At 44.9% G+C, this 72089-nt stretch overlaps 2 protein-coding genes across 3 annotated transcripts; both read left to right on the forward strand.

Moving 5' to 3' along the window:
- Positions 1-21818: 21818 nt before the first annotated feature.
- On the forward strand, positions 21819-43692 carry LOC124018524 (1,25-dihydroxyvitamin D(3) 24-hydroxylase, mitochondrial). Its single transcript, XM_046333860.1, has 12 exons — positions 21819-22079; positions 22241-22431; positions 22529-22622; positions 22724-22817; positions 23089-23180; positions 24827-24938; positions 39160-39311; positions 40048-40214; positions 40821-40899; positions 41019-41216; positions 42755-42866; positions 43218-43692. Exons 1-11 carry the CDS (start codon positions 21819-21821, stop codon positions 42863-42865), a joined length of 1551 nt encoding a protein of 516 aa, XP_046189816.1. The 3' UTR covers position 42866; positions 43218-43692.
- A 20451-nt stretch (positions 43693-64143) lies between these two features.
- Positions 64144-67982, forward strand: LOC124018535 (docking protein 5-like). Of its 2 annotated transcripts, none has more exons than XM_046333878.1 (7): positions 64144-64285; positions 64455-64562; positions 65026-65140; positions 65291-65410; positions 65768-65957; positions 66648-66765; positions 67769-67982. In XM_046333878.1, exons 1-7 carry the CDS (start codon positions 64223-64225, stop codon positions 67832-67834), a joined length of 780 nt encoding a protein of 259 aa, XP_046189834.1. In that variant the 5' UTR covers positions 64144-64222; the 3' UTR covers positions 67835-67982. The 2 variants fall into 2 exon arrangements, with proteins under 2 accessions (XP_046189834.1, XP_046189826.1); XM_046333870.1 differs by having other exon boundaries at positions 64168-64364.
- Positions 67983-72089: the final 4107 nt, after the last annotated feature.

A 72089-nucleotide genomic window follows, 5' to 3' on the forward strand; every position in this document is an offset into this window, starting at 1 on the left:
CGACTTCTTGGCACTGACGGAAACATGGATCACCACAGACAACACTGCTACTCCTACTGCTCTCTCTTCGTCCGCCCACGTGTTCTCGCACAACCCTTAGAGCTTCTGGTCAGCGGGGTGGTGGCACCGGGATCCTCATCTCTCCCAAGTGGTCATTCTCTCTTTCTTCCCTTACCCATCTGTCTATCGCCTCCTTTGAATTCCATGCTGTCACAGTTACCAGCCCTTTCAAGCTTAACATCCTTATGATTTATCGCCCTCCAGGTTCCCTCGGAGAGTTCATCAATGAGCTTGATGCCTTGATAAGCTCCTTTCCTGAGGACGGCTCACCTCTCACACTTCTGGGCGACTTTAACCTCCCCACATCTACCTTTGACTCATTCCTCTCTGCCTCCTTCTTTCCACTCCTCTCCTCTTTTGACCTCACCCTCTCACCTTCCCCCCCTACTCACAAGGCAGGCAATACGCTCGACCTCATCTTTACTAGATGCTGTTCTTCCACTAACCTCATTGCAACTCCCCTCCAAGTCTCCGACCACTACCTTGTATCCTTTTCCCTCTCGCTCTCATCCAACACCTCCCACACTGCCCCTACTTGGATGGTATCGCGCCGTCCCAACCTTCGCTCTCTCTCCCCCGCTACTCTCTCCTCTTCCATCCTATCATCTCTTCCCTCTGCTCAAACCTTCTCCAACCTATCTCCTGATTCTGCCTCCTCAACCCTCCTCTCCTCCCTCTCTGCATCCTTTGACTCTCTATGTCCCCTATCCTCCAGGCCGGCTCGGTCCTCCCCTCCCGCTCCGTGGCTCGACGACTCATTGCGAGCTCACAGAACAGGGCTCCGGGCAGCCGAGCGGAAATGGAGGAAAACTCGCCTCCCTGCGGACCTGGCATCCTTTCACTCCCTCCTCTCTACATTTTCCTCCTCTGTCTCTGCTGCTAAAGCCACTTTCTACCACTCTAAATTCCAAGCATCTGCCTCTAACCCTAGGAAGCTCTTTGCCACCTTCTCCTCCCTCCTGAATCCTCCTTCCCCCCCCCTCATCCCTCTCTGCAGATGACTTCGTCAACCATTTTGAAAAGAAGGTCGACGACATCCGATCCTCGTTTGCTAAGTCAAACGACACCGCTGGTTCTGCTCACACTGCCCTACCCTGTGCTCTGACCTCTTTCTCCCCTCTCTCTCCAGATGAAATCTCGCGTTTTGTGGTCCTTCTGTAGCTCAGTTGGTAGAGCATGGCGCTTGTAACGCCAGGGTAGTGGGTTCGATCCCCGGGACCACCCATACGTAGAATGTATGCACACATGACTGTAAGTCGCTTTGGATAAAAGCGTCTGCTAAATGGCATATATTATTATTATATATATTATATATTATATTGTGACGGCCGGCCGCCCAACAACCTGCCCGCTTGACCCTATCCCCTCCTCTCTTCTCCAGACCATTTCCGGAGACCTTCTCCATTACCTCACCTCGCTCATCAACTCATCCCTGACCGCTGGCTACATCCCTTCCGTCTTCAAGAGAGCGAGAGTTGCACCCCTTCTGAAAAAACCTACACTCGATCCCTCCGATGTCAACAACTACAGACCAGTATCCCTTCTTTCTTTTCTCTCCAAAACTCTTGAACGTGCCGTCCTTGGCCAGCTCTCCCGCTATCTCTCTCTGAATGACCTTCTTGATCCAAATCAGTCAGGTTTCAAGACTAGTCATTCAACTGAGACTGCTCTCCTCTGTATCACGGAGGCGCTCCGCACTGCTAAAGCTAACTCTCTCTCCTCTGCTCTCATCCTTCTAGACCTATCGGCTGCCTTCGATACTGTGAACCATCAGATCCTCCTCTCCACCCTCTCCGAGTTGGGCATCTCCGGCGCGGCCCACGCTTGGATTGTGTCCTACCTGACAGGTCGCTCCTACCAGGTGGCGTGGCGAGAATCTGTCTCCTCACCACGCGCTCTCACCACTGGTGTCCCCCAGGGCTCTGTTCTAGGCCCTCTCCTATTCTCGCTATACACCAAGTCACTTGGCTCTGTCATAACCTCACATGGTCTCTCCTATCATTGCTATGCAGACGACACACAATTAATCTTCTCCTTTCCCCCTTCTGATGACCAGGTGGCGAATCACATCTCTGCATGTCTGGCAGACATATCAGTGTGGATGACGGATCACCACCTCAAGCTGAACCTCGGCAAGACGGAGCTGCTCTTCCTCCCGGGGAAGGACTGCCCGTTCCATGATCTCGCCATCACGGTTGACAACTCCATTGTGTCCTCCTCCCAGAGCGCTAAGAACCTTGGCGTGATCCTGGACAACACCCTGTCGTTCTCAACTAACATCAAGGCGGTGGCCCGTTCCTGTAGGTTCATGCTCTACAACATCCGCAGAGTACGACCCTGCCTCACACAGGAAGCGGCGCAGGTCCTAAACCAGGCACTTGTCATCTCCCGTCTGGATTACTGCAAATCGCTGTTGGCTGGGCTCCCTGCCTGTGCCATTAAACCCCTACAACTCATCCAGAACGCCGCAGCCCGTCTGGTGTTCAACCTTCCCAAGTTCTCTCACGTCACCCCGCTCCTCCGCTCTCTCCACTGGCTTCCAGTTGAAGCTCGCATCCGCTACAAGACCATGGTGCTTGCCTACGGAGCTGTGAGGGGAACGGCACCTCAGTACCTCCAGGCTCTGATCAGGCCCTACACCCAAACAAGGGCACTGCGTTCATCCACCTCTGGCCTGCTCGCCTCCCTACCACTGAGGAAGTACAGTTCCCGCTCAGCCCAGTCAAAACTGTTCGCTGCTCTGGCCCCCCAATGGTGGAGCAAACTCCCTCACGACGCCAGGACAGTGGAGTCAATCATCACCTTCCGGAGACACCTGAAACCCCACCTCTTTAAGGAATACCTAGGATAGGATAAGTAATCCCTCTCACCCCCCCCTTTAAGATTTAGATGCACTATTGTAAAGTGACTGTTCCACTGGATGTCATAAGGTGAATGCACCAATTTGTAAGTCGCTCTGGATAAGAGCGTCTGCTAAATGACTTAAATGTAAATGTAAATGTGAAACATATTGATGCAGCAGTAGCTAAAATGGAGAGAGGTCTGTCCATAATAAAGCACTGCTCTGCCTTTTTAACAACGCTATCATCAAGACAGGTCCTACAGGCCCTAGTTTTGTTGCACCTGGACTATTGTTCAGTCGTGTGGTCAGGTGCCACAAACATGGACTTAGGAAAATTACAATTGGCTCAGAACCAGGCAGCACGGCTGGCCCTTTGGATGTACACGGAGAGCTAACATTAATATGTCAGACTCTCTTGGCTCAAAGTAGAGGAGGGATTAACTTCATCACCATTCATATTTGTGAGAAGTATTTACATGTTGAATGCACTGAGGTGTCTGTTTAAACCACTGGCACACAACTCAGACACCCATGCATTCCCCACAAGACATGCCACCAGAGGTCTCTTCACAGTCACCAATAGACTACAGGAGACGCACAGTCCTATATAGAGCCATCCTACATGGAACCCTGTTACACATTAAATAAGTCATGCAAGCAGTACAATTTGATTTAAAAATCAGATAAAAATACACCTTATTGAAGAGCGGGGACTGTGAAGAGACACCCACACAGGCACAGACACATGCAGACACACACACATATGATAACATACTCACTATGCACACACGTACACATGGATTTTGTGCTGTAGATATGTGGTTGCAGAGTAGTGGCCTGAGAGCACACACGTAATGTGTTGTGAAATGTAATGTAATGTTTTACCATTTTTATAACTGCCTTAATTTTGTTGGATCCCAGGAAGAGTAGCTGCTGCCTTGGCAGCAACTAATGGGGATCCATAACAAATACAAATGGAGAAGGCTGATCCAAGAGCAGTGCTGTTTTCTTTCAATCCTGTCAGTATCAACACATTCTCTCTACGTGTTTGTTTGGGAATCACTCTTAGAAAGTTGGCTTGTAAAAACACTACATCTGGTACAATCATCGTAAAGCTTAAGTTACATCGCAACTCGGAAATGAGGCCCTGGTTGTTTGAGAGTGAAGCAATGTAGTCATATGGATTTCAAAGCCAACAGTATAAAGCCTACATAAAGTGAAAGTTCACTCTAAAAAATGTCAGACATTTTCAGACCTACAAAATGGTCTAATCTTGTCCCATACCACTTTTAATGGCGCATTATGTAGCATTGTGTGCGACCCGACCAAATTCACATAGAGATGTGAGTTATCGAGCTGTCATTCTCATTGTAAGCAAGTGGTAGATCCATTTGTATCCTAGGTCTGTGCTTCCCGTCCTTAAGATCAATTTTTTGTGTCTTTTTACTTTCAGTATTGTACACCAACTTCAAACAGCTGAAAATACAAAATGTTCAGTTATTGAAAATATATTTCACAGCGGTTTAGATGTTTCAATTATTCTCAACATTAAGATTGCTTGTTTTGTCACATAAACTGAAACATTTTAGCAGCCAGGTAGTAGCGGAGGACTTTTACTTCAGAGTAAAGTATGGTGTGACCACAACATAAACAGATGATGTCCATCTCAAGGATACTGTTACAGTAGATTAGCTCATACCCAAACCCAAATAACCTCTGACATTTAACCCTTCTCGATTAACTCCACATCTGCTAAGGCCTATTGCAATCAGAGCAGATGACATGACCAGGGGTACACAGTGACATACAGAGCCACTATTTGGCAACTAGTGCCATGATAAGATATGTTGAGGGGCCACTGGGCCATGTTGCCAGACAGGTGTCTATCTGGGGTCAAGAGCTTCAACACATTTACCAGAGGTAAAGTGTCACTAAGGGCAAAGTGATTGATGGGTGATAGGCAGCAGGTCCTCATGCAATCAATAGGACACCTACACCACCCAATGTCACAGGAAGGCCATAAAGATCATCAAGGACAACAACCACCCGAGCCACTGCCTGTTCACCCCACTATCATCCAGAAGGCAAGGTCAGTACAGGTGCATCAAAGCTGGGACCGAGAGACTGAAAAACAGCTTCTATCTCAAGGCCATCAGACTGTTAAACAGCCACCACTAACATTGAGTGGCTGCTGTCAACACACTGACTCAACTCCAGTCACTTTAATAATGGGAATTGATGGGAAATGATGTAAAATATATCACTAGCCACTTTAAACAATGCTACATAATATAATGTTTACATACCCTACATTATTCATCTCATATGTATACGTATATACTGTACTCTATATCATCTACTGCATCCTTATGTAATAATACATGTATCACTAGCCACTTTAACTATGCCACTTTGTTTACATACTCATCTCATATGTATATACTGCACTCAATACCATCTACTGTATCTTGCCTATGCCGCTCTGTACCATCACTCATTCATATATCTTATGTACATATTCTTTATCCCCTTACACTTGTGTCTATAAGGTAGTAGTTTTGGAATTGTTAGCTAGATTACTTGTTGGTTATTACTGCATTGTCGGAACTAGAAGCACAAGCATTTCACTACACTCGCACTAACATCTGCTAACCATGTGTATGTGACAAATAAAATTTGATTTGATTTGATCTACTACTGATGCCTCCGTAGCATTCTGTTAGTGGCGTAACCCAAACTATTAAAAATGTGCTGTTCATTTGCTTCAAGACTCGAAACATCATTGTTTTAGTGGGGAAAAACAGGCAGGTAGCCTAGCGGTTAAATGAGTTGGGCCAGTAACCCGAAAGGTCGCTGGGTTGAATCCCCGAGCCGACTTGGTGAAAAATCTGTCGATGTGCACTTAAGTCAGTGCTATCTGGTGCCCTTACCTTAACCATTTTCAACTTCAATGGGGTAGGGATATCCCAAGGATCCCGGATAGCACAGACAATGAACAAGGCACTTATTATAACCCTAATTGCTCCTGTAAGTCACTCTGGGTAAGAGCGATCTATTGCTAAATGCCTAAAATTCAGAGTCTAAGCAATGAATTTACAAGGATTCAAACCCCATTGTCAAAATGACATCTTATGTATTGAACCGTTCTGAACTGAAATTGAAATTAAACATTTCCTCCATTTTGTCAATGAGGGTAATGTAGAATACACTTGAAAAAAGGATGACTTCACATATGTAAACACAACTGAAGACAGACACCTCGCCATTTTTGGAGACATTCTATTGACAGAGCAGTGCTACGGTAGCTACTGTAGCAAAAGAGTGTAGAATCAGTTGCTAATTAACTGTAAACAACATTTGCTGGCTAGCTAATTATCTTGACTAACTGTGGGGTGAAGCAAATCAATTATATACAGTGCATTACTACCGCATCACTACCGCTAGCAAACGGGACACATTTCAAAAACCGCTAGTTGTGTCTCCACTAATGTTCATTTTTGTGACGTTTTGTAACGTCTTCACTTTCCAAGCCTATTGGAATTTGACTTTTCAGTTTAGCCTACTTCCCAAATTGACTGAATTGAAATGGTATTGATCCCAAACCTGGTGACTGCTGTTTATACCTGATTATGTCTGTTGACATGTTTACAAAGGTAATGTAGGGCAGCAACGTGGCGTAAAGCAGGGATGTGCTTGTCTTCAGGTCTTCGGGTTTGTTTTTGATGAGCCTATCATTTGCATGCTACCTTTAGCAAGATAATTCACTCAAGATGACAAAGCATATTGGCCTACTGTGCAAATATAAAAGTGAAGTCAATAGGCAACTGGAATCAAACGTGGGACCAAACTCATCTTATAATTCTTGAAGGATTCAACCCTGGATGCTGGTAAAATTGGTCAAATAAGGGCTTTAGGGACAAATAGTGAGCTTTCTATCTGTTCCATTGGAACAGGCATGTCTCAACCAAGCACAGCTAAAGTATTATAAATGATTTTGAATAGTATTGGAACACAAGACTGGTCCCCTGTAGAAATGTAGAAAAACGACCCCATCATAAATCTATCCTATGCACAGTAGTTACAAAAAGTATTGTATTTCATTCACAGCATAGTATAATATTTTCACATCATGTTCAACCCCAAACAATTGATTTGGATTGGAATGAACAGTATAGGGAGATGTAAATATTGCCCAGATGTCTTGTTTCTAAGAGATGTCTATGTTTAAGCTTTTGTTTTGCTATTGACATCAGTTTTTTATAAATCTCCACAAGAAAAAACTACCTAAACAAGATGTGTACATAGTGTGAATAATACCACCTATAATAAAGTATCATTTATAGTAAGCCTTATATGTTCCATACGTCTGTTCAACAAAATTGAATTTTCATTCCACCAATTCAACAAAAACATTTCCCCATTTTCACTAATATGTGTCATTTGCAGTTTCTGGATCTCTGGAATTGAAAAATGACTTTTGATTAGAGATATACCTCATGTATTACATCTTTGGGATAGTCCTGAGCCTTATTTCAGTAACCACCATTCCAACTCTGCTATATAGTGTATCCCAAGATCCAAAACTGCATGCAAGGAAGAGTAATAATTCAAGCCCTTTAAAGGTGCAGTCCGCAGTTGAAACAATAATAAAGAGTAGAGAGAGCTATGGGATGGGCCTGGAGAAATGTACCCACTCTCAAATTCATAGACAGAGCTATGGGATGGGCCTGGAGAAATGTAACCACTCTCAAATTCATAGACAGAGCTATGGGATGGGCCTGGAGAAATGTAACCACTCTCAAATTCATAGACAGAGCTATGGGATGGGCCTGGAGAAATGTACCCACTCTCAAATTCATAGACAGAGCTATGGGATGGGCCTGGAGAAATGTAACCACTCTCAAATTCATAGACAGAGCTATGGGATGGGCCTGGAGAAATGTAACCACTCTCAAATTCATAGACAGAGCTATGGGATGGGCCTGGAGAAATGTAACCACTCTCAAATTCATAGACAGAGCTATGGGATGGGCCTGGAGAAATGTAACCACTCTCAAATTCATAGACAGAGCTATGGGATGGGCCTGGAGAAATGTAACCACTCTCAAATTCATAGACAGAGCTATGGGATGGGCCTGGAGAAATGTAACCACTCTCAAATTCATAGACAGAGCTATGGGATGGGCCTGGAGAAATGTAACCACTCTCAAATTCATAGACAGAGCTATGGGATGGGCCTGGAGAAATGTAACCACTCTCAAATTCATAGACAGAGCTATGGGATGGGCCTGGAGAAATGTAACCACTCTCAAATTCATAGACAGAGCTATGGGATGGGCCTGGAGAAATGTAACCACTCTCAAATTCATAGACAGAGCTATGGGATGGGCCTGGAGAAATGTAACCACTCTCAAATTCATAGACAGAGCTATGGGATGGGCCTGGAGAAATGTAACCACTCTCAAATTCATAGACAGAGCTATGGGATGGGCCTGGAGAAATGTAACCACTCTCAAATTCATAGACAGAGCTATGGGATGGGCCTGGAGAAATGTACCCACTCTCAAATTCATAGACAGAGCTATGGGATGGGCCTGGAGAAATGTAACCACTCTCAAATTCATAGACAGAGCTATGGGATGGGCCTGGAGAAATGTACCCACTCTCAAATTCATAGACAGAGCTATGGGATGGGCCTGGAGAAATGTACCCACTCTCAAATTCATAGACAGAGCTATGGGATGGGCCTGGAGAAATGTAACCACTCTCAAATTCATAGACAGAGCTATGGGATGGGCCTGGAGAAATGTAACCACTCTCAAATTCATAGACAGAGCTATGGGATGGGCCTGGAGAAATGTAACCACTCTCAAATTCATAGACAGAGCTATGGGATGGGCCTGGAGAAATGTAACCACTCTCAAATTCATAGACAGAGCTATGGGATGGGCCTGGAGAAATGTAACCACTCTCAAATTCATAGACAGAGCTATGGGATGGGCCTGGAGAAATGTAACCACTCTCAAATTCATAGACAGAGCTATGGGATGGGCCTGGAGAAATGTAACCACTCTCAAATTCATAGACAGAGCTATGGGATGGGCCTGGAGAAATGTAACCACTCTCAAATTCATAGACAGAGCTATGGGATGGGCCTGGAGAAATGTAACCACTCTCAAATTCATAGACAGAGCTATGGGATGGGCCTGGAGAAATGTACCCACTCTCAAATTCATAGACAGAGCTATGGGATGGGCCTGGAGAAATGTAACCACTCTCAAATTCATAGACAGAGCTATGGGATGGGCCTGGAGAAATGTACCCACTCTCAAATTCATAGACAGAGCTATGGGATGGGCCTGGAGAAATGTACCCACTCTCAAATTCATAGACAGAGCTATGGGATGGGCCTGGAGAAATGTAACCACTCTCAAATTCATAGACAGAGCTATGGGATGGGCCTGGAGAAATGTAACCACTCTCAAATTCATAGACAGAGCTATGGGATGGGCCTGGAGAAATGTAACCACTCTCAAATTCATAGACAGAGCTATGGGATGGGCCTGGAGAAATGTAACCACTCTCAAATTCATAGACAGAGCTATGGGATGGGCCTGGAGAAATGTAACCACTCTCAAATTCATAGACAGAGCTATGGGATGGGCCTGGAGAAATGTAACCACTCTCAAATTCATAGACAGAGCTATGGGATGGGCCTGGAGAAATGTAACCACTCTCAAATTCATAGACAGAGCTATGGGATGGGCCTGGAGAAATGTAACCACTCTCAAATTCATAGACAGAGCTATGGGATGGGCCTGGAGAAATGTAACCACTCTCAAATTCATAGACAGAGCTATGGGATGGGCCTGGAGAAATGTAACCACTCTCAAATTCATAGACAGAGCTATGGGATGGGCCTGGAGAAATGTACCCACTCTCAAATTCATAGACAGAGCTATGGGATGGGCCTGGAGAAATGTAACCACTCTCAAATCCATAGACAGAGCTATGGATGGAAAGACTGACCATCCATGATATCAAAGTTATCATTTCAGTCATGTTCTGAGCCTATACAGTGTTTATTTACATTGACGTTGTTTAGGAACATTAGAGTAAAACACGCTTATATTTTGGGTTCTGATGGGGTACACCAGTTAAACTAAGCTCATGAGTCATTTAGAAGTTATATTCTTCAAGAATCAATGGGTACACATCAGAAGTCCCAAAATGGATGTTGCAACTGCAGATTGTCCCTTTAAAGAGTAGGTTATGAGTAAGAGTTCAGAGTAGATCCCATGCTCGTGCATGCAATCCGGACCTAAATACTGCTCTGCACATTAACTATTATGGTCAATGGGTTCACAGAGATCTCTTTCAACTTTAAATTGCACCTATCATCCATACATTATCTAATAATAGACAGCCCACCTTCAGCAATAGACCAATAATCCAAATTGGGTATCTGTGTTATGAGCAATGTAAAAGGAGGGGCAATTATCACGATTTAGAGTTATTTAACCTTGCTTTTATTTCACCTGTGTGTGTGTGTGTGTGTGTGTGTGTGTGTGTGTGTGTGTGTGTGTGTGTGTGTGTGTGTGTGTGTGTGTGTGTGTGTGTGTGTGTGTGTGTGTGTGTGTGTGTGTGTGTGTGTGTGTGTGTGTGTGTGTGTGTGTGGGGGGGGGGGGGTACATGTGTGTGAATGGAATTCTAAAGGCAGTGCTAGTATGTGAGCAGCTATGTGACTGGAATAACCTTTTGGTCTCACAGGATGACTCATGCTCTCTCCTCTCTAAATACACCCTAAAATCAAAGGTATGTTTGTGTGGTCTCTGGGTACACTCTCCGAACTCACTGACCTATCAATTTAGGGGGAGCGCAAGTTTGGGTCATCGGGTTCCTGTGCTCTGTATGTTGATGACTCTTCTCTCTAAGCCTAGGGAGTACACCCGCTGCCCTCTCCCCCCCAGTTCATCTTGAGCAAATCCCTTATCTGTCGGCTTCTGATGTGCCGTAAGAAAACAAGGAGTTGTCTCGTGTTTAGGATGTTTCATCGAATGGTAGATTATGGTAGACACGCATTTGATGCTGGATGTTTTTCACACAAAAAAAAATAGATTTTATGTCAGAATTGGAGACATTATTGCTAGACGCATTGAAACCTAATTGTACTGTACGTTATAAGATTTTATGAAATTACTTTTGATTAATATTTACGATTTTTAAACATATCATTCTTAATAAGACCATCTTTCACCTCCATTGTTTCTATACAGATTCAGAGCTTCCATTCACATTGTTGTTGTTATTTTCCTTATGAGTCTATTAACTCACCCGTCAATCTAAGAAACAAACCCATCAAACCCTGTCAGTTTAAGCCAGAGATATGTATTTTTGCATGTCTCAATCCACAGAATCTGCCTATGTCGGCCTTCCGCACCTGCGGTGGAAAGTGGCAGAGCTACAGTGTTGTTTGTCAGACCAGGAGACATCCCAAAAATCGGTCTTCTCACAAAAACGTCTGTAGCGTCTGAACAGTTTGGCTATTACAGTCTATGGAAAGATGAGACTCTCACGAACACGATGGTGTTCTTTGTTTTGCTCTACGACCCAGACTCGTCTGAAAATAACACGGTTTTGAAAATGTATGAAGTATGGAGGTAGTTTTGTGCCAACTAAAATAGGGGTTTAAATTAGTGTCCAAAAAACACACATTTTTCCTGAGTTTTCTTATATATCCTAGATATAAGACAGACACTTCAAAACCGTAATCTTTTTTTTATTACATATTTCTTTTGTATTTTTACCCCCTTTTTCTCCCCAATTTCGTGATATCCAACTATGACCTTGTCTCATCGCTGCAACTCCCCAACAGGCTCGGGAGAGGCGAAGGTCAAGTCATGCATCCTGCGAAACATGACCCTCCAAACCAAACCAAACCACAAGGAGTCACTAGAGCAAGATGAGCCAAGTAAAGCCCCCATGACCAAACCCTCCCCTAACACAGTCGACGCTGGGCCAATTGTATGGGACTCCCGTTCAAGGTAGTGAGACAGCCTGGGATCGAACCAGGGTCTGTAGTGACGCCTAAAGCAATGCAATACAGTGTCTTAGACCGCTGCTCCGCTCAGGAGGCTCCAAAAATGTATTCTTAATGATTTATTTATTTTTTCATATTTTTCTGTTTTGCCATTTATGAACGTGTTACATTATCAAATATATATGTGTATATATATATATATATATATATATATATATATAGTATACCTACAGGGGTCTTACAATTCTAAATCAAATAGCTAAATGATCCATGGTATGACGATCTTAAGACAATTCCCTATATTAGCTTAGTAGAACCCCTGTGTAAAGGTTCAAACCAGGATCTTTTTGTGATGGGAGGGGTTTGATTTTGAACCTTTTTAATAATATATTGTAGAGGTGGCAGCCTATCAGATTAAAGGCGTGGCTTTCAGATAGTTATTTTTGGCCACCCATTAGCGTACAGTGCATTCGGAAAGTATTCAGACCCCATGACTTTTTCCACATTTTGTTACGTTACAGTCTTATTCTAAAATGTATTAAATGAAATGTTTCCCTCATCAATCTACACACTATACCCTATAATGACAAAGATAAGTATTTCCACAACTTGATTGGTGTCCACCTCTGGTAAATCCAATTGATTGGACATGATTTGGAAAGGCACACACCTGTCTATATAAGGTGCCACAGTTAACAGTACATGTCAGAGCAAAAACCAAGCCATGAAGTCGAGGGGAATTGTCCATAGAGCTCCGAGACAGGATTGTGTCGAGGCACAGATCTGGGGAAGTGTACCAAAAAACTTCTGAAGCATTAAAGGTAGAGAGGTATTTGGGAGAAAGGTATTTGGGAGAAACTCACCAAATACAGGTGTGCCAAGCTTGTAGCGTAATACCTAAGAAGACTCAAAGGCTGTAATTGTGGCCAAAGGTGCTTCAACAAAGTACTGAGTAAATAGTCTGAATACTTATATAAATGTGTCATTACCAGGTTAAAAAAAAAAAAAAAATTCAAAGAAATCGAAAAAACGTTTATTGCTTTGTCATTATGGGGTATTGTGCGTAGATTGATGAGGGGGGGGGGGATATTTAATCCATTTTAGAATACGGCTGTAATTTCAAGTGGTATGAATACTTTCTGAATGCACTGTATGTCATTCCTATCCATCATGTTCATTTTATACACTGCACATTTTTATTTCCTTTAATATTTATGCATATTACATATTACATATTAAATTATATGCATATTACATATAATATGATATAATAATATGAATACTTTTAACATTGCTGATTATATATAGTAATAAAGTGCTAACTATTCCAACTTTGGGATTTACATAAGCTCTTGAGGAACTAATGCACCTCTGTTAGCCTCATTGAAGCTACAGAACGTTCAGTGTTCAACCTTCTGTAATCATGAAGTGCTTTGAGAGGGTGGTCAAGGCACATATTAACTCCATCATCCCAGACACCCAAGAGTCCCACTCCAATTTGCATACCGCTCCAACAGATCCTAGACGATACAATCTCAATTGCTCTCCACACTGCCCTCACCCACGAAGATAAGAGGAATACCTATGTGAGAATGCAGTTCCTTGACTACAGCTCAGCGTTCAACACCATTGTCCCCTCCAAGCTCATCACCAAGCTTAGAACTCTTGGTCTTAACACCTCCCTCTGCAACTTGATCCTGGACTTCCTGACGGGATGACCCCAGGTGGTGAGGGTAGGCAACATCACCTCTGCCACGCTGACCCTTAACAGGGGCCACAGGGATGTGTGCATAGTCCCCTCCTGTATTCCCTGTTCACCCATGACTGCGTGGCCAAGAACGACTCCAACGCCATCATCAAGTTCACTGACGACACAGCGGTGGTAATCCTGATTACCGGCGATGATGAGTCAGCCGACAGGGAGGAGGTAAGTGACCTGGCAGTGTGGTGCAGGAGCAACAACTTATCCCTCAACGTCACCAAGACCAGAGAGCTGATTGTGTACTACAGGAAACTAAGGGGTAAGCACGCCCCAATCCACATTGACGGGGCGGCTGTGGAGCAGGTAGACAGCTTCAAGTTCCTCTGTGTCCAAAACACTAAAGACTTAAAATGGTCCAAACACGCACACACAGTCGTGAAGAAGGCCTCTTTGCCCTCAGGAGGTTGAAAAAGTTAGTTAAATCTTTAGTAGGTTCTACAGCTGTACCATTGAGAGCATATTGACTGTCTGCATCCCTGCTTATTATGGCGATAGCAACGCCCTCAATTGCATGGCGCTACAGAGGGTGGTGTGGACAGACCAGTACATCACTGGGACCGAGTTACCTGCCATCCAGGACCTCTATATCAGACGGTGTGAAAAGAAGGCCCGGAAAATCGTAAAAGAGTCCAAACACCCAAGCCATATAGACTATTCTCTCTGCTGCCGCACTTCAAGCGGTACAGGTGCATCAAGTCTGACACCAACAGGCTCTTGAACAGCTTCTATCCCCAAGCACAATACGACTGATAAATAGCTAACAAAATAGCTATACGGACTATCGAAGTTAAACTTGTATCATTATTGACCTTTTATCACATTTTTTGCACTGTCGCTATGCACACTCACAGGACCCTACACATTCACAAGGCCCTACACATTCACAAGGCCCTACACATTCACAAGGCCCTACACATTCACAAGGCCCTACACATTCACAAGGCCCTACACATTCACAAGGCCCTACACATTCACAAGGCCCTACACATTCACAGGACCCTACACATTCACAAGGCCCTACACATTCACAAGGCCCTACACATTCACAAGGCCCTACACATTCACAAGGCCCTACACACTCACAGGACCCTACACATTCACAAGGCCCTACACATTCACAAGGCCCTACACATTCACAAGGCCCTACACATTCACAAGGCCCTACACATTCACAAGGCCCTACACATTCACAAGGCCCTACACATTCACAAGGCATTACACACTCACAGGACCCTACACACTCACAGGACCCTACACATTCACAAGGCCCTACACATTCACAAGGCCCTACACATTCACAAGGCCCTACACATTCACAAGGCCCTACACATTCACAGGACCCTACACATTCACAAGGCCCTACACATTCACAAGGCCCTACACATTCACAAGGCCCTACACATTCACAAGGCCCTACACATTCACAAGGCCCTACACATTCACAAGGCCCTACACATTCACAAGGACCCTACACATTCACAGGACCCTACACATTCACAGGACCCTACACATTCACAAGGCCCTACACATTCACAAGGCCCTACACATTCACAAGGCCCTACACATTCACAAGGCCCTACACATTCACAAGGCCCTACACACTCACAGGACCCTACACACTCACAGGACCCTACACATTCACAAGGCCCTACACATTCACAAGACCCTACACATTCACAAGGCCCTACACATTCACAGGACCCTACACATTCATAGGACCCTACACATTCACAAGGCCCTACACATTCACAAGGCCCTACACATTCACAGAACCCTACACATTCACAAGGCCCTACACATTCACAAGGCACTACACATTCACAAGGCCCTACACATTCACAGGACCCTACACACTCACAGGGCCCTACACATTCACACACACTCACTCCAACAAACACACACACACACACACACACACTCCAACACACACACACACACACTCACGCACACATAACATGCACATACATTTATATTGACTCTAAACACCCATTCACAGACAAGCTGCTGCTACTCTGTTTATCTTATATCCTGTTGCCTAGTCACCTTACCCCTATACATATCTACCTCCATCACTCCAGTATCCCTGTCACCTTACCCCTATATATATCTACCTCCATCACTTCAGTATCCCTGTCACCTTACCCCTATATATATCTACCTCCATCACTTCAGTATCCCTGTCACCTTACCCCTATATATATCTACCTCCATCACTTCAGTATCCCTGTCACCTTACCCCTATACATATCTACCTCCATCACTTCAGTATCCCTGTCACCTTACCCCTATATATATCTACCTCCATCACTCCAGTATCCCTGTCACCATACAACTATATATATCTACCTCCATCACTCTAGTATCCCTGTCACCTTACCCCTATACATATCTACCTCCATCACTTCAGTATCCCTGTCACCTTACCCCTATATATATCTACCTCCATCACTCCAGTATCCCTGTCACCTTACCCCTATATATATCTACCTCCATCACTCCAGTATCCCTGTCACCTTCCCCCTATACATATCTACCTCCATCACTTCAGTATCCCTGTCACCTACCCCCTATACATATCTACCTCCATCACTTCAGTATCCCTGTCACCTTCCCCCTATACATATCTACCTCCATCACTTCAGTATCCCTGTCACCTTACCCCTATATATATCTACCTCCATCACTTCAGTATCCCTGTCACCTTACCCCTATACATATCTACCTCCATCACTTCAGTATCCCTGTCACCTTACCCCTATACATATCTACCTCCATCACTTCAGTATCCCTGTCACCTTACCCCTATACATATCTACCTCCATCACTTCAGTATCCCTGTCACCTTACCCCTATATATATCTACCTCCATCACTCCAGTATCCCTGTCACCATACAACTATATATATCTACCTCCATCACTCTAGTATCCCTGTCACCTTACCCCTATACATATCTACCTCCATCACTTCAGTATCCCTGTCACCTTACCCCTATATATATCTACCTCCATCACTCCAGTATCCCTGTCACCTTACCCCTATATATATCTACCTCCATCACTCCAGTATCCCTGTCACCTTCCCCCTATACATATCTACCTCCATCACTTCAGTATCCCTGTCACCTACCCCCTATACATATCTACCTCCATCACTTCAGTATCCCCTTACCCCTATATATATCTACCTCCATCACTCCAGTATCCCTGTCACCTTACCCCTATACATATCTACCTCCATCACTTCAGTATCCCTGTCACCTTACCCCTATACATATCTACCTCCATCACTTCAGTATCCCCCTACCCCTATACATATCTACCTCCATCACTTCAGTATCCCTGTCACCTTACCCCTATACATATCTACCTCCATCACTTCAGTATCCCCTTACCCCTATATATATCTACCTCCATCACTCCAGTATCCCTGTCACCTTACCCCTATACATATCTACCTCCATCACTTCAGTATCCCTGTCACCTTACCCCTAAACATATCTACCTCTATTACTCCAGTATCCCTGTCACCTTACCCCTATATATATCTTCCTCCATCACTCCAGTATACCTGTCACCTTACCCCTATACATATCTACCTCCATCACTCCAGTATCCCTGTCACCTTACCCCTATACATATCTACCTCCATCACTCCAGTATCCCTGCACATTGTTAATATGGTACTGGAACTGACCCTGTATATAGTCACCATACCCCCATCTACCTCCATCACTCCAGTATCCCTGCACATTGTTAATATGGTACTGGAACTGACCCTGTATATAGTCACCATACCCCTATCTACCTCCATCACTCCAGTATCCCTGCACATTGTTAATATGGTACTGGAACTGACCCTGTATATAGTCACCATACCCCTATCTACCTCCATCACTCCAGTATCCCTGCACATTGTTAATATGGTACTGGAACTGACCCTGTATATAGTCATCATACCCCTATCTACCTCCATCACTCCAGTATCCCTGCACATTGTTAATATGGTACTGGAACTGACCCTGTAAATAGTCACCATACCCCTATCTACCTCCATCACTCCAGTATCCCTGCACATTGTTAATATGGTAATAATATGTTAATATGGGTGCGTTCTGAGCCCTCTCCTGTACTCCCTGTTCACCCACGACTGCGTGGCCACGCACGCCTCCAACTCAATCATCAAGTTTGCGGACGACACAACAGTGGTAGGCTTGATTACCAACAACGACGAGACGGCCTACAGGGAGGAGGTGAGGGCCCTCGGAGTGTGGTGTCAGGAAAATAACCTCACACTCAACGTCAACAAAACTAAGGAGATGATTGTGGACTTCAGGAAACAGCAGAGGGAACACCCCCCCTATCCACATCGATGGAACAGTAGTGGAGAGGGTAGCTAGTTTTAAGTTCCTCGGCATACACATCACAGACAAACTGAATTGGTCCACTCACACTGACAGCGTCGTGAAGAAGGCAGCAGCGCGCCTATTCAACCTCAGGAGGCTGAAGAAATTCGGCTTGTCACCAAAAGCACTCACAAACTTCTACAGATGCACAATCGAGAGCATCCTGGCGGGCTGTATCACCGCCTGGTACGGCAACTGCTCCGCCCTCAACCGTAAGGCTCTCCAGAGGGTAGTGAGGACTGCACAACGCATCACCGGGGGCAAACTACTTGCCCTCCAGGACACCTACACCACCCGTTGTTACAGGAAGGCCATAAAGATCATCAAGGACATCAACCACCCGAACCACTGCCTGTTCACCCCGCTATCATCCAGAAGGCGAGGTCAGTACAGGTGCATCAAAGCTGGGACCGAGAGACTGAAAAACAGCTTCTATCTCAAGGCCATCAGACTGTTAAACAGCCACCACTAACATTGAGTGGCTGCTGCCAACACACTGTCATTGACACTGACCCAACTCCAGCCATTTTAATAATGGGAATTGATGGGAAATGATGTAAATATATCACTAGCCACTTTAAACAATGCTACCTTATATAATGTTACTTACCCTACATTATTCATCTCATATGCATATGTATATACTGTACTCTACATCATCGACTGCATCCTTATGTAACACATGTATCACTAGCCACTTTAACTATGCCACTTTGTTTACTTTGTCTACACACTCATCTCATATGTATATACTGTACTCGATACCATCTACTGTATGCTGCTCTGTACCATCACTCATTCATATATCCTTATGTACATATTCTTTATCCCCTTACACTGTGTATAAGACAGTAGTTTTGGAATTGTTAGTTAGATTACTTGTTGGTTATCACTGCATTGTCGGAACTAGAAGCACAAGCATTTCGCTACACTCGCATTAACATCTGCTAAGCATGTGTATGTGACAAATAAAATTTGATTTGATTTGATTTGGTATTGGAAATGACTTTTAAAAATATGTCCTGTATATAGCATGCTTATTTATTTTATGTATTTCATATTTCTTATTCTTATTTCTCGTGTTGTTTTTTTCTAGTAATACATTGTTATAGATTATTGTATTGTTGGTTTTTGAGTTTGCAAGAAAGGCATTTCACTGTACTTGTGCATGTGACATTAAATCACACCCCTACTGGGACACGATTCCACTCCAGGGTTCCTCCAGGAACCATTAATACATTGAACCATTAAAAGGTTCCTCAACTAACCAAAGGTGCAAATATGAACCATTGAACAGCAATGGTTCCTTGAAGAACTCCAGGGTTCCTCAAGTCATCACTAATTCTAAGAGTTTACGGAGCCTCATCCTGGTGAATTCTGTAGGATAGTGTGTTGAGGACCCTCATAAACCCTCCAACAAACATTTGCTCAGGGTTCAACGTTATTACGATGGCATCTCTGTGAGTAAGCCCTTTTACAGGGCAACAACATAATGCACGGGCTTCATCGCAGGTTATCCAAAAACATGCCATCGCTGACATGCCCTCCTAATGTGACTGCTGACATGTTGGGTGTGAAGCTAACCACAAGGGGGGAAACTCATTCCTCAACTAGGTTTTTATTGCAGTCATGTCAAGAGGTTGATTGATATGCCATTATGACAGAGCATTCCATACCTTTCTGTTATATGCTACTGGGCTTAAAACCATAGAAATATAATAATTATAAGTAGTTTGATTTGTTCTAATACTACTGATGGAAATGGGGATTCTCCATTACAGTAAACTATCAAAAACATATTCTAACCAATGAAATTGACCAGTAGGGACACCTATAAGATGTACACTACATGATCAAAAATATATGGACAGCTGCTCGTCGAACATCTCATTCTAAAATCATGGGCATTAATATGGAGTTGGTCCCACCTTTGCTGCAATAACCGCCTCCACTATTTTGGGAAGGCATTCCACTAGATGTTGGAACATTGCTGCAGGGACTTGTTTCCATTCAGCCACAAGAGCATTAATAGGTTGGGCACTGATGTTGGGCGATTAGGCCTGGCTCACAATCTACATTCCAGTTCATCCCAAAGGTTTTCGATGGGGTTGAGGTCAGGGCTCTATGCAGGCCAGTCAAGTTCTTTCACACCAATCTCGACAAACCATTTCTGTATGGACCTCGCTTTTTGCACAGGGGCATTGTCATGCTGAAACAGGAAAGGGCCTTCCCCAAACTGTTGCCACAAAGTTGGAAGCACAGAATCGTCAGAATGTCATTGTATGCTGTAGCGTTAACATTTCCCTTCACTGGAACTAAGAGGCCTAGCCTGAACCATGAAAAACAGCCCCAGACCATTATTCCTCCTCCACCAAACATTACAGTTGGCACTATGCATTGGAGCAGATAGCGTTCTCCTGGCATCTGCCAAATTCAGTCGGACTGCCAGATGATGAAGTGTGATTCATCACTCCAGAGAACGCGTTTCCACTGCTCCAGAGTCCAATGGCGGCGAGCTATACACCACTCCAGCTGACGCTTGGCATTGCACATGGAGATCTTAGGCTTGTGTGCAGCTGCTCGGCCATGGAAACTCATTTCATGACGCTCCCAACTAACAGTGACGTTGCTTCCAGAGGCCGTTTGGAACTCGGTAGTGGGTGTTGCAAGCGAGGACGGATGATTTTTACGCACGTCTTTCAGAATTCAGCAGTCCCATTCTGTGAGCTTGTGTGGCCTACCACTTCACATCTGAGCCGTTGTTGCTCCTAGAAGTTTCCACTTCACAATAACAGCACTTACAGTTGACCCGAGGCAGCTATAGCAGGGCAGACATTTGACAAACTGACTTGTTGGAAAGGTGGCATCCTATGACGGATTCTACTGCCGGTTTTTGTCTATGGAGATTGCATGGCTGTGTGCTCGATTTTATACACATGTCAGCAACGGGTGTGGCTGAAATGGCCAACTCCACTAATTTGCAGGGGTGTCCACATACTTTTGTGTATATAGTGTATTTTTTATCACTCGTGGAAAAACATTGTGCATCCTTGCCAAATAGTATGAGCTGTGGGTATTAAGTAAATATTTGTGCAAATGACAGAACTGTGGTACAGTAGTAGTATTGCCTCTGGTTTTCCCAATTTTGGACAGTCCGCAGGAGATTGGTGGCAGTTTAATTGGGGAGAACGGACTTGTGTTAATGTCTGGAGTAGGATGAGTGGAATTTGATCAAATACATAAAATACATGGTTTCCAGGTGTTTGATGGGATTCCATTTGCTACCTTCCGGCCATTATTATGAGTCGTCCTCCCCTCCGCAGCCTCCCGTGGTGGACTCCACTAGGGTTCAAGCGAACCGCTTCACCTTTTGTTCACCTTCAGTTTATGCCGATATGTTTATTTATAAAGCGGGGGCAAGGGGTACTTCCTCGGTCTATCTGGAGTCATGTGATCGTCACAACATTGATCCATAATTTAATGGTGTGGGCTCAACGGCTACACCATGCAGGACTGATCCCTGATTGGTTATGGGTTCGTCCGGAATAAACACTCTCAGAGTATATATATATTGGGGAAGGTGTGACAGTTCCAAGAAACTAGATGGCTGAGTAGTTCCAAGTTTCCAACAACTTACGCAAATACATTCATTCGTGTTGAGCGCCAAGTGCCCCAGTGCATATCCGCTATTAGCCTATCGCTGGTTGAGAATGAGGGCACAAATCCAAAAGGTAAAACAGATAGTCGAATTGTTAAAGAAGAAGACGGTTGGGTTGCAGCACTACAAGCCAACGTCTTCAGTGTCCAGGACGGACCCGAAGGATTCTGAGGAGGTTGCGCCTTGTGGACAAAGTCTTCCCTTGCAAACTCAGAGCCTTTATTCGATACCTGGACCCACCAATTGGCCCTTATTTGGCAGTTTGATAGAACTACTCCGCAAAGGAGGGCTGCAAAGACAACATGATGCATTGGTAAATGATAAAACAATTATTATAATTAAGCTATAGGATTAATAATATTAAGCATTGAAAATAAAATGTAATTTTCGAGAGAAAATATACACAGTTTAATAAATAATAAAAATTGTTTTGGGTGAAGTAAATGTATTGTGAATTATATTTATTTATTTTAGATTGATTACCATAAGAAATTCGGCAAGATTTTCCGGATGAAACTCGGCTCATTTGAATCGGTCCATATTGGCGCACCTTGCTTGCTGGAAACGCTCTACAGAAATGAGAGCGTTTACCCGCAGCGTCTGGAGATTAAACCCTGGAAAGCCTACCGAGACTTCAGAGACGAGGCATATGGACTTCTAATTCTGTAAGTAGCAATTTTCAATATGAATATGATATCAAGCTATTTGCTTAGCAGTAGTATACAGATAAAAATAGCTCATATTTTTCCGCATGATTTTTAGGGAAGGGAAAGACTGGCAGAGGATGAGAAGCGCATTTCAGCAGAAATTGATGAAACCCACCGAAGTCGCGAAACTTGATGGAAAAATAAATCAGGTTTGTAAGATCATTTTCTCTGCGTTAAAACAGTACAATTCAACGTGAATTTGATCAAAGAATGTCTGTTATTTACTGTAATTTCTGTCTCCAAAATGTAGGTGTTGTCGGATTTCGTTAGTAGAATTGGACAAGTGACTGACAATGGACGATTTGAGGACTTGGACTTCGAATTTAATAAATGGTCAATGGAGAGTACGTACTCTATTGAATGATTAGGCTATAAATAACGAACATATTAGTAGTTAGATATCAATTGTTGCTTATATCTAATTCAGATGTATTAAATACATTACATTATTCTAAATATAATTTTATTGTTAAAAAATAATAATTTAGTAAACCTCTTATTAGAATGAATACACGGTATAATTGTTTGTTTCTCAGCATGAGTTCATTCATTCATAAATCAATTCATGTTTTCAAATGTTTATGATCTGATTGTTGATCCTCGTTATACTTACAGCCATTTGCTTAGTGCTCTATGACAAAAGATTCGGACTTCTGCATGACAACGTCAACGAGGAGGCTATGACCTTTATCATGTCCATAAAAACAGTAAGTGGTTCATGATTTTACACATCGAATTACTATCTGCTTAGTGAAGGTTAGACTGTATTGTGGGCGCAGCTGAAGACCCCCGACTTGATAACCTTAGTGATCTTTCTGGAGTATTGGGAAGTAGTGAACGACATGTAGTTCAACTAATAGTTTAACTCGAATTTGCAGTAGCTTGGTGGTAGTTGAATTAAATTATATTTTTGCTTGTGTTAACTACTTTTTTGCCATGTAGCAGTGTAGCTAACTACTGGAACTACACACTACTGTTTTACCATGTAGCAGTGTAGATAACTACTGGAACTACACACTACTGTTTTACCATGTAGCAGTGTAGATAACTACTGGAACTACACACTACTGTTTTACCATGTAGCAGTGTAGATAACTACTGGAACTACACACTACTGTTTTATCATGTAGCAGTGTAGCTAACTACTGGAACTACACACTACTGTTTTATCATGTAGCAGTGTAGATAACTACTGGAACTACACACTACTGTTTTATCATGTAGCAGTGTAGATAACTACTGGAACTACACACTACTGTTTTACCATGTAGCAGTGTAGATAACTACTGGAACTACACACTACTGTTTTACCATGTAGCAGTGTAGATAATTACTGGAACTGCACACTACTGTTTTACCATGTAGCAGTGTAGATAACTACTGGAACTACACACTACTGTTTTACCATGTAGCAGTGTAGATAATTACTGGAACTACACACTACTGTTTTACCATGTAGCAGTGTAGATAACTACTGGAACTACACACTACTGTTTTTGCAAAAGTCAATAATATCAGACCTGCCTAATAGTCACTTGAAACACTTTTGTGTGCCTAATTCTCACTTTTTGTCTTTAATAGGAAAAAAATACCAAGTTAAATGACATTCTCTTAACAATCTGACTCTAGTGAACTGTTCTTGCAATTTGTCGTGGATGACACTTCAGATTTACATGTTATAATATTTTGTTATAATTTTCACTAAGCAGTTCGGAGGCTACTTGTTCAAAGTGACTTTAGGGTAATTAAATGATGTTTTTCTAAAGGGCTTTAGAGCTAGGGCTCTAAAGCTTTAGTGTAGCTTAACTTATTCTGGTGTGAAGTAATGTGTATCTTGGTGAACTATATTTTTGGAGTAGCTTCTTAGCACTGTCTTTTTGTGACACACCTAGGCTGCAGGCTCGCTCTCTGAGCCTATAGAAAGAGCGCAGGTCATTGAGTTCACGTGAATGAGTGGGCTATAATCGCCACAGCGACAGTTACTGATAGTGCAATAGACTATCTCTCGGCTGGGGGCTGGCTGTAAATTAATGGAGCAAATCAATAATACCACATGCATGAGACAAAAACATCATAAAAAAGGTCATAACATTTTTTGTTATAGTAACCATGGCCATGTGCTATAAATTGCCATTGAAATACTGTAGGAAGACCTTGGAAATGAATGAATGGTTACTTGCAAAAATACATTGTTACTGTATGTCTTTATTTGATTGTTACATTTAAAGTCTCTCTCTCTCTCTCTCTCTCTCTCTCTCTCTCTCTCTCTCTCTCTCTCTCTCTCTCTCTCTCTCTCTCTCTCTCTCTCTCTCTCTCTCTCTCTCTCTCTCTCTCTCTCTCTCTCTCTATGTAGATGATGAGCACATTTGGCATAATGATGGTCACGCCAGTGGAGCTCCACAAAAAACTGAACACCAAAACGTGGCAGGCCCACACTATGGCATGGGACCGTATATTCAGCATAGGTACCAACAACCTCTAACACCTTTTCAATGTCCACTGACTCTCGCTTGCAACTCCCATCCCCATCCCTCTAAAGTAACCTCCCCTCCCCATCCCTCTACAGTAACCTCCCCTCCATGTCCCTTCCGTCCCCTGAAACCTCCCCTCCACGTCCATTCTGTCCCCCTGAAACCTCCCCTCCATGTCCCTTCCGTCCCCCACCCTGAAACCTCCCCTCCACGTCCCTTCCGTCCCCCTGAAACCTCCCCTCCACGTCCCTTCCGTCCCGTCCCCCTGAAACCTCCCCTCCACGTCCCTTCCGTCCCCCCTGAAACCTCCCCTCCACGTCCCTTCTGTCCCCCCTGAAACCTCCCCTCCACGTCCCCCCTCTGAAATTCCCTCAATGTCCCCCCCCCTGAAACCTCCCCTCCACGTCCCTTCTGTCCCCCTGAAACCTCCCCTCCATGTCCATTCTGTCCCCCTGAAACCTCCCCTCCACGTCCCCCCTGTCCCCCCATGAAACCTCCCCTCCATGTCCCTTCATCCCCCTGAAACATTCCATGTCCCCCTGAAACATCCCCTCCATGTCCCCTCTGAAATCCCCTCCATGTCCCTTCTGTCCCCCCTGAAACATCCCTCCATGTCCCCCCTGAAACATCCCCTCCATGTCCCCCCTGAATTCCCCTCCACGTCCCTTCTGTCCCCCTGAAACCTCCCCTCCATGTCCCTTCCGTCCCCCCTGAAACATCCCCTCCATGTCCCTTCTGTCCCCCTGAAACCTCCCTCCATGTCCCTCCCTCCCCTGAAACCTCCCCACGTCCTTCCGTCCCCCTGAAACCTCCCTCCACGTCCCTTCTGTCCCCCCTTCCCCTCCACGTCCCCCCCCCTGAAACCTCCCCTCCATGTCCCCTGTCCCCCCTGAAACATGTCCCCCCCCCTGTCCCCCATGTCCATGTCCCCTCTGAAATCTCCCCTCAATGTCCCTTCTGTCCCCCTGAAACATCCCCTCCATGTCCCCCTGAAACATCCCCTGTCCCCTGAAACCCCCGTCCCATCCCTTCTGTCCCCCTGAAACCTCCCCTCCATGTCCCTTCTGTCCCCCTGAAATCCTCCATGTCCCCCATGTTCCCTTCAGTCCCCCTGAAACCTCCCCTCCATGTCCCCCTGAAACCTCCCCTCCATGTCCCCCTGAAACCTCCCATCCATGTCCCCCTGAAACCTCCCCTCCACGTCCCTTCTGTCCCCCCTGAAACATCCCCTCCATGTCCCCCCTGAAACATCCCCTCCATGTCCCCTCTGAAACCTCCCTCCACGTCCCTTCTGTCCCCCCTGAAACCTCCCTCCATGTCCCTTCTGTCCCCCCTGAAATATCCCCTCCATTTCCCTTCTGAAACCTCGCCTCCATGGTACCTTCTGTCCCCCTGAAACCTCCCCTCCATGTCCCCCTGAAACCTCCCCTCCATGTCCCCCTGAAACCTCCCATCCATGTCCCCTCTGAAACCTCCCCTCCACGTCCCTTCTGTCCCCCTGAAACCTCCCTCCATGTCCCTTCTGTCCCCCCTGAAACATCCCCTCCATGTCCCCCCTGAAACATCCCCTCCATGTCCCCTCTGAAACCTCCCCTCCATGTCCCTTCTGTCCCCCTGAAACATCCCCTCCATGTCCCTCCTGAAACATGCCCTCCATGTCCCCTCTGAAACCTCCCCTCCACGTCCCTTCTGTCCCCCTGAAACCTCCCTTCCATGTCCCTTCTGTCCCCCCTGAAACATCCCCTCCATGTCCTCTCTGAAACCTCCCCTCTATGTTCCCCCTGAAACCTCCCCTCCATGTCCCCCCTGAAACCTCCCATCCATGTCCCCCTGAAATCTCCCCTCCACGTCCCTTCTGTCCCCCTGAAACATCCCCTCCATGTCCCCCTGAAACATCCCCTCCATGTCCCCTCTGAAACCTCCCTCCACGTCCCTTCTGTCCCCCCTGAAACCTCCCCTCCATGTCCCTTCTGTCCCCCCTGAAATATCCCCTCCATTTCCCTTCTGAAACCTCGCCTCCATGGTACCTTCTGTCCCCCTGAAACCTCCCTCCATGTCCCCCCTGAAACCTCCCCTCCATGTCCCCCCTGAAACCTCCCATCCATGTCCCCCTGAAACCTCCCCTCCACGTCCCTTCTGTCCCCCTGAAACCTCCCCTCCATGTCCCTTCTGTCCCCCTGAAACATCCCCTCCATGTCCCCCCTGAAACATCCCCTCCATGTCCCCTCTGAAACCTCCCCTCCATGTCCCTTCTGTCCCTCCTGAAACATCCCCTCCATGTCCCCCCTGAAACCTCCCCCACGTCCTTTCTGTCCCCCCTGAAATCTCCCCTCCATGTTCCCTTCTGTCCCCCTGAAACATCCCCTCCATGTCCCCCCTGAAACCCCCTTCCATGTCCCTCTGTCCCCCTGAAACATCCCCTCCATGTCCCCCTGAAACCTCCCCTCCATGTCCCCCTGAAACCTCCCATCCATGTCCCCCTGAAATCTCCCCTCCATGTCCCTTCTGTCCCCCTGAAACCTCCCTCCATGTCCCCTCAGTCCCTCCTGAAACCTCCCTCCATGTCCCCTCTGTCCCCCTGAAACATCCCCTCCATGTCCCCCTGAAACATCCCCTCCATGTCCCCTCTGAAACCTCCCCTCCATGTCCCTTCTGTCCCTCCTGAAACATCCCCTCCATGTCCCCTCTGAAACCTCCCCTCCACGTCCCTTCTGTCCCCCTGAAACCTCCCCTCCATGTCCCTTCTGTCCCCCTGAAACCTCCCTCCATGTTCCCTTCTGTCCCCCTGAAACCTCCCCTCCATGTCCCTTCTGTCCCCCTGAAACATCCCCTCCATGTCCCCCCTGAAACCTCCCCTCCATGTCCCCCTGAAACCTCCCCCACGTCCTTTCTGTCCCCCTGAAATCTCCCCTCCATGTTCCCTTCTGTCCCCCTGAAACATCCCCTCCATGTCCCCCTGAAACCTCCCTTCCATGTCCCTCTGTCCCCCCTGAAACATCCCCTCCATGTCCCCCTGAAACCTCCCCTCCATGTCCCCCCTGAAACCTCCCATCCATGTCCCCCCTGAAATCTCCCTCCATGTCCCTTCTGTCCCCCTGAAACCTCCCCTCCATGTCCCCTCCGTCCCTCCTGAAACCTCCCCTCCATGTCCCCTCTGTCCCCCTGAAACATCCCCTCCATGTCACCCCTGAAACATCCCCTCCATGTCCCCTCTGAAACCTCCCCTCCATGTCCCTTCTGTCCCTCCTGAAACATCCCCTCCATGTCCCCTCTGAAAACTCCCCTCCACGTCCCTTCTGTCCCCCTGAAACCTCCCCTCCATGTCCCTTCTGTCCCCCTGAAACATCCCCTCCATGTCGCCTCTGAAACCTCCCCTCCATGTTCCCTTCTGTCCCCCCTGAAACCTCCCCTCTATGTCCCCCTGAAACCTCCCTCCACGTCCCTTCTGTCCCCCTGAAACCTCCCCTCCACGTCCCTTCCGTCCCCCTGAAACCTCCCCTCCACGTCCCTTCTGTCCCCCTGAAACCTCCCCTCCATGTCCCTTCTGTCCCCCTGAAACATCCCCTCCATGTCCCCCCTGAAACATCCCCTCCATGTCCCCTCTGAAACCTCCCCTCCATGTCCCTTCTGTCCCCCCTGAAACATCCCCTCCATGTCCCCCTGAAACATCCCCTCCATGTCCCTTCTGAAACCTCCCCTCCACGTCCCTTCTGTCCCCCTGAAACCTCCCCTCCATGTCCCTTCTGTCCCCCTGAAACATCCCCTCCATGTCCCCTCTGAAATCTCCCCTCCATGTTCCCTTCTGTCCCCCCTGAAACCTCCCTCCATGTCCCCCCTGAAACCTCCCCTCCACCTGTAGCTCAGTTGGTAGAGCATGGCGCTTGTAATGCCAGGGTAGTGGGTTCAATCCCCGGGACCACCCATACGTAGAATGTATGCACACATGACTGTAAGTCGCTTTGGATAAAAGCGTCTGCTAAATGGCATATATTATATTATTATTATGTCCCCCTGAAACTTCCCTCCATGTTCCCTTCTGTCCCCCTGAAACCTCCCCTCCACGTCCCTTCTGTCCCCCTGAAACATCCCCTCCGTGTCCCCCTGAAACCTCCCCTCCATGTTCCCTTCTGTCCCCCTGAAACCTCCCCTCCATGTCCCTTCTGTCCCTCCTGAAACATCCCCTCCATGTCCCCCCTGAAACCTCCCCTCCATGTCCCCCTGAAACCTCCCCCACGTCCTTTCTGTCCCCCTGAAATCTCCCTCCATGTTCCCTTCTGTCCCCCCTGAAACATCCCCTCCATGTCCCCCTGAAACCTCCCTTCCATGTCCCTCTGTCCCCCCTGAAACATCCCCTCCATGTCCCCCTGAAACCTCCCCTCCATGTCCCCCTGAAACCTCCCATCCATGTCCCCCCTGAAATCTCCCCTCCATGTCCCTTCTGTCCCCCTGAAACCTCCCTCCATGTCCCCTCCGTCCCTCCTGAAACCTCCCCTCCATGTCCCCTCTGTCCCCCCTGAAACCTCCCCTCCATGCCCATATGTCCCCCTGAAACCTCCCCTCCATGCCCCTCTGTCCCCCTGAAACATCCCCTCCATGTTCCCTTCTGTCCCCCCTGAAACCTCCCCACCATGTCCTCCCTGAAACCTCCCCTCCATGTCCCTTCTGTCCCCCTGAAACCTCCCCTCCATGTCCCTTCTGTCCCCCCTGAAACATCCCCTCCATGTCCCCATGTCCCTCTGAAACCTCCCCTCCATGTTCCCTTCTGTCCCCCCTGAAACCTCCCATCCATGTCCCCCTGAAACCTCCCTCCACGTCCCTTCTGTCCCCCTGAAACCTCCCTCCATGTCCCTTCTGTCCCCCTGAAACATCCCCTCCATGTCCCCCTGAAACATCCCCTCCATGTTCCCTCTGAAACCTCCCCTCCATGTCCCTTCTGTCCCCCTGAAACATCCCCTCCATGTCCCCCTGAAACATCCCCTCCATGTCCCCTCTGAAACCTCCCCTCCACGTCCCTTCTGTCCCCCCTGAAACCTCCCCTCCATGTCCCTTCTGTCCCCCCTGAAACATCCCCTCCATATCCCCTCTGAAACCTCCCCTCCATGTTCCCTTCTGTCCCCCTGAAACCTCCCCTCCATGTCCCCCTGAAACCTCCCCTCCACGTCCCTTCTGTCCCCCCTGAAACCTCCCCCATCCACGTCCCTTCCGTCCCCCCTGAAACCTCCCTCCACGTCCCTTCTGTCCCCCTGAAACCTCCCCCCTTCTCCATGTCCCTTCTGTCCCCCCTCCATGTCCCTTCTGTCCCCCTGAAACCTCCCCCTCCATGTCCCTTCTGTCCCGTCTGAAACATCCCCTCCATGTCCCCCCTGAAACATCCCCTCTGAAACCTCCCCTCCATGTCCCTTCTGTCCCCCTGAAACATCCCCTCCATGTCCCCCTGAAACATCCCTCCATGTCCCCTCTGAAACCCCCCCATCCACGTCCCTTCTGTCCCCCTGAAACCTCCCCTCCATGTCCCTTCTGTCCCCCCTGAAACATCCCCTCCATGTCCCCTCTGAAATCTCCCCTCCATGTTCCCTTCTGTCCCCCTGAAACCTCCCCTCCATGTCCCCCCTGAAACCTCCCCTCAATGTCCCCCCTGAAATCTCCCCTCCATGTTCCCTTCTGTCCCCCTGAAACCTCCCTCCATGTTCCCTTCTGTCCCCCTTGAAACCTCCCCCATGTCCCCCTGAAACCTCCCCTCCATGTCCCCTCTGTCCCCCTTGAAACCTCCCCTCCATGTCCCCTCCATGTCCCCCTGAAACCTCCCCTCCATGTCCCCCTGAAATCTCCCCTCCATGTTCCCTTCTGTCCCCCCTGAAATCTCCCCTCCATGTTCCCTTCTGCCCCCTTGAAACCTCCCCTCCATGTCCCCCTGAAACCTCCCCTCCATGTCCCCTCTGTCCCCCTTGAAACCTCCCCTCCATGTCCCCTCCATGTCCCCCCTGAAACCTCTCTTCCATGTCTAAACCATGTCTAGAACAACAACAACAACAATCTTTTCCCCCTTTCTTAAACTCACAACCTCCATATCAACCCTCCAACCCTCGCTCTCACATCCAGCCCACCTCCCTCTAAAGGAACTTCCTCTCCATGTCCTCTCTCCCTGATGAAACCTCTCAGCCCGCCACATTCACTTTCAATCCCTCCCTAGGCAACCCCCCAATCCCTACACCACAGCGCGTGTTTTGCAGCTCTTTCTCCAGATGACGTATGACCCACAAACTGTTATGAGCACATTTCCAGTCAGGTGATAGCAGAGAGAGAGATATGAGCAGGGTGCCTCTGTGATCAATGCAGTTGGCTCTACACTTCTTACATGACACAGCCAGAGTGGTAGTAAACCGGATGACCTAAGAGGGAGAAGTCTCCCAAATATTTGTATTTGTAATAGTGGGAGGGATGGCGGGATAGAGGGCTGGAGGGGAGGAGGGAGGTGTGGAATGTTGGCTCAGGACTTTGCCACTGATCGTTTTTTGTGTTGCTTGCTTGGCAGTGTCCACCCCCCCCCCCCCCCCCACACACACACACACACACTCACTGGTGTAGCACAACACCCTAGGCAGGAGGCCAATGAGCTTCGAACCTCCCGGAAGTTGGGCCCCCCAGATAGCCATTAATTATATAATGAAGTATATAATGTTCTTAATTACAGTAAATTAGCTTTAAAACTGCAACATTTTCTCTGTCTCATGGCAAAATGGGAAGGAAATTAGCTCAGGGTTTCTTGAAAGTTGGGACAATCCTTGTTCGGCAGGGAATGTTTCTTTTTATATAGAAAAATATTTAGTTGAATTATTTGTGCTTAAAATCTGCATTTACAGGAATGTTACAAGTGAAATTATTTGTTTGTGAATTTTCTAAATACTTTCAATATTACTAATGTACATGTCGGCTCTATGCCTTGAAATGCCCTTGTCCGGAGGTAAAGGATTCAAATGTCTCTTCCAAAAAGTATTTCAAATTAAAATATATGGCAATAATGGTTATTAACTGAAAGGTTATCGAATGTAGTTTCTTGCAATAGCCTTCTGTGACTTTAAAGAATATTTCTATCAAAACTGTATCAAAATTCCTAAAAAATGTGTCCAGAGATTTGGTGAACTGTCAGATTTGTCAAAAATCCTAAATTAATCAGGAATAAGCTGGGACAGCTATATCATACGGACCCCTTCTTCATGTCCTCATTACACGTAGTTCTCTACTTTTGATAGATTTAAACAAACAATATCGAAATTGCCATGGTCACAACAATAAACTGCCAACTCTATCTGCCTGATAGAATATGAATTTTAGTTCAAATATGCTGTCACGTCTAATCAAGGTGGGTGGAATCAGGCGCAGAGAGCAGATAACGATATAAAGTTTATTCTCCGGTGAACAAAATAAACACGGTCAACCCAAAACACACAGGGTGAAATTATCCAAAACAGGATAACAGAGTAACCGGAGAATAATAAACACAATAACACCGACAGACGAAACGAATGACAAAACAAACAATCCCGCACAAAACAAGGGCGGGACATCCTACATTATATACAGACACTAATTAACTAAACAACATACAGGTGAAAACAATCAGACAAAACCAACAGATACACGAAAAGGGATCGGTAGTGGCTAGTAGGACGGTGACGACGACCGCCGAGCACCGCCTGAACGGGCAGGAGAGCCAACCTCGGCGGAAGTCGTGACAGTACCCCCCCCCCCCCCCCCCCCCCCCCCCTGATACGCGGCACCCGCAGCGTGCCGCCACCTTCCTCGAGGACGACCCGGAGGACGAGGTGTTGGGCGATCCGGGTGGAGGCGGTGGAATTCTATCAGGAGAGAAGGGTCCAAAATGTCCCTCACCGGAACCCAGCATCTCTCCTCCGGGCCGTACCCCTCCCAGTCCACGAGGTACTGTAGGCCCCCCACCCGGCATCTAGAATCCAGAATGCCTCGAACTGTATACGCCGGGGGGCCCATCGATGTCCAGAGGGGACGGAGGGACCTCAGACACCTCACCTTCTTGCAGGGGACCAGCCACCACCGGCCTGAGGAGAGACACATGAAATGAGGGGTTAATACGGTAATACCTAGGAAGTTGTAACCTATAACACACCTCATTTATTCTCCTCAGGACTTTGAACGGCCCCACACACTGCGGCCCCAGCTTCCGACAGGGCAGGCGGAGGGGCAGGTTTCGGGTCGAGAGCCAGACCCTGTCCCCCGGTGCAAACACGGGGGTCTCACTGCAGTGCTGGTCAGTGCTCCTCTTCTGCCGTTCTCCCGCTAACCGTAATGAGTCCTGAACGGCTTTCCAGGTGTCCTTGGAGCGCTGTACCCACTCCTCCACCGCAGGAGCCTCGGTCTGACTCTGATGCCATGGAGCCAGGACCGGCTGGTCACCTAACACACACTCAAAAGGAGACAAGTTAGTAGAGGAGTGGCGTAAGGAGTTCTGGGCCAGTTCGGCCCATGGAACATACCTTGCCCACTCACCAGGCCGGTCCCGACAATAGGACCGCAGAAACCTGCCCACATCCTGGATAACGCGCTCCACCTGCCCATTACTCTCGGGGTGAAAACCTGAGGTTAAGCTAACCGAGACCCCCAGTCTCTCCATAAACGCCCTCCACACTCTGGACGTGAATTAGGGACCCCGATCAGAGACGATGTCCTCAGGCACCCCATAGTGCCGGAAGACATGGGTAAACAAAGCCTCAGCAGTTTGCAGGGCAGTAGGAAGACCGGGCAACGGAATAAGACGACAGGACTTAGAAAACCGATCCACAATGACCAGGATCGTAGTACTTCCCTGGGACGGGGGAAGGTCGGTAAGGAAATCCACCGATAAATGTGTCCACGGCCGTTGTGGAACGGGGAGGGGTTGTAATTTCCCTCTAGGTAGGTGCCGAGGAGCCTTGCTCTGAGCACACACTGAGCAGGAGGAGACATAAAATCTCACGTCTTTAGCCAGTGTGGGCCACCAGTATCTCCCTCTCAGACTCTGCACTGTCCTCTTGATACCAGGATGACCCGAGGAGGGAAGAGTATGAGCCCACCTAATCAGCTTGTCCCGGACCACCCTCGGCACGTACTTGGTCCCTACTGGACAGTTAGGAGGAGCCGGCTCTGACCGTGAGGCCCTCTCTATCTCAGCATCTACCTCCCATACCACCGGTGCCACGAGACATGACGGTGGAATGATGGGAGTTGGCTCTACTGACCGTTCCTCGGTATCATAGAGGCGAGACAGTGCGTCAGCTTTGGTGTTTTGGGAGCCTGGCCGATATGTGAGGGTAAACTGGAACCTAGTAAAAAACATGGCCCATCTAGCCTGACGTGGATTTAGTCTCTTAGCTGCCCGGATATACTCGAGATTACGATGGTCAGTCCTGATGAGAAAAGGGTATTTAGCCCCCTCAAGCCAATGTCTCCACAACTTCAGAGCCTTGACTACAGCTAACAACTCCCGGTCCCCCATATCATAGTTTCGCTCCACTGGGCTGAGCTTGCTCGAAAAGAAAGCACATGGGCGGAGTTTGGATGGCAGGCCCGAGCGTTGGGACAGCACGGCTCCAACCCCAGCCTCGGACGCATCCACCTCCACTATGAACGCTAAAGAGGGGTCCGGATGCGCCAACACGGGCGCATTGGTGAACAGCTCCTTCAGACGACTGAAAGCTCTGCCCGCCTCTGATGACCAGCGCAAGCGCACCGGTCCTCCCTTCAGCAGTGAGGTGATGGGAGCAGCCACCTGACCAAAACCCCGGATAAACCTCCGGTAGTAATTGGCAAACCCCAAAAACCGCTGCACTTCTTTCACCGTGGTCGGAGTCGGCCAATTACGCACGGCTGTAACGCGATCATCCTCCATCACCACCCCGGAGGTGGAAATACGATACCCCAGGAAGGAAACGGACTGTTTGAAAAACTCACATTTCTCCGCCTTGCAATACAGGTCATGCTCCAGTAGTCGCCCAAGTACCTTACGCACCAGAGACACATGCTCCGCGCGTGTGGCAGAATAGATCAAGATGTCATCAATGTACACTACCACTCCCTGCCCGAGCAGGTCTCGGAGAATCTCATCTACGAAGGATTGGAAAACGGCTGGAGCAGTCTTCAACCCGTATGGCATGACGCAGTACTCATAATGACCAGAAGTAGTACTAAATGCGGTTTCCACTCATCTCCTCCCCGGATACGTACCAGATTATACGCGCTCCTCAGGTCCAGTTTTGTGAAGAATCGCGCCCCGTGAAATGATTTCATTGCAGTAGCGATGAGAGGTAGTGGGTAACTAAACCCCACTGTAATGGAATTTAGACCTCTATAATCAATACAAGGACGCAGACCTCCATCCTTCTTCTTCACAAAAAAGAAGCTTGAGGAGACGGGTGATATGGAGGGCTGAATGTACCCCTGGCCCAGCGATTCAGAAACATATGTTTCCATCGCAACTGTCTCCTCCTTGGACAATGGATACACATGACTCCTAGGAAGTGCAGCGTTTTCCAGAAGGTTTATCACGCAGTCCTCTCGACGATGAGGTGGTAATTGGGTCGCTTTCCCTTTACTGAAGGCGATAGCCAAATCGGCATATTCAGAGGGAATGCGCACGGTGGAAACTTGGTCTGGACTCTCCACCGTAGTCGCACCAACGGCAACTCGTATACACCTACCTGAACACTCCTCTGACCACCCCTTAAGAGCCCCCTGTCGCCAGAAAATCACCGGGTTGTGTTGAGCTAACCAGGGAACCCCCAACACCACTGGAAACGCAGGTGAATCTATAAGGAACAGGCTAATCTGCTCCTTATGATCACCCTGCGTTACCATGTCCAGCGGCACCGTAGCCTCCCTAATTACTCCTGACCCTAATGGTCGGCTATCTAAGGAGTGCACGGGGAAAGGTTGATCTAACGACACCAGGGGAATCCCTAGCCTTAACGCAAGCCCACGACCCATAAAATTCCCAGCTGCGCCTGAATCGACTAGCGCCTTATGCTGTAGAGAGGGGGAAAACCCAGGGAAAGAAATCAATACAAACACATGACCGACAGGAAGCTCTGAATGAGTTTGGTGCTTACTCACCTGGGGTGATCGAGCAGTGTTCCGCCTGTCCTCCCGACTCCTAGACGAGTTCCTCCAGCACCGGTCGGACGTGTGCCCTCGTCGACCACAACTGGTGCAGGAGGACACTCCTCATCCGGTCCCCCTCGAAGCCGTACCTCCTAATTCCATAGCGATAGGAACAGGGGGGCTGGGGATTGGAAACAACAGGACCTGATCCGAACGCCCGCGAGCAGCCAGCAGGTTGTCGAGACGGATAGCCAGATCGATAAGTCCATCCAGTGTAAATGTGGTGTCCTGACATGCCAGCTCCCTGCGGACGTCCTCCCTGAGACTACATCTAAAATGATCAATCAAGGCCCTGTCGTTCCATCCTGCTCCTGCTGCCAAAGTCCTAAACTCTAGGGCAAAATCCTGTACGCTCCTCGTCTCCTGACGCAGGTGAAACAGCCGTTCACCCGCCGCCCGACCCTCGGGTGGATGGTCAAAAACAGCTCGGAATCGGTAATTATCCTTAGCCGAGTCCGGACCATTCCACACTGCATTGGCCCACTCGAGGGCTCGCCCAGTCAAGCAGGAGACGAGGGCGCACACGCTCTCCTCTCCAGAGGGAGCAGGACGCACGGTAGCCAGGTATAGTTCCAGCTGAAGGAGGAAACCCTGGCACCCAGCCGCCGATCCGTCAAACTCCCGTGGGAGTGTCAGCCGAAGAGCCCCAGAGCCAGATGTGGTCGCAGAAACAGGAGGTGCTGGGGAAGGGGTTGCTAGAGATGAGGTGGGGAGGCCACTCCTCTCCCATCGATCCATTCTCTCCATCATTTGGTCCATAGCAGAACCAATCCGGTGAATCACCCTGGTATGATGGAGGACCCTCTCTTCCATCGATGGGAGAGGAGACACTGCTGCTGCTCCTGCTGATTCCATGGTGGTGCGGGATTCTGTCACGTCTAATCAAGGTGGGTGGAATCAGGCGCAGAGAGCAGATAACGATATAAAGTTTATTCTCCGGTGAACAAAATAAACACGGTCAACCCAAAAACACACAGGGTGAAATTATCCAAAACAGGATAACAGAGTAACCGGAGAATAATAAACACAATAACACCGACAGACGAAACGAATGACAAAACAAACAATCCCGCACAAAACAAGGGCGGGACATCCTACATTATATACAGACACTAATTAACTAAACAACATACAGGTGAAAACAATCAGACAAAACCAACAGATACACGAAAAGGGATCGGTAGTGGCTAGTAGGACGGTGACGACGACCACGGAGCACCGCCTGAACGGGCAGGAGAGCCAACCTCGGCGGAAGTCGTGACATATGCTCTAAAGTTATACATTTGTTATAAAGTTATAAAGCAACTGAGGAAGAACTAAATTGCTATTTTGTATATCACTTGAATGAAGATATTTTTTTATCTCTGTAAAACATCTACTCTTGTCAGGTGTCAGTGTGCAGAGGTGAGGACGGAGTCAGGCGCAGGACACAGAACTGAGTAAAATAATGTACTTTCGGCCTGTGGTTAAGTGGTTAAGGGCGCTGTACTACCAGAGACTCTGGGTTCGCGCCCAGGCTCTGTCGCAACACACAATTGGCCTAGCGTCGTCCAGGTTAGGAGGGGTTGGCCGGTAGGGATATCCTTGGCTCATCGCGCACCAGCGACTCCTGTGCCAGGCGCAGTGCTCGCTAACCAAGGTTGCCAGGTGCACGGTGTTTCGTCCGACACATTGGTGCGGCTGGCTTCCGGGTTGGATGCGCGCTGTGTTAAGAAGCAGTTGTGTATCGGAGGACGCATGACTTCCAACCTTTGTCTCTCCCGAGCCCGTACGGGAGTTGTAACGATGAGACAAGATAGTAGCTGGATACCACGAAATTGGGGAGAAAACGGGGTAAAAAAAAAATATATATATATATATATATATATACAAAATATAAAACATTATGTACTTTACTCGAAAAATAAACAACCATAAATTCCACGCAGGGAAAACACACCATAACACAGAAGACTAACAAGATACAATCACGCACAAAACATCATGGGAACCAAAGGGTTAAATAGGGAAAATAATTATAACGTAATGGGAACCAGGTGTGTACAATCAAGACAAAACAAATGGAAAAATAAACGTAGATCCATGGCAGCTAGAAAGCCGGTGACGACGACCGCCGAATGTCGCCCGAACAAGGAGAGGCACCAACTTCGGCAGAAGTCGTGACAACTCTCTTCTAAAAATGTTGTCTAACGTCAACTCAACTCAATTTAGGGATTTTCAAATTAATAATTTTCCATATTTTACAAATGTTTTGTATTGAACTTGTATTTTTAGAGGCAAAAATACGTCTGTTTTGAGTATCTGTTGTCAACTCGTTCAGTGGCTTGTCAACTCTGTCACTGATGGCTAACCCCCTTAAGATCGATATTCAGAAAAACATATTTGAATCACTGTTCTGCAACATATGCTTAAACAATTGTATGTTGCACTTCAGGAGATGAAAAGTGTTTGCTGGCTTTTGAAAGAATGCCCTGACCTTAGAGCTTTTTATGTCTCTATTTTGGTTTGGTCAGGGTGTGATTTGGGTGGGCATTCTATGTTCCTTTTTCTATATTTTTGTATTTCTTTGTTTTGGCCTGGTATGCTTCTCAATCAGGGACAGCTGTCTATCGTTGTCTCTGATTGGGAACCATACTTAGGTAGCTTTTTCCCACATTGTTTTTGTGGGTAGTTATTTTCTGTTTAGTGTTTTCACCTTACAGGACTGTTTCGGTTATTATCTTGTTTATTTTTGTTAGTGTTCAGTTTTAATAAACCAAGCATGAACATTTACCACGCTGCGCTTTGGTCCGTTGATTCCTCTTCTTCCGACGACGAATACCATCACAGGTCATTTTAGGGCATGTTTACTATAGTCTTCATGTTTTTAGATGTTTACAATTATCATTGTTTTATGACTGGTTGCAGATTTTCTCAAATGGAATCCATGTTTTGGTGAATGAAGTTGACCCTCAGAATGGCTTTAAAATGTGCAGTAATTGTTACCTTATACTCTATATATCCAACCGTTTATTAGTTCCTATTTTTCTCTTCCTGTTGTCTCTAGCCAAAGTCTACATAGACAAGAAGATAAAGCACCACACAGAGACAACGGGGCCCAGTGACGACTTTCTGGGTGACATCTACCGCCACAGTCACCTGTCCAAGAAGGAGCTGTACGCCGCCATCACAGAGCTCCAGATTGGAGGAGTGGAGACGGTAAGGATCAATAATGTAACAGAGCTGGTTCGATGAACCACGCTCGCATGTTGAGTATCCTTGCTAATAATTTAGCGTCACAACATTGAAGTGTGATAGGGCCTCCAGTTTTTTAGGTGAACTGCGATGAATAACGTGGCTTGAGACCTGACGCCTTGCTTTACGCCTAGGCATTAGCTTTAGCGGGCTAACTGTCTTGAGACCTGACGGCTTGCTTTACGCCTAGGCATTAGCTTTAGCGGGCTAACTGTCTTGAGACCTGACGGCTTGCTTTACGCCTAGGCATTAGCTTTAGCGGGCTAACTGTCTTGAGACCCGGTTTTGAATCTCGGTCCTTCAAACAAGGATAGGGCCAGATTTATCATTCACTTGCACCAGTGCCTATTTTACTATTCTATTTTCAGAACAATAAGCAGGGAAAACATGATACCTAATCCTTTACATTCCTTACTTTGACCTTTGACTTTTTGCATTCCACATTTTAAGTGGTATTCCCTCCCTGTGAGAGAAGGAACAAAATGATCCTGTGGAACCCCACACATTCCTCAGCTCCATTAACTGTAGGACCCCTCTATGGAATGCAGTTCATAGTATCTCTCTGAGTCTGACATCTCTCCCATCCCTCTCTCTCTCTCTTTCTCTCTCTGTTTGTCTCTCTTGCTCTCTGCCTCTCTCGGCCTCTCTCTCTTGCTTTCTGTCTCTCTGTCTCTCTCTTTCTGTTGATGTTTTACTCCAGACTGCCAACAGCTTGCTGTGGGCTATTTTCAACCTCTCCCGTAACCCATGTGCTCAGGGGAAGCTGCTCCAGGAAATTAGAGAAGTTCTTCCTGCCAATCAGACTCCCAGGGCTGAGCACCTCCAGAGAATGCCCTACCTCAAGGCCTGCCTCAAGGAGTCCATGAGGTACAGTAAGATATTCCACTGACGCAAAAACGACAACACCACAGACTGTACTGTATACTCAAACACAAGTGCAGAACAGATGAAGTAGGCTAGCTATGGGCTATCAGTACCCCTCAGATCTTAATCTGAAATAACCATACAGTTGCAGATACTGACAGAGTACACACATACATTTTTCTCAACTCCAAATCAATGGAGTAGTTGCATAATGTCAAACCAGCCATGCCCTCGGTAATTCAAAAACTGTAGGCAAGCAGTTTATAGTGAGATAACTAGGTATGATGACTGGGTGACCATTCACTACAGCTTATAGCAACAACAGTAAGGTCACGTTGTCCTTAAATACCTTAGTACTACTACACCGATAATAACACTAAATCTCATGATGTTACAAGAGTTTGAAACGTAACAAGTGTTTTGAGAGTTTAATGCGTAAACTCACGCAGAGAATGCTTCTAACGTTTGACAGGGGGTTAGTTATATTTCCTTTCAACTTTCCGTTTGAAATGGCTTGAGTATGTTTAACTGATCCTAAAGAGCTTACATGTATATGCATCCCCCTGCTTCAAGGCTATATTCCCAAGTAATGTTTTCAAATTCCTGCAGGTTATTGCCGTCAGTTCCCTTCACGAGTCGGACCTTAGACAAAGACACTGTGTTGGGGGATTACTCCATTCCCAAGGGGGTACGTGGGTTACTTCCAATTCCCTCATTTAAGAGCACATGTTCGGTTGATTAGTCTCGGATCAATTAACATGTACATTTGATTGATGTCTAATCAAGATTTTTGTTTTTCATTTGCAGACAGTGTTGATGATCAACAGCCATGCTCTCGGTGCCAATGAGGAGTACTTTGAGCACAGTAGCTTATTTAAGCCAGAGCGTTGGTTAAGAGAAAGCAGACCCATCAACCCCTTTGCCCATGTGCCATTTGGCATTGGGAAGAGGATGTGCATTGGGCGGCGTCTGGCAGAGCTACAGCTGCAGTTGGCACTCTGCTGGGTAAGAACAGCCTCCTGTGACCGCCAAGTCGCCAAAATTGTAATATCACTGCAGGTAGTGCTGAACACGTGAATATTACTCTCTCTAACTGAATCAGGCTTAAATTTACAGTGCATTCGGAAAGCATTCCAACCCCTTGACTTTTTCCACATTTTGTTACATTACAGCCTTATTCTAAAATTGAGTAAATAAAACATTTTCCTCATCAATCTACACACAATACCCCATAATCACAAAGCAATAACAAGATGTTTAGACATTTTCGCAAATGGTTATTTAGACCCTTTGCTATGAGACTCGAAATTGAGCTCAGGTGCATCCTGTTTCCATTGACAATTGTTGAGATTTTTCTACAACTTGATTGGAGTCCAACTGTGGTCAATTAAATTGATTCGACAAGATTTGGAAAGGCTCCACCTGTCTATTTAGGGTCCCACAGTTGACAGTGCATGTCAGAGCAAAAAACAAGTGTTGAGGGCGAAGGGATTGTCCGTAGAGCTGCGAGACAGGATTGTGTAGAGGTACCACAGTGCCCTCCATCATTCTTCAATCATTCTTCTTAGAGATGGCCACCTGGCCAAACTGAGCAATTGGTGGAGGAGGGCCTTGGTCAGCATGGTGACCAAGAACCCGACGGTCACTCTGACAGAGCTCCAGAGTTTGTAGAACATCCTTCCTTGCAGCACTCCACCAATCAGGTCTTTATGGTAGATTGGCCGTACAGAAGCCACTCCTCAGTAAAAGGCACGTGACAGCCTGCTTGGAGAATGCCAAAAGGCACCTAAAGGATGCAGACCATGAGAAACAATATTCTCTGGTCTGATAAAACCATTGAACTCTTTGGCCTGAATGCCAAGCATCACGTCTGGAGGAAACCTGGCACCGTCCCTGCGGTGAAGCATAGTGGTGGCAGCATCATGCTGTGGAGATGGTTTTCAGTGGCAGGGACTGGGAGACTAGTCAAGATCGAGGGACGGATGAACGGAGCAAAGTACAGAGAGATCATTGATGAAAACCTCTTGCAGAGCGCTCAGGACCTTAGACTGGGGTGAAGGTTCACCTTTCAACAGGACTTAACCCTAAGCACACAACCAAGACAAGACAGGAGTGGCTTCGGGACAAGTCTCTGAATGTCCTTGTGTGGCCCAGCCAGAGCGCTGACGTGAACCCGATCAAACATCGCTGGAGAGACCTGAAAACAGCTGTGCAGCGACGATCCCCATCTAACCTAATTTGCAAAATTTCTAAAAACCTGTTTTTGCTTTGTCATTATGGGGTATTGTGTGTAGATTGTTGGGGGGAAAAAACAGTTTAATCCATTTTAGAATAAGTTTGAAATGTAACAAAATGTGGAAAAAGTCAATGGGTCTGAATAATGTCCGAATTCACTGCATATACATTGTTCCAAAAAGACGTTGTCCTACAATGTGTTTCAAATTGGAAAGATATTTTTATTTCACCATGTGACTCTCACCTCATTTGATACTGATGTTCTTTTTACATGCCCTTCCTGCTCTTTTTTCCCCTCTTTCTATAAGGTGGTCAGGGATTATGAAGTTGTGGCGACAGATTGTGAACCAGTTGATGTTATCCATTCCGGGATGCTAGTTCCCAACCGTGAACTCCCTGTGGCATTCATCAGACGATGAGGTAAGAATAGAACTCGCTCTTGACTGTACCTCAAAATCATCCATATACTTAAATCATTGTAATGTTTTCCTGTTAGTCATTGTAATGTCTTGTTGTTCTTTGTAATGTCTACCTGTTATTCAATATAAATAAATAAAATCCCTTGAATGAGTGTGTCCAAACCTTTGACTGGTACTGTATATATATAACATATCTCAAATGTATATAACACATAAATACAGCATATCAAATAATGTATTGGGGGGGAAACTACAAAAATGTTACATTAAACTCTCAAACAGTCAGGAAACATATCAGCATGTTTTTAAATATTAAATTTGATTCCATATGAATATTTTTTTCCCTGAACAGATCAAATACAGCCCATTTGGACTTCACAACAGGGAGATGAGTTGTGGGCCTGAACGTCCCGAGAGACTCCACATATTGCTGCTCTGTAAATAACAATGAACTATTTCAGATATAAATATGTATTTATGTAGTCCTGTCCAATATACCTCAAACTAATATTAAATATATTTAAACAATTAAATATGACAGTTTACTTGTTGATCACTGTCACTTGTACGATACAGCAGCTGTACTTACTGCCCACTAATCTTGCACAACTGTTCTTGTGTCAAATATATTCATGAAATGATGACTTTTGTATACGTTGTGTTCTTATGGTAAATTCTATACATGTAAAAAGTCTACTTGTGTTTCTTTTCATTGTGTATAAAGTGCAATTATAGTGTCAACATGATGTAGGCCTACATGGAACACTAGTAGTTCTTAGAATATATTCATACAATTCTTTATATATTTAATCCACTTTCTGATTTTGTTGCAGAAATGTTAATGTTTGAAATTGAAATTAATTTGCAGAATATGATTTAAGATTAATACAACTGTATCATAGCTACACACAAGCTAAGGACCTAATAATGTCTGACTTTGGTATATCATCATATTTGTGTGTGAAAATGTCATGGAATGCACCATATGGTAGTCTTACTGGCTCTTGTGCTCAGCTCAGGGCTGCTGTTCAGTCACACCAGCATCAGATATATCAACTATCCACACAGCATAGTGCAGCTGTAGTCTGACAACAAGGAGCGGTTTATTATCATTTCGTAAGTTTATCTCACTGTAAATGTTTGGTTTTACTAATCTGATATTAATGGTCTGAAATACAGAATTTGCTGAAAAGTGGTAATATTGTTAATTTCTGCTTTGGAAATTGAGTGTATTCCAGGTAGTATACTATAGCATATGCATGTACCTTGTGGTGAAACACCAAAGGGATCTCCCTTGTGTCCCTTTTCCCCCTATATCCCCACCCGTCTTTGAGCCTCCAGAAACATCTGAACTACCTGACTGGACACAATCACCTGAATCTGCCACCAGCTCACCTCCTAACTCAACCTCACAGTACCAAGAAACTCCCACTCCACCCCTCAACGACTCCTCTGAGGAATGTGAAAAATGTTAGACTCATTGTTGCTAGAGTAATAGGCTCTGTCATAAACAGAGGCACATATATGCACTATAAGAAAAGTATTTCCTGTTGTGAGATGTGTCCTCACCCTTTCTGCTCTGAGGCAATGAAGAGAATCAAAATGTATATAAAGAGACATTTGTTTAAACGTCGTTATTCGTTTGTAGAAAGAGAGTCGGACCAAATGCAGCGTGGTGGTTACTCGTGTCTTTAATGAAACAATCGCGATACATGAAATAACTTCTACAAATACAAAACAACAAACGGAACGTGAAATCTAATTACAGCCTATCTGGTGAACACTACACAGAGACAGGAACAATCACCCACGAAATACAAAATGAAACCCAGGCTACCTAAAGACGGTTCCCCATCAGAGACAACAAGAATCACGTGACTCTGATTGAGAACCGCCTCAGGCAGCCAAGCATATACTAGACACACCCCTAATCAACCACAATCCCAATGCCTACAAAAACCCCAATACGACAATATAATAAACCCATGTCACACCCTGGCCTGAATAAATAATTAAAGAAAACACTAAATACTAAGACCAAGGCGTGACAATTTGCCATTACTTTGGCGCTGACTTCTTGAATTCTGAATTAATTTAGACAACCATTTGACTTCGGGTAATTGCCACCTGACTCAAATCACTTACAGATTCTAACTAGCTGGAACTTGGGCTCTTACCGTTTAGCTTTTGGACAGTAGTATTGTCGTCAGAGTGCCTTTCGCCTGGCAGAATCAGGATGCAAAATATCTTAATTGATTGAGCTCCTCATCCCGGCTAGGTATTTCTCGCCACAGACACTGCGGTAGCTCAGCGGAGAATCTCTGATCTCTCCAGTCTAACTTGAATCTCTAAATTTAGTAAACCACCGACTCAAAGTCAACCTCTCAGACAGTAGAGGGGAGTCGCAACCTAACTAAATTCAGAAATAACTCTGACCGATTGAAACTCTGGTCCTGATCTCGTGGGTCTCCCTGTCATCTCTCAAAGGTAATCAAAGAACTATTATAAGCATTTAATATAGAGATAAGTGTTATCATTGTACCAGGCATTTTATAGAGCATTTGCATGTTTTTTATTAACGCTGTCTGTGACCGAGACACAAATTGTGTATTTTGAAGTGTGTTTGATTGTAAAAGACAAAAAACAGAGTGTTTTCAAAAATAAACGGTAGTCTTATTTTGTCTCGAGTAAAAGGTTCTCTCAAAGACAGTTAACGGCATGGGAGATAACAACTCTGACACTCCCCGCTACTGGGACACTGGAAACTGGGATCAATACTCCATGACAAAGTGAGTTACCATTAAAAGACAAGGAGGAAGGTGTGTCCAGTAGTGATTCATTTAATTGTCTTATCGGTCTAAGTTTTATTTTACAAGCGATACATAGCCGACGGGCAGAGTATTGAGACTAAGTTGACTAAAGGTCTTCACACTTTAAACTAGATACATCACAGAGGGGAAATACTCAACCACGGGGAAGTCATATAGAGACTGGTAGGACTAGTGCTTAATAACAACTCAGGGATCAATTAGTGGTGAAACAAAGAGTCTGGAGGAGAAACGTGGGGTTCACACATCCCAGCTAGAGCTAGACCGTTGAGAGTGACAAGGCAAAAGACCTCTCTACGCGGACAACGCTTCGATATAGAAAGAGAGGCAGGGCTATGCGAGCGGTCCTGGTTATACAGAGATAACCTGAAGTATCTATAGTGCCCTGTCTAGTCCAGGGAACAGGACGCTAACCACCTCTAGCACCCCGCTGCCGGCCAAGGGGCAGGGCTGAAGGTTTCGTATCGCGACACTTGGCGCCCAACATGGGGCCCCACATCTCTATGTAAGACTCTACTACTACGGCCCCTACCAGCGCTCTATTTCCAAACAACTTACTAAAGCAGGTATCTTTAAAGAGTTAGAGATATGGCTACGGCAGTAGCCATATCTCGTACCGGGTTTACCATGGGGTAAACTGAGAACGGTAGACCAGACAGCCATAAAATACCTTCTAGGATTATCATAGGGTAAACTGAGAATGGTAGACCAGACAGACATAAAATACCTTCTAGGATTACCATGGGGTAAACTGAGAACGGTAGACCAGACAGACATAAAATACCTTCTAGGATTACAATGGGGTAAACTGAGAACGGTAGACCAGACAGACATAAAATACCTTCAAGGATTACCATGGGGTAAACTGAGAACGGTAGACCAGACAGACATAAAATACCTTCTAGGATTTGAGGGTAGACAACTTTCTGGGATGATAAAAAATTCCGGAAAAGAACCCTAAATGGCAACTACCAAAGATACTACGGCAGCTCATGAGGAGCAAAGTAGGGTAGAAAATAATGGTACAGAAAAGGAAATGATACGCAGGCAAAAGGTAGGTCTGCCCAGCACTAGGCTTGCAATGTGCTTACCAGGAATACCCTGGGGCCGCTGACCAAGAGGGAACAGACGGCCCCTCCAATTTCAAGGATTAGGCAAATAGCCCTGAATCCTAAGAATTTCCCGTGAAGACTGATCAACTTCACTAGAAATTGTTGGAACAGGTGGAAATTAATTATAAAATGATTAAGGAACACCAGTCTCTATTCAAAGTGTATAACTACTTTGAAATTGTATTATTTCCTTGGGAAAGTAAAGCTAACATAGTGCGTAAGTGTCACTATGGGCATTTTATGAGGCAAAATCCCTGAGAAATAAGAAAGTAATGTAGAGTTTATACCTAAATAGGAAATCTAAATTAAATCTTGAGGTAAATAGTAATGGCGGTTTAGAGTCTACTCTTTGAGGAAAAATCCCTGAGAAATAAGAAGGTACTATAGAGTTTATAACTAAATAGGAAATTTATACAAATTTCAAGGTGAAGATATGTTAACAAGAGTGAATTATTTTCAGCGCTGTTAAGGCAGGCAGACCTCGTAGTAATACGAAATTGGGTTCTAATTAAAGGTCATTCCAGAAAAAGAAGGGGGGCCAGAGGATGTAATTGTGTATTGTGGCAAAGTGGCCTTCTATGCACAGCCCTGGTACCCCATGGCAATGGCCCTGCTACAAGATGGGACTCCAACGAATCTAGAAGACACTAGTGTAATGTTGAGAGCCATGCAGGAAGACTTATGTTAAATATTTAGGATATATTTTAAGCCATCAGGGCAGAAAAAATATGTTGGTAGAAAAGGAGTGATTTCACAAGCATTACATTTAATTAGGAGAACAAATATGTTGCAGTTCTTAGGGATAATGAAGTACTGTAGACAACGGATCCCATACCACGCAAAATATATAAACTTACTGATGCGACTGAGATAAGATTAACCCAGGTTATTGTTAAATAAATTACAGTGGACTCCCGATAGAGATATTTCATTAGTACAGAAAACATATGCTATGTTTAGTGGTGTTCTGGCCTTATCTAATCATTTGAAGGTTTTGTCTTCACATAGTAGAAAAACGACAAGAAGATATGGCCTCTGTGGTGACCCAGGGTCATTGAGAGTATTGGGTTAATTAAGTTAAACTATATAATTATCTTATAGGTTACTACATAGAAATGTTGAGTTCCATAAAAGTCATTAGTGTAAACAGGGAGACAGTGAGACAGTCAGTCAATATTTGGAAACAGAGACCATATCTGGTACTGACAGTATTAGCTGAGGCAACAGGAAGCAGATGCGGAAGTGAAAAAGGCCGGTTTTAAACCACAGCCATTAAAGCAGCAGTTAAGAGGAAGTTAAACATAGACATAACTACATTGAAAGAACTATGACAGATAGTGGCCCATGTGCAAATGTATTGGGTCAGTTAGACACTGACACAGGAGTAGGGGAATGGGACTTTACAGGAAAGTAAATAATGCAAAGAGTGGACACCTCAGGGTAAAATTTCAGGAAGGACTTTAAACAAAAATGATATGAAAATAATAAACCACTTAGGGATAAATATGCTACAAGGAGAAGAAAATCTCCTCAGCTTATCGGACGCTAAATAATTATAAGGGTAGTTGTAAATATGGACCATTTTTTTGTTCCAGACCAAATAGAGAGAGTCAGAACAAACATAAAATAATTGAAAGAACATGTAAGCCAGTAAAAAAACATAACTGGGGCAGTTTATGAGGAAAGAGAAGACAATGTGCTGTGTCTTCAAGCTTATGGCCATAGAGGATACAGAACCCGTCAGGGGTGACAAAAGAGAAAGGCACATGGTGAAATTGGGCTGGCAAATAGACATTTCCCAGGACCCCAAAACCAAATTGGACTGTGTATACTCGTGCCACATGTTGGTGGACAGGAAAGCAGCTCCTGGAGAGGGAAGAGGTAGAAATGAAGCTGCTCTACCAGATCCACAAGGAAAAATGACAAGGTTGATTAACCTAATAAAAAGAAAACTCACCTCAAACACACAAGACCCTGGAGAGGGCACATCTAGACAAAGGGACACAGGCCATACTAGGTCCCCCAATTGTAAAAATAAATAAGAAAGAAATCAAAAATAACTAGAATGTCTCCCTCTGTTTCCACAGGGAAATGAGGCTGGGAGAATATAGAACCAGGCATAGGGAATGTAAGGTGGGATGGTGCTGGTGGGTAAGTATCCTTTCCACCATAATATTAGTACCCACTGCCATAATAATAGGACTAAACCTAGGGATAGTGTATGAAAAACAAGAGAGAGAATTAGTACAGGGACTGGAGATACTCCAAGAAAAATGTGCCAACTCTATAACAACCTATAGAGCATTTACAAAGAGATGGGGCACACCCGTACAATGCACCATAACAAATGACTCACTGTGTCCAGGACACCCTTCAGTCAAGTTAAAACAGAGATATAATATTACGAAATGGGATCTGACCTGGGATCATAATAATACCATAGTGGTGTTGTGGAAATCAGTGACCAGTAACACACTCCAAGGGTATATAGTAAATATAACTAAAGGACCAGTACTGGTTAATTAGACAGGTGAAAATGGACAATATATGAATTCATATAAAGGCGGCCAGTGGAGGGGACAGCTGGGTGATGCAGAGAATATAACGGAGATCAAATTTATCTATGATCAAAGTACGACCAGTTCACCATGGGAAAGTGTTGAGTGCCAGAGTTTAACGACTGCTTCCAACACCTCGGCCTGGCCTCGGAGGACGGAACCAACGCGTTGGCCTCGGATGAGCAAAAATAGCATGACCACAAGTCATGCATCGGCAAGTCATGCATTGGCAAGTCACGCATCTGCAAGTCACGCATCAGCAAGTCATGCATAAGCAAGTCATGCATCGGCAAGTCATGCAACAGCAAGACATGCATCTGCAAGTGCAACAATAACAACACCCCGTGAACCAGGCGAAAACAATACTAGCACCCTAGAGCGAGCTAAGAGGGAAGTGGCCCCCCCGACCACACTGGCGCACGACAAAACAGAACTTAACCTAACACACACAGAGGACCCAAGACAGGGTATGGGTCAAGGGGGCTTAGATATATTATGTCTGAAAGGGAATAGCTCCAGGTACCGAGTAAGGCACAGCACACAGAGGCGGATTACAGGACCAATCCCTGAAGCTAAATGGTTGAATGATATAGTGTTATACCTATACCATGGAAATTCCTCCTTGTGGGATAATAGAATACTGGGAGGAAGGAAGGGTATTATTTTACCATATGCAAAAAATAGAACCTATAAGTATCCAGGATTTACTAGTGGCCCATTAGATAGATTCCACCGGATGAATATGGAGTGTGGGGACATGACATTCCCCACTCCGCCAGGCCAGGAGAAAAAACAATAAAGTATTCCACCTCAGGATGGGTATGTCTTACGACACAGAATAATACAAACCCAGGGTTGGCCTATCCCAGGTCAACCCCATGGACAGCGTTAGACCTTAGGTGTTTGAAAGAAAATGATCAACAGAGCCTTGAGATGGCCCAAAGAATGTGTGCCAAAGCCCCATTATGGAACTGGGGACAAGAACCAAATAACCCGTTCTATAGGAAAGAAGGGAAGACCGCCCAACAGTATTATGACCAATGGGTTCGACCCCATGCGAATAAAACTGAGGGCTGGGCACGATACCATTGCATCTCAGCCCATGACATATTGAAAGAATCAGGAATCCCCCACTTCCATAGATGGTCAGGGGGACATTATCCTTCACCTGGAATGCAGGGGGTTGCTCCGGCCTTCTCAGGCAGGAATGAGAATGCAAACCAAAAATTGGCAGACATGGTAAACGCACGGGGCGCTTGCCTCTCCAGAGTATTGGCCGGAGGAGATATTTTAAAGCATATAAGAACACAGGACAAAATGGAACATGTGCATCAATTTGGATACAGTTTCCCTCCAATAGGAAGATTGAACACCGATACCCTTATATGGATGCAGGGATTAATGCTACAGAAATGGAATAGAACCATGGGAAAAATGATTAGGAATGCATTAATAATGGAAGAAACGGTCATTAAAAACTTTGAAGCCAGCACTAGTATGAAGAGTACCACGGTGTCCAAAACATTTGACCCAATAGCAATGGGATAAACGCCCGCTAGACCCCACTCTGTTAACCGGAGGCTACGTACAATTAGCATGCAATGGAGGCATTAAATTCCATGTAAACCAAGGGGATATAGCTGGCACCAGGGATCAGACCCTTAGAACAGATCCCTCTCTAGCAGATTGGACTAGATATACCCTTGAACCCATGACCGCCCGGTGGCTGATGGGAGGGTATAAGGAATGGGCCATAAAGCTAATGTGGCCACAACAGGACGAACCATGGGGAGACCTATGGGGAAAAGGGTCAGACTGGGATAAGAATATGACCCTGACTTGGAATAAATATGTCCACGTGTAAAACAGTTATCTGACAATGGTACGGTATCAGAAGGGTGCAGTATAATTAAACGAAACTTGGAACTGTTAAAAACTATGGGGCTGGAAAACTACTGTAACATATTGAAGAGAAGGTTCTGGGACGAAGGAGCAGATGGCATAACGTGGTATTGAGATGAGGACACCACTATGAGTAATGCTTTAGGAGTCAACTGGTTAACTAGAGCATGGGGAGGTTTTACCACAGGGATGGCTAAAATGGCAAATGATATAATAGTGGAACCAGTAAATAAGGTGGTCACAGCCATAAATGACAAATGGGAGGAAGTCACTTCATGGTGGCAAGAAATAAAAGAAAGATTCTGGCTAGGAATAAGTATTACAGTAGGGATCTTGATATTCATAGTGTTTATGATTGCCCTAAGCTACGCCAAAAGAATGGGACTTCCAGTAGAGGCAGTACTGAGGAAGGTGTGGCTATTCCTATTTAAAATAATAAAAATAACCCTTAGACTACTGAGAGAGTTATTAAAGTTAATGCTAAAACTCTTGTGGAAAATATGCAAAAGAGTAATAATATGGACTATGGTATACGAGAGAGTACATCAAAGATCTCCTGGCCGATTAGAGCAACGGGAGACAGAGGGAACACGGGTAGACCTACTAGAGGTCACGAACTTGTGACCCGCCGAGGTGTCAACCGCAAACATACACTGCTCTAAGAAAAGGAAGTAGGCAGTGCCTGACAAGGGGAGGGGGCACTGGCTGAAGGTGAATAAAGGGGAGCTGTTTCTGCACAATAAGGCACAAACGACTTAAGCAGCCTGAGTACAACCCAATAAAGAAAAGCTTCTAAACCATAGAAACTACCAACAACCTTCTAAGAAAATGGCATCCAACTCCTCCAACAAATCGACTTTGAGGACAGGGACCTGACTTAAAGAGACCCCCAGGAGGAGGTAGCTATAACATTGTGTCAACTACTACAGATTATGATTTGGGGAATGTTGGGTTGGAAAAATAGGCATGGTCAGGGGGTTATAACATTGTTAGCAATAACACTTACCACCCTAGTGGCAGTGATTAGGTTTGGTTTATCCAAAGGACGGACTGTAATGTTGTCTATGGTACCTGTGGTGGTAATACAGCAAGTGGCACCAGTACTGGGGAAGCATTATGGGTTGATACAATTCGGAGAAACTATGGCAGCAGTCTTCGGGGCAATAGGCCAGATAGGAGGCTTTAAAGTAAACACGACAGATACCACAGGGCTATGTGAACAATTGAAGGGATTTGCATACGCTGGATGAGTAATGGAAGGGCTAATTTTGGTAATAATAATAATGCAGTTGTGGAAAGAACGAAAAAACTGAAAAATAAAAGAAGCCAAATTAGGAGACAGGTTTTAGGAAAAGCACTACCCATGGTAATATGGGTAGTTATAGCTATGGCCCTTAATGCCGTGCACCATTTTCACAGGAAATGGAATGAACTAAGGCAATTATGGGTTTTGTGCTTACCAATCTTTTCTCCCCCTCATACCTTTAGGAAAACCCGAGAAGGGTGACAGGGTAAGACCTGGATATTATTTAAAACAAGAAGGGGAGAGGGAGGAAATGGTGGGCAAAAAAAGGTAGGATAGTTAGAGTAGAACAAAGGTAATGGCTATATTGGAAGCACTGCTATACTGTTCAGGATCAAATCTAAAAAGGATAGAGCTGGTTACTGACAGTTGCTACAGTGCCCAGGCTATGACCGCTGACAAAAAAATATATATAAATATATTAATATAAAAAAAATATGGCAGAACAACGGTTACAGAAGTGCAAAAAATAAGCAGATTCAACATAAAGGAGAATGGAGGAAAATCCATGAGTTAATGGATAGAATGGATGTTGTTGTCAGTCACCAAAAAGCCCACACAGTGGATGGGGGTGGAAAGGAAGCTGACTTCAATCAACAAGGCAACAGGGAAGTAGATGAGCTAGTCCAGATGGGCAGAATAGTTCTCTACAAAACTGAAGCAGACAAACTTAAGGCATTACACATAGATTGGGGACACCCAGGTCCCAAAATCTTTATGAAGTGTCTTAGACAGGACCAGATTGAATTTGACCCGGTAGAGGCCAAACTGGTGTGCCAGCAGTGCATTACCTGTCAAAGAGCAAAAGCCTTTTGAGTACTGACCCAAAATACAAAGAACATTACATTTTAAAGAGAAGATCAAAATGACGTCATCAGTTCTCACACTTTCTCAGATCCACACAATAGCGCAGTGTCTTCAGGTCTGGAGATTGTTTTATGAGGGGAGTAGAAGACAAACATTCCAATCTGTCTAAAAGATATACTCTTCTCCACTAATGGAACATCAAAGAACATTCTTATCTGTCTAAAGAGATATACCCTCCTTCTCCCTTAAACCCACAAGGTACAGACAATTCATTCGCTTTAACTACATTTTCAGTCCTAGTTTAACTAAAAACCCATACATTTCATACCACAACATAATAGTATTAAAATAAATGGTTCTAATTTAAATGTATACATAATTAATCATTTCAACTATAATTTCCTCCAACAGTAATAAGTGCTAATACTGTAAGGACAGCTTGTGGAAGTACAGTTGACATAGCACAACTTAAGAAAGTATGTCCTCCATAATCGTACCAGACTGGAAATACCTCCTAGAGTACAGAGCAGGCCTCCAAGTCAGGAGGAGTCCAAACACCATTTGGGTAGGCAGGCACTTTAGACATGAGGAATTAGCCAGACTTCAGGGCCTCAAAGGAGGGAGCACAGGAAGAGTAGTCTGGGAACGAAGCGTTCCGACAGGTCTACCTGGCTCAAGCAGACTGAAGTGTGTCTCTTGTGACGTATGCAATGAGCCCACTGGCGATATGCAATACGAAGGGCCCGCTGAGCTAAGCATCAGGTAACTAGAGATGTGCTCTGATGGAGCCTCAGGAGAGTATAGGTGCAGGTATGGAAGAGTTCAAACCTGTGGCAGGTGCAACTGCAACACTATGACACACTGTGCACTAGACATACGGACAGTGAATGGCTCCTGGAACCCCAGCGGGTGCCAGTGTGCATGGGACAGATGGGGAGGTATCTCAGACAAAGATTGTCTGGAGTGCCGAAGGCAGAGGGTTACAGAAGTTAAATTAACCAAATAAGCCCTTTGACCCCAGTGAGGATAAGAAGCGCCTCTCTGGCCCATTCCAACGGCAACCCTGGGAGTAGAACCAGGCCAACTGACCCAGAGATTCCAATTTAACTCCAGTTATGAGTTTCTGAGAGCTAGGGACCTTGGAGAGGGACCTAGTGATGGATATGGGATAGACAGAGTCAACAAACAGACCTGGATGGAAACAGGACAAGGTGAATGGATCCTAGTAGACCCTAGTGTAGCCTGGGATGGAGTGCTTCTGGAGTCCACAGGTTGGGACCAGATAGACGACTACCCCCTAGACAACAACCACGAATCTAACAAACACCCTGGATTCATGAGAAGGTGCTGGTGGGAAGGTCAGTGCAGGCCAGTCAGAGAGTTACACTGGGGCAGAGCAATGGAAAAGGAACAAATGTTCACCTTTGTCACACCCATGTCTGGAGGAAATGATGTCCCTCCCCATGATGGAGATGGCAGGAGAAGGTACAGGTTAGGCCTAGGATGGCAGCTGTACTTAGCCCAGGACCCTGTGTATAAAACTGAAGGAGTCTACTCTTGTCACAAGTACATATGTAGAGATAGTGCTGCTGGAGAGGGAAAAGGTAAACAAAAGGCAGCACTCAAAAGAGAACATAGCCCACCTAAGAAATCATTCCTGGCCAGGATGAAATTGGTATTTGGATCAGACCCTGGAGAGGGTCCATCCAAACTCAGAAACCCAATAGTTAAAAAATAAGAATAAACTAAAGGATGCTCTCCCTCTTATATTTCACAGGAAATATGAAGTTGTTGGAGTACAGAACCAAGGATTAGGATTAGGATTTTTTTTTTGGGGGGGGGGCTTAAAATACGACCCAGAAGATCTAGAAATAGGAAAAGTAGTATACCTAGAGCAACAAGAATGCGAAAGGGAATCATTCACAAAAAGATGGGGCATACCTGTACAATGTGACACTGCAAATGATACCAAATGCCCAGGATTCCCCACAGTAAAGATAGAAAGCAAAACTAACCACACTGGTTGGAACAATAGTCTAGAAGAAAATAGCACCCAAACAATACTATGGAAAGACGTTGAGGGTACTATGCTATCAGGCTGGATAGTTAACCTAACCACCGGACCAGTATTAGGGTACCATGCTATCAGGCTGGATAGTTAACTTAACCGCCGGACCAGTATTAGGGTACCATGCTATCAGGCTGGATAGTTAACCTAACCGCCGGACCAGTATTAGGGTACCATGCTATCAGGCTGGATAGTTAACCTAACCGCCGGACCAGTATTAGGGTACCATGCTATCAGGCTGGACAGTTAACCTAACCGCCGGACCAGTATTAGGGTACCATGCTATCAGGCTGGATAGTTAACCTAACCGCCGGACCAGTATTAGGGTACCATGCTATCAGGCTGGATAGTTAACCTAACCGCCGGACCAGTATTAGTAACCCAGACATGTAGAAACGGAGCATATACCCATCTATCCAATCCTATAAAGGAGGACAATGGGAAGGAGACCTAAATAATGGAAGAAACATCACCAAGATAAAGTTCATCTATGAACAAAGCACAGATAGTGAGCCTTGGGAGGACGTGGTTTGTCATAACCCCAGTGGTGTTCTAAACACCATGACCTGGCCTACCACAGTAAGCAGCAACCGCACTCCTGTAACTACCGCCATAACAAGCAACCCAGTTAGCTGCAGCTATGACTGTAGTAAGTAAAATAGGTGCAGTAGAGAAGAACGGAACAGACGGTATAATGGAACCTATGTGTGCTACCATAATTGGAATACACTATGTGGCGCGGATCATTGAAGCAGGCCTAGTTGGCATGCTATGTGTCCAAATAGTCCAATTAATGAGAAAACTAAAACCAAAAGATCAGCTGAACACAGCCTTAAAGGCCGTCCCACTGGTCCTCTGGGTAAATGTCCTATTGATCCCAAGTTGCAGAGAAGAAATGGGGTGGCCCACGAACATTTTGAAAGTAGTTTGGGATTGTGTTTACCCATCTTCTTTCCCCCCACTCCCAGCAGGGCCAGGAGGAACACGGCGAGCCCTGGGATGGGGTAAGGATGGCTAGAGTAATAGTGCCCCCCCCCCCCAGTGACAGAAACCATAGGGGAAGCAGGGGTATTAATAGAGGTAGAGTAGAGTAGGATATGGTTCATAGACATGTGGATAAGACATTTAGATGCCCTTAAGGCATATACAAATTGTGGGGGTTGTGGCCAATTGGAACTGTAATGTCCACCTGTTATTCATTGTAATGTCTACCTGTTATTCATTGTAATGTCTACCTGTTATTCATTGTAATGTCTACCTGTTATTCATTGTAATGTCTACCTGTTATTCATTGTAATGTCTACCTGTTATTCATTGTAATGTCTACCTGTTATTCATTGTAATGTCTACCTGTTATTCATTGTAATGTCTACCTGTTATTCATTGTAATGTCTCCCTGTTATTCATTGTAATGTCCACCTGTTATTACCTGTCATGTCTACCTGTTATTAGCTGTCATGTCTACCTGTTATTCATTGTAATGTCTACCTGTTATTACCTGTAATGTCTACCTGTTATTACCTGTAATGTCTACCTGTTATTCATTGTAATGTCTACCTGTTATTACCTGTAATGTCTACCTGTTATTACCTGTAATGTCTACCTGTTATTACCTGTAATGTCTACCTGTTATTCATTGCCCAAAGCTGCAAGTACTCTATTATGGTCCTTTGATTTGAAATACACTGATTTGAAATACACGAATTTGAAATACACTGATTTGAAATACGCTGATTTGAAATACACTGATTTGAAATACGCTGATTTGAAATGCACAGCTGGATATTTAAGATAGTGTACTTCTGCCATCTACTGTTCAAAACATATACTTCACGTCACATCACGAGATGTCTTGTATCACAAGAAGAAACTGATTTGGACTGAATAATGTCATTTCCTATTACATTATTTCTGTTGACATTATGAAAATATTATGAATCTGTAGTCTACAATAATGTTTTAATTTAGTTTCATTTTATTTCAGTATACATGGGTGCTAAAAGTAGAGTACAACAGGAAATTCAAGAAGACATGCTACTGTAAATCAATAAATGTGATACAGGAAATAAAATGATGCAGTATACATGTAGTAATAATGAAATAGTAAGAATAATTATGTAGTAATGTGATAGTATTATCATTATAATATAGTTATAGCATCATATACATCATGCATTTTTAACCCTCATACTACCTACTGACTGGAGTCATTTTGAGGCGTATTTCTGATCATAGCCCAAAGGTGATTTATGAAATACTCCCAATTTTTCATGACTTTGTCAATCAACTTGTTCTTAATGAATCAAGATCATTGTTTAGTGTTTCTGTATCAATGCATGTCCTTTGGGGTCATTTTGACCTGTATCAGTGACCTGCAGAAATGAAGCGCTCTCCTATGGTTATGACTGGTTATAACTTGGTATAATCACAATTACCTCATTAAAGTCTGTCAGGGATATGAATAGTTGGTAGAACTGTAAAACAGACACCAGCTACCCTCTGAATGTACACATAGTGCTGTATTGGTGTGTATCTCCCCCTGAAAAATAGTTATTCTACAGGAAATGTTATATAAATACCAGAATTTCTATAATATCTTACAATATTCTGTATGTACAACGTATTATAGTATTTGGGTTGCTATAACATTTGGTTTGAAGTGACTTTCAGGATTTGCCCATGCTTTTTGAAGCATCCTGCAATAGACCTATACAAACCCCATTACTTGACTAGCAGCAATGATAATGCTGGCTATAGGGTAAGTAAATAAAAATAAGAAATAAAGCCATATTTTTGGTAATCGTCTAGCAGGATAATGAATTAATCACTTTTCTTTCAATAAACTGAAGTATATTTCAAATGTTGGTGTAACACCCCTTTAAATGGCAGTCGTTTTTACCACAGAAATATGGCAAAATCTATATTTACAAAAAATATTATTTAAAAAACAAAATGGTACTAGAATAACATCTGCTTTTTAGTACTAATGTGGGTTGTACTAAAAAAAAGAAAAAAAGCTGCAACATTATTTAAGGGGAAAATGTAGATTTTCGTTTTGCAGAATATGCAAATTAACTGTTATTATGCTAAAATAACAGTCTGCTTTGTTTTCTTAATTTTTATTATTGTACATGTCTAATGATGTTTTGATAAGAATTAAGTGGACATTTTGCTAGGATTGTTAGTTTTTCCAATAGCTTCTTCTAGGTTTCAAAATGACTCCAGTTGGTAATATATTTATGTAAAACATGTTATGAGGGTTAACATGCCTTTTTAAGTAGATTCATCACACCTCAAGTGAAAAATGTATTGTATGTCTTTTTTACTACATATAATGGAGATACTGTATTTGAAGCATGACTGCACAACACTGTATGTGTGACCTTATTGGTGGCCTCTTAAGTAAAGTGTGTTCACCTATCATGATATTTGACTAAAGTCCCAGACTAAGAGAGAAAAAAAAAATCCCCAATACAAATATCACACTGTGTACACATGCAGCATGTTTACGGTATGTGTTTTCCCAAAATGGACTGTCTATCACCACCTGATTGACACAGATTCGATATTTTCCTCATGTTCTGCTATTTCACAAGTTTTGAACTCAAAGCATTGACAAAGCATTGATGTAAAGCACACAAAAACATTGGCAAGTGTTATAACAAAGGTTAGAGTAACTTTACCCTCGGTTTCTCAACATGGTCTTTGCTTTGGACCGCTGCCAAGTGTCATTCACCTGAAATGCGTGTGGAGCTAAACTCAAAACAAATGTAATTTGTTGCTTTGTGAGTACAAGGCTATGCATAATAAGAGTATAAGCTGTTGAAAGTGATGTAGTCTAGAGTAATTGAGCTTGCCTGGCTCAGTGGACAGAGGAACCGTCCCAGCACATTTGACACTCCAGGCAAACACAACGCATGACTTAAATGTAAATGTAATACTATTTGAAACTTGGGCTGGTCACTATGCATGGTAGCCTAGTGGTTAGAGCGTTAGACTAGGAACCGGAAGGTACAAATCTGTCGTTCTGCCCCTGAAAAGGCAGTTAACCCACTGTTCCTAGGCCGTCATTGAAAATAATAATTTGTTCTTAACTGACTTGCCTAGTTAAATAAAGGTTTAAAAAAAAATTAAAATGTCTTTTTTTTTAAGTCGGTCCTGTGAAAGTCAGAGGACTGGTGTATCTGAGTGTGTGGCATCCTGACTCAAAGTTAAGAAATGTCACATACTACAAAACGTACTATTCTTACTTTCCTACTTACACGTTTAGGCGCATCGATCCTTTGGGAGAATAGACCATCAACGACTCCTTTCCTATTCTAGCGTAGGCCTTTATAAGTTATAGTTTGTTTAAAGTCAGACTGAAAAGTCTATATTTTAAGAGTTGTTGAGTGCATGGTATCAGTGCTGTTTATACACACCACACGACTGCTCGTGTCATCGGTATGTGTGTAAATGTTTCTCACAGTTAGCTGACGTTGGCAGTAGTGGTAGCAAGAGGCCACAGGTCTTGAATTAGCAGTAGCAATTGATGACCCTGCCTTACTAAATAGGACTTTGTGAACCTCACGCCCCACAGACATATGCCTGAGTATAATGGGCTGTTTTTAGAATAGCTGTAAGTAATACTGCATTGGTAGTCCTCATTCAATTTCAAGCATGTGTAAAGGAATGTGTAGAGTTTATTTTCTCATTTCATTGGCAAGTTGGAATGACATGTGGTCTGAAAATATCTATTGTATGGATGCCTGTGTGTGTAAAACAAGGAAAACATATTGGATCATAGTCTAAGTCTGCATTAGGGGTAATCCTGTTCAAAACAAGGATAACATATTAGATTATAGTCTAAGTCTGCATTAGGGATAATCCTGTTCAAAACAAGGATAACATATTAGATCATAGTCTAAGTCTGCATTAGGGGTAATCCTGTTCAGAACAAGGAAAACATATTAGATCATAGTCTAAGTCTGCATTAGGGGTAATCCTGTTCAAAACAAGGATAACATATTAGATCATAGTCTAAGTCTGCATTAGGGGTAATCCTGTTCAGAACAAGGATAACATATTGGATCATAGTCTAAGTATGCATTAGGGGTAATCCTGTTCAGAACAAGGATAACATATTGGATCATAGTCTAAGTCTGCATTAGGGCTAATCCTGTTCAGAACAAGGATAACATATTGGATCATAGTCTAAGTCTGCATTAGGGGTAATCCTGTTCAGAACAAGGATAACATATTAGATCATAGTAGAAGTCTGCATTAGGGGTAATCCTGTAAACAAACATATTAGGATCTGCATCCTGTTCAGAACAAGGATAACATATTAGATCATAGTAGAAGTCTGCATTAGGGGTAATCCTGTTCAAAACAAGGATAACATATTAGATCATAGTCTAAGTCTGCATTAGGGGTAATCCTGTTCAGAACAAGGATAACATATTGGATCATAGTCTAAGTCTGCATTAGGGGTAATCCTGTTCAGAACAAGGATAACATATTGGATCATAGTCTAAGTCTGCATTAGGGGTAATCCTGTTCAGAACAAGGATAACATATTAGATCATAGTAGAAGTCTGCATTAGGGGTAATCCTGTTCAGAACAAGGATAACATATTAGATCATAGTAGAAGTCTGCATTAGGGGTAATCCTGTTCAAAACAAGGATAACATATTAGATCATAGTCTAAGTCTGCATTAGGGGTAATCCTGTTCAGAACAAGGATAACATATTGGATCATAGTCTAAGTCTGCATTAGGGGTAATCCTGTTCAGAACAAGGATAACATATTGGATCATAGTCTAAATCTGCATTAGGGGTAATCCTGTTCAAAACAAGGATAACATATTAGATCATAGTCTAAGTCTGCATTAGGGATAATCCTGTTCAGAACAAGGATAACATATTAGATCATAGTCTAAGTCTGCATTAGGGGTAATCCTGTTCAGAACAAGGATAACATATTAGATCATAGTCTAAGTCTGCATTAGGGGTAATCCTGTTCAGAACAAGGATAACATATTGGATCATAGTCTAAGTCTACATTAGGGGTAATCCTGTTCAGAACAAGGATAACATATTGGATCATAGTCTAAGTCTGCATTAGGGGTAATCCTGTTCAGAACAAGGATAACATATTGGATCATAGTCTAAGTCTGCATTAGGGCTAATCCTGTTCAGAACAAGGATAACATATTGGTCTGCATCATAGTCTAAGTCTGCATTAGGGGTAATCCTGTTCAGAACAAGGATAACATATTAGATCATAGTAAGTCTGCATTAGGGGTAATCCTGTTCAGAACAAGGATAACATATTAGATCATAGTAGAAGTCTGCATTAGGGGTAATCCTGTTCAAAACAAGGATAACATATTAGATCATAGCCTAAGTCTGCATTAGGGGTAATCCTGTTCAGAACAAGGATAACATATTAGATCATAGTCTAAGTCTGCATTAGGGGTAATCCTGTTCAGAACAAGGATAACATATTGGATCATAGTCTAAGTCTGCATTAGGGGTAATCCTGTTCAGAACAAGGATAACATATTGGATCATAGTCTAAGTCTGCATTAGGGGTAATCCTGTTCAGAACAAGGATAACATATTGGATCATAGTCTAAGTCTGCATTAGGGGTAATCCTGTTCAGAACAAGGATAACATATTAGATCATAGTCTAAGTCTGCATTAGGGGTTATCCTGTTCAGAACAAGGATAACATATTGGATCATAGTCTAAGTCTGCATTAGGGGTAATCCTGTTCAGAACAAGGATAACATATTGGATCATAGTCTAAGTCTGCATTAGGGGTAATCCTGTTCAGAACAAGGATAACATATTGGATCATAGTCTAAGTCTGCATTAGGGGTAATCCCGTTCAGAACAAGGATAACATATTAGATCATAGTAGAAGTCTGCATTAGGGGTAATCCTGTTCAGAACAAGGATAACATATTAGATCATAGTAGAAGTCTGCATTAAGGGTAATCCTGCTTGGGAAAGGGCTGAATAGGTTGTTACCCTATGAGGTCTGGAACATGATGTTTTTCTGTTCTACCTGATAATTAATTGGTGGCCCAGGTCTAAATTGGTCCCTGACTGCAGGAGAACAATGGAAAAAGGCAGTGGGGACACAGTTTTTCAATTAAAATGATTATACAAAATTCTTATATATAGTACCAGTTCAAAAATTTGGACACACCTACTCATTCAAGGGTTTTTCTTTATATGTACTATTTTCTACATTGTACAATAATAGTGAAGACATCAAAACTATGAAATAACACATATGGAATCATGTAGTAAACAAAAAAGTATTAAACAAATCTAAATATATTTTATTTGAGACTCTTCAAAGTAGCCACCCTTTATCTTGATGACAGCTTTGCACGATCTTGGCATTCTCTCAACTAGCTTCATGAGGAATGCTATTTCAACAGTCTTGAAGGAGTTCCCACATTTGCTGAGCACTTGTTGGCTGTTAATCCTTCACTCTGTGGTCCAACTCATCCCAAACCATCTCAATTGGGTTGATGTCGGTGATTGTGGAGGCCAGGTCATCTGATGCAGCACTCCATCACTCTCCTTCTTTGTCAAATAGCCCTTAAACAGCCTGGAGGTGAGTAGGTGTGTCCAAACTTTTGACTGCTACTGTATATATGGGGGATACAACCATCTCAACTCTGCAGATTTTGCTATAAAGAGACAGAATAACTAGATAATTTGTTTTGGTACTGTCCAAATGTAGCTTGTTTTTGGTCGCATGTTCAGGAATGGCTGAAGAATTGCAAGATTTAAATGGAGTTAACTCTGCAAATAGCACTGCTGGGTCATCTGAAAGTTAATCGATCGATAATATAATACTCTTAGAAAAAAAATGTTTCTTTAAATTACAATGTAGAAATGTAGAAACTATGAGAATAGAAAGGTTCAGAACGTTTGTGAAACATCACAGCAGAGTTGACAAATAGAAAACGAGATGGTCTTCAGAGGTAGATGGGAGGGGTTTTGAGGGTAGCTGAAGGATCGGACTAAAAACAAACAAAAGATAACTCATGTAAAATATACTGTGTCCGTAATATGAATATAGTATGTATAAGCTGGAAGTAATAATAATATAATAATATATATGCCATTTAGCAGACGTTTTTATCCAAAGCGACTTACAGTCATGTGTGCATACATTCTACGTATGGGTGGTCCCGGGGATCGAACCCACTACCCTGGCGTTACAAGCGCCATGCTCTACCAACTGAGCTACAGAAGGACCAAGTAGAAGCCTAGATGTTGTTGTCCGTCAGTTTACTCCAATTAAGGGAGGGGTGGTAGGGTTAGGGGGAAATAATAATACTAATAAATGGCAGTGGAACTGGCTTCTAGGTCCAGAGTTGAAATGAAGGAGGTTAGAGTGTACCGTAGCAACGGTTGGGAGAGTTGCTTCTAACACGATTCACTTAAATAGGAAAACAGACAGAGACAGGGTTTGATCGAGGATATATTTATTTGCGTTTATATTTAAGTCTCAAGGTTGACAGGCTACTAATTAGAGGTCCTGTGAGAATCCTGGGTCTTTGGACGAGATCGTTCCCTACCGAATATAAACTTCAGACTCACTGTCTCTCTCTCCCCCTCTCCCTCGTCTGCCCCCCCAACCACCTCACCCATAATATCTACATCACAGAAAGAGACCAGTCCCATAATAGTCCCATGAGCATTGGGCTATAGCGATTCTCCTGCGTTACACTGCGTTGTATTGTCAAATCAGAGACGGGAGGAGACACATGATAAAGAGAGAGCAAAGGGACTTCTGTGTGCCAGTTTCTCCCAAGCATGAGTGTCTGATGGTGGGTTCAAGCAATGGATTTGTATTTTAATGACATTGTTAAACAGGGATATGTGTATTTTCGCAGCAAGCATTTATGGGTAAGTGCCTGTTTTCAAACCAGCCTCAGACCAAGTCATTGGACCCAACGTGGATGAACTCTTTTCTCAATCATTCTCTCTTTTGTCCAGATCTATCGGAGGTTCTGGCTTGTTCTAAGAAGAGACTCCAGTAAAGGACCCAAGAGATTGGAGAGGTTCTCAAATGAACAGGCGGCTAACTGCCAATGTCACCACAAAGTAAGCAATCAAACTGAAATACTGGAGTGGTGTACCACTGTGGTTTTCTTTTGAGATTATTATTCCCCCCCCCCCCATGATTATCAATAACATTGAGACTTGTGGTTATTTTGTTGATTTGTGAAAATTCGAGTCATTGCACACTCAAATGTACCACATGGTCTCGACAACAAAATGAGAAGAGATATATATTTAGAAGTATAAAGAAGATATGCTCACTGTTTGCATGACGTGAGCTTAAATTGACATATAGCTTTGTGGCTTTGTAGAGATGAAATAACTATGTTTCAACCACAGAGATCCTATTAAAAGTTATATGGGTAATTCTGTAGTTTCAACAATCTGATAAAGACTGTGTTGGTTGAAGGGTTGTTATTATATAATGAAAGCTTTATTATTAAAGAGAACTTTTGGGAGCAACAAACAGGGCCAATATTGTGTCATGTGTCCTATATTCTTTCAGGTGACAGACCTCACAAAAATAAGAAATGTTACCAGACCCCCACGGGATAAAAAGAAACACGCTGTGGTTCTGACGTTCATTGATGACTCACCAAAGGCGTTTGCATGTGATTCAGGTGAGTTTGGGGAAACATGAACTTAATGTTGTATTGAATTGAACTAATGTATTTTGTCAACACAACTAACTACAAATATAAATTATTTAATGATTTAATCATTTCAGTATAACACGTTCTAAAAGCGTTTCGTTCAACAACTCCTAACAGAGTTGGACGCCAAAGAATGGTGCAATGTGCTACAAATGGAATGTCTGGAGACTAAAATGACTGACTTGCCCTTGGAGGACCCAGTCCTATTGAACATGAGTCTACATCGAGATCACAGAGGTATAGACCACGTTCATATAATACTCCAGCATTGACACAAGCTACTGTACTGATCAAATGCTTTAAATAAATGCGTCGAAAAATATGAGCAACATATGCTTTAAAGGCCCAATCTTTCATCTGAAAAACAACAAGCCAACTACACTTGGCGTGATATAAAGCTGAGGGACAGGGCTCGAAGAAAGAAACAAAAACACTCACATTCATAGGAGCTCTAAATATTTAACCACATTTTGAAACTATAAATTACATAATGTAAGTAACATTGTTCGATTTATTTAGTTTAAACTACCAAAATAAATATCACAGATCGCACCTTGTCTCTGGCTTATCAATGTATTCTGTTGTCTTTTCCAGAGCAGTTCCACGTGTTCATGAAGCCATCACAGTGTATGGATTTCAGTGGGGAATGCAATCTACAGATCACTTGTGACACTCTCTTGCTGTGGGACACCCAGAACCCTGGTCTCAAAATCACATCCTGGCCACTGCGGTCACTTCGCCGTTACGGTCGGGGTCAAAACTGGTTCACATTTGAAGCTGGGAGGTGAGGATCTGGGTATAAAACCACTTCATAAGAATTTTATTAACCAATGTAATGTATATACTGTATAACCGAGTCAACACAGTTTGTTGCTGTCTTCCCATTGGATACTCTATGTTGAGCCGTACATCATACATCTAAATACATAAGTGACCTCATAGACCAAGAGGTGTGTACAGTATACTGCTAGACTGCTAGATTGCTAGATTGATTGCAGGGTTCATACCCTGTCCTGGGACTCTTTGGACATGGGCTACTGGGAATAGACATATTTACTATACCAGTCATTTAATTTCTAATCATTGAAGAGAAGTGATTAGTGCATACCTCCAATGGACTTCCCTCTGCTCTACTCCATTACCAGTGACCACTGCTCTGAAACAGCTGATCTGAAATGACTTAATAGGTGAAAGTAAGACTGTTGATACCGATCCAGTCCATTGACCAGTCAGAGGTCCTCAAGAGAAAGTGTTATTTAAGATTATGAAACATTGTTGGATTACACAAAATAATATCTTTAGAGAATAAGAAATGATATGCTTTATAATTCTTGTGGATTGTAATGCTTAGAAATATTTGCTAATGCTTATTTATGATCGTTTTTTGAAAGTGTAAGTAACTATTGGGAGTCTGTACCAAATTAATTTTTCATAGGCCATTCACAGAATGAATGGTAAACTGTATTTTCCCCAGGATGTGTGACACTGGAGAGGGACTCTTCACCTTTCAGACACCAGAGGGAGAACGGCTCCATCATAGAGTGAATGAGGCGGTGTTAGCCACTGTGGAGCAAGAGGACTGGCTATGCTGTGTACGGTAACCACTTTCACATTACACCTGGGTTCAAATGCTATTTGAACTCTTAAAATACTTTCAGCATTTGCTTAAATCTGCTTGGAGTGCCAGGTGGGCAGGGTTTGCAAACTCAATCAAGCACAGCTGAAGTATTTGCAATGATTTCAAATAGTATTTGAACCCAGGTCTAATTCACATAGTCTTATTGTTCCTGTAACCTACACTGCCCAGCTTAATTGCTGTAATCTCCCCATAATAACGTAGTCAAGCATGACACAATCAAGACAAATCTCCTCTACTATTGAATGAGCACTCAGGCCCCGACCTCCAAGGGGCCCACAACCCTGGGAGGTGTAGAATTGCAGGTAATTAGCTTTAAAACGGCAACATTTTCACTTAGCTTCATGACAAAATGTGTAGAATAGCATTATAAAACTGCAGTTTTCTCTCTGCACCATGGCAAAATGTGTATAATAGCATTATAAAACTACAGTTTTCTCTCTGCACCATGGCAAAATGTGTAGAATAGCATTATAAAACTACAGTTTTCTCTCTGCACCATGGCAAAATGTGTAGAATAGCATTATAAAACTACAGTTTTCTCTCTGCACCATGGCAAAATGTGCTGAAATGCAGTACTTTAGCTGATTTCCACAACAACAAACAAAAAGATATCGGAGGTCGGTGCCCTGGGGCCCCAAATGTGGTAGCACAACCCTGTCTAGGCCCCTATTCAAAATGTGTCTCAAGAGTATATACTGCACAGGAGTGCTAACCTTGGATCAGTTTTGACTGTTAAATCAGATTAAATTAAATCAGATTATGGACAGGGGGGGCTGATTCTTGATTAGCACTCATACTCTTGAGACGCTTGTGAAATGAGATAGAACTCTGCCATCTACTACATATACATGTGTATTAAAACAGTAAGTGTCAGCAGTCTGTGCATTATTGTCTTGTTTTTTTGCCCATGCACCTTCAATCGAATGACCCTTAAAATGTGTTCCATACCCATTTAGGATGAGAGGAAGACAGGCACGGAGAGGAGAACCGGAGAGTCTACAATACCTTGGTCTCTGTGCTGATACTGCTGATTCTGACGGCCCAGTCTGTCACGCCTTGGTCTTAGTATTTTGTGTTTTCTTTCTTTATTTGGTCAGGCCAGGGTGTGACATGGGTTATTGTGGTGTGTTTTTTGTCTTGGGGTTTTGTGGAGTGACTAATTAGTCTATGGCTGCCTGAGGCGGTTCTCAATCAGAGTCAGGTGATTTATCGTTGTCTCTGATTGGGAACCATATTTAGGCATCCATATTCTGTGAGTGTTTTCGTGGGTGATTGTTCCTGTCTTTGTGTTTGCACCAGATAGGGCTGTTTCGGTTTTCATTATTTCATTTTCGTTATTTTTGTAGTTTCTGTATGTATAGTTTTCCTTCATTAAAGTATCACGAATCATCATCACGCTGCATTTTGGTCCGATCCTTGTTCTACCTCTTCGTCAGAGGAGGAGAAGGAAGAGAGCCGTTACAGAATCATCCACCACACCCGGACCGAGCGGCGTGGTAACAGGCAACAGAGAGAGCAGAAGCAGCGAAAGGAGGAATGGACATGGGAAGACGATTTTGATGGCAAGGGTTGTTACACTTGGGAGTAGATACTGGCTGGAAGAGATCGCCTCCCATGGGAACAGGTGGAGGCACTTAGGAGAGCAGAGGCAGCCGGAGAGAGGAGCCGATGTAACGAGGGAACACGGTTGGCAAGGAAACCCGAAAGTCAGCCCCAAAAATGTATTGGGGGGGCTCAGGGAGAGTGTGGCAGAGTCAGGGTTCAGACCTGAGCCAACTCCCCCTGTTAATCGCGAGGAGCAGCGATCAAAGGACTTCTGGACTTGGGAGGAGATATTGGACGGAAAAGGACCCTGGGCACAGCCTGGTGAATATCGACGCCCCAAAGAAGAACTGGAGGCGACGAAAGCGGAGAAGCGCTGGTATGAAGAGGCAGCAGGACGAAGCGGATGGAAGCCTGAGAGTCAGCCCCAAAAATGTATTGGGGGGGCTTACAGGGAGTATGGCTATGCCAGGTAGGATACCTGCGCAAACTCCCTGTGCTTACCGGGGGGCTAGAGAGACCGGCCAGGCACCGTGTTATGCTATGGAGCGCACGGTGTCTCCAGTGCGGGTGCATAGCCCGGTGCGGTACATACCAGCTCTTCGTATTGGCCGGGCTAGAGTGGGCATCGAGCCAGGTAAGGGTGGGCAGGCTCGGTGCTCAAGAGCTCCAGTGCGCCTGCACGGTCCGGTCTATCCAGTGCCACCTCCACACACCAGTCCTCTGGTGGTCGCTCCCAGCACCAGGCTTCCTGTGCGTGTTCTCTATCCAGTTCCACCTGTGCCAGCACCACGCATCAGGCCTACAGTGTGCCTCGCCTCTCCAGCGCTGCCGGAGTCTCCCGCCTGTTCAGCGCTTCCAGAGCCTTCCTCCTCTACAGCGCTGCTGGAGTCTCCCGCCTGTTCAGCGCTGTCGGAGCCTTTCTCCTCTCCAGTGCTGTCGGAGTCTCCCACCTGTTTAGCGCTGCCGGAGTCTCCCGTCTGTTTAGCGCAGCCAGAACCTTCCTCCTCTACAGCGCTGCCGGAGCCTCCTGCCTGTTCAGCGCAGCCTGAGCTGTCAGCCTGCATAGAGCAGCCAGAGATGTCAGTCTGCATGGAGCAGCCAGAGCTTTCAGTCTGCATGGAGCAGCCAGAGCTGCCAGTCTGCATGGAGCAGCCAGAGCTGCCAGTCTGCATGGAGCTGCTAGTCTGCATGGAGCAGCCAGAGCTGCCAATCTGCATGGAGCAGCCAGAGCTGCCAGTCTACATGGAGCAGCCAGAGCAGCTAGATCCGCCAGTCAGCCATGATCTTCCAGACCTGCCAGTCAACCAGATTCTTCCAGATCTGCCAGTCAACCAGACTCTTCCAGATCTGCCAGTCAACCAGACTCTTCCAGATCTGCCAGTCAACCAGACTCTTCCAGATCTGCCAGTCAACCAGACTCTTCCAGATCCACCAGCCATCCAGGATCTGCCGGAGCCAACTACCTGCCTGAGCTTCCTCTCAGTGCTGAGCTTCCTCTCAGTGCTGGGCTTTCCCTCAGTACTGGGCTTTCCCTCAGTGCTGGGCTTTCCTTCAGTGTTGGGCTTCCCCTCAGTGCTGAGCTGCGCCTCAGTCCCGAGCTTCCCCTCAGTCCCGAGCTACCCCTCAGTTCCGAGCTGCCCCTCAGTGACATGTTATTGTGGTGTGTTTTTTGTCTTGGGGTTTTGTGGGGTGACTAATTAGTCTATGGCTGCCTGAGGCGGTTCTCAATCAGAGTCAGGTGATTTATCGTTGTCTCTGATTGGGAACCATATTTAGGCAGCCATATTCTGTGAGTGTTTTCGTGGGTGATTGTTCCTGTCTTTGTGTTTGCACCAGATAGTGCTGTTTCGGTTTTCATTATTTCATTTTCGTTATTTTTGTAGTTTCTGTATGTATAGTTTTCCTTCATTAAAGTATCATGAATCATCATCACGCTGCATTTTGGTCCGATCCTTGTTCTACCTCTTTGTCAGAGGAGGAGATAAGAAGAGAGCCGTTACAGTCAGAATCCTTGATCCCCTTTGAAATCAGATTAAATATATTCACTGTATATCAGTTTGATAGTCATAGTTGTTTTTTGAAACAATGCTCAGATATGAAGGAATTACGTAAACACATGATGATATATACATATTTATGTACTGGAATCAGTTGCCCATTATTTCAGCTACCATGGCTATACGAAGAGATATCAGTGACTTTGAAAGAGGGGTCTCAGAGGAGCATAGGGGGTTTAAAAGTGTGTGTGTGTGTGTGTAACGACGTTCGTCTGTTGTATGAAGAGAGTCAGACCGAAATGCAGCGTGTAGGTTACTCATGACTTTAATGAAAATAAACAAACGAAACGTGAAACCTATTACAGCCTATCTGGTGACTACAACACTAAGACAGGAACAAACACCCACAAAATACAATGCGAAAGTCAGGCTGTCTAAATACGGTTCTCAATCAGAGACAACGACAAGCACCTGACTCTGATTGAGAATCGCCCCAGGCAGCCAAGCCTAACTAGACACACCCCTAATCATACACAATCCCAATTACTACAAACCCCAATACGAAACACAACATATAAACCCATGTCACACCCTGGCTTACCCAAACATATACCAAAAACACAAAAATACAATGACCAAGGCGTGACAGAACCCCCCCCTAAGGTGCGGACTCCCGGACGCACCTCAAGAGCATAGGGAGGGTCCGGGTGGGCGTCTGTCCATGGTGGCGGTTCTGGCTCGGGACGTGGACCCCACTCCATAAATGTCCTAGTTCCTCCCCTTCGCGTCCTGGGATAATCCACCTTCTCCGCCGACCATGGCCTAATAGTCCTCACCCTGATCCCCACATAACTGAGGGGCAGCTCGGGACCGAGGGGCAGCTCGGGACAGAGGGGCAGCTCGGGACAGAGGGGCAGCTCGGGACAGAGGGGCAGCTCAGGACAGAGGGGCAGCTCAGGACAGAGGGGCAGCTCGGGACAGCGGGGCAGCTCGGGACAGAGGGGCAGCTCGGGACAGAGGGGCATCTCAGGACAGAGGGGCAGCCCGGGACTGAGGGGCAGCTCGGAACAGAGGGGCAGCTCGGGACAGAGGGGAAGCTCAGGACAGAGGAGCAGCTCAGGACAGAGGGGCATCTCAGGACAGAGGGGCAGCTCGGGACAGAGGGGCAGCCCGGGACAGAGGGGCAGCCCGGGACCGAAGCAGCCCGGTACTGAGGGGAAGCCCGGTACTGAGAGGCAGCCCAGTACTGAGAGGAAGCTCAGGCAGGTAGTAGGCTCCGGTAAATCCTGGCTGGCTGGTGGAACTGGATGATTCAGGTTGTCTGGCCGATCTGGCGGATCTTGGCAGACTGGCACTTCTGGCGGATCCTGGCAGACTGGCGACGCTGGGCCAACTGGCGGCGCTGGGCAGACTGGCGGCGCTGGGCAGACTGGGAGCACTGGCGGAGCTGGGCTGACTGGGAGCACTGGCGGAGCTGGGCAGACTGGGAGCACTAGGCAGCCTGGGAGCACTGGGCAGACTGGGAGCACTGGGCAGACTGGAGACTCCGGAAGCGCAGGAGAGGAGAAAGGCTCTGGCTGTGCTAAACAGGCGGGAGACTCCGGCAGCGCAGGAGAGGAGAAAAGCGCTGGCTGCGCTGAACAGGCGAGGCGCACTGGAGGCCTGGTGCGTGGTGCTGGAACTGGTGGTACTGGCGCGAGGACACGCACAGGAAGCCTGGTGCGGGGAGCTGCTA

Source organism: Oncorhynchus gorbuscha, linkage group LG03, assembly GCF_021184085.1.
Source record: "Oncorhynchus gorbuscha isolate QuinsamMale2020 ecotype Even-year linkage group LG03, OgorEven_v1.0, whole genome shotgun sequence".
In the NCBI taxonomy this organism is placed as follows: Eukaryota; Metazoa; Chordata; class Actinopteri; order Salmoniformes; family Salmonidae; genus Oncorhynchus; species Oncorhynchus gorbuscha.

What these genes read in the sequence shown, in the direction of transcription:
- LOC124018524 (XM_046333860.1), top strand. Translation starts at nt 21,819, where the DNA reads ATGAGGGCACAAATCCAAAAGGTAAAACAGATAGTCGAATTGTTAAAG. An exon ending in TTGATGGAAAAATAAATCAG is followed by an intron (nt 22,623 to 22,723) that starts GTTTGTAAGATC and finishes TCCAAAATGTAG; the next exon opens with GTGTTGTCGGATTTCGTTAG. An exon ending in TAATAAATGGTCAATGGAGA is followed by an intron (nt 22,818 to 23,088) that starts GTACGTACTCTA and finishes TTATACTTACAG; the next exon opens with CCATTTGCTTAGTGCTCTAT.
- LOC124018535 (XM_046333870.1), top strand. Translation starts at nt 64,299, where the DNA reads ATGGATTTGTATTTTAATGACATTGTTAAACAGGGATATGTGTATTTT. An exon ending in TCTACATCGAGATCACAGAG is followed by an intron (nt 65,411 to 65,767) that starts GTATAGACCACG and finishes TGTCTTTTCCAG; the next exon opens with AGCAGTTCCACGTGTTCATG. An exon ending in AAGAGGACTGGCTATGCTGT is followed by an intron (nt 66,766 to 67,768) that starts GTACGGTAACCA and finishes ATACCCATTTAG; the next exon opens with GATGAGAGGAAGACAGGCAC.